Below are 72,089 nucleotides of genomic sequence, written 5' to 3'. Positions count from 1 at the left end.
CAAAGTCTTAATCCAGCAAAATCATGTATTTTACAGGACAATTATTTAGCAGAATCTATCACTGAATAAAACATGCAATATTTCTGCAGGTGGCTGAAAGTTTGGTCAAATGTATTTATCTTGAGAAAAATTTTAAAGGTGAAAATGAAGTAAAGAGGAGGAAAATATCCAGAGAGAATTCCAGAGCACAGGATGCAGACAAGTGATGACATGAACATTAATAATAGATAATGAACTGTCAGCAACACACACAAAATGCTAGAAGAACTCAGCAGGCCAGGCAGCATCTATGGAAGACAATAAACAGTTGACATTTCTGGTCAAGACCCTTCATCTTAGACCTGATGAAGGGTCTCAGCTGAAAAGTTGACTGCTTACTCTTTTCCATAGATGCTGCCTGGCCTGCTGAGTTCCTCCAGCATTTTGTGTGTGTTGCTCGGATTTCCAGCACCTGCATATTTGCTCTTGTCAATGAACTGTGGGATTCATGAAGACAGGAGTGCAAGGTCTGAGTGAGCTAAAAAGATTCAAAGATAGGGATGGAGAAGGTGTAATGGAATTTGAAAATAAAGATTTGAAGTTATATTTTTTTCATAAATGAGAAGGTGGATTAAGTTATCTCAGCAGTAAGTTTCTCTGACTTTGATAATGTCTCCCAGCTCAGTACCAAAGTGCCAAGCTAGATTTTAATGCACAAGTCTCTGAACTGGGTCTTTAATCTAAATTACAAAAGTGTGTGGGACCTATGGAACAACATTTGCAAAAACTTTGGCTACTACAATTGTCTTTATTTTAATATTGGTATCAATATTGATCTAAAAAGTAAAAAGGTGTATGTGATTTACATGGCTATTTCTCTTGAACCCAGATTATCCATGAGATGTGCATTAAAGAGTCAACATGATTACACGGACATGGAAAAAATAATTTACTAAACAATTATCCCTGGAAGGAAGACTTCATGGTTCAAATTTTCCATCTATATAGAGAATTAAGGAATATGAAAACATAGAACTAGAATAATTGGCAATAATCCAAAATAAGATTATGGATATTGCATACATTTGGTCTTTTGCAAAGTGAAATCTTTCCTTGTGTCTGAAAATGATTTTCCTTTCCTGCCAAGGACCCCTTTCTTTCATTTAGTTCTGTAGGTAAAAACAGAAACAGATGTCAGAAACATGCCATGGAATCCAGGTATTACCTGAGAGAGGAACTTAACAGTGCTATTTAATGTTCCCAGTAGTTACAGTAAGATAGCAGTGAGTACAGTATTCACTTCCTATTGCAACGTATGCAAGATATTCCAAATCTTCTTTTCACTTTGGTTAAACAGATAACACCCTCACATGTTTGGTGGTGCTCAGTGCAATATGGTTATGTTGAAAGATCCATCAAATTTGTCCACTTCCTTTGCTCTTTGCCCCTTGGCTCGTCACATGTTTGCCCTTTAGGTGTTGATAGATATGAATAGTGAAGTTGGACAAAGGGCAGAGAGCAGCATGAAGATTTTCAGTTGGAAATGGAGACAGAATGGAGGCAGAATTTGTTTTCCTTGGAGTGGAGGAGACCTGATTTGAGGACTTCAAGATTATGAGGATTTTTTCTTAGCAGAGATATCTATGACAGAATGCATGCATTTAAGATGTATGGGGGGTTTTGAAGAGATTTGAGGAAGAATTTTTACACCCAGAGGATGGTTGAAGCCTTTGGCACACTGCCTATTGTTGTGGGGCAGACAGGTATTCTCACAACATTTTAAAAGTATTTAGGTGAGCACTTGAAATGCCATAACCTGGAAGGCTATGTCTGAGTACTGGGAAATGGGATTAGTGTGGATAGGTACCTGATGACTGGCATGGGCATGGCTGGCCAAAGAAACTGTTATTGTCATGTATGACTCTACAACACTAATTCCGTTCTGAAATTATTAATGATTCTGTTCCCCTACCTTTATTCATTTCACCATACAAAATAGGTTTATCGCACCTACAAACTCCTACATTAAACCCCTGCCCCTCCCAAAAGCACATCCTCAAAGCCAGGTCAAATCAATCAAAGCTGGGAGTTTCTGCTAATTCTGATTTTTTGGAGGCCTTTCAGGAGATTCTGCATCTTCTTCTTTTTCAGTCCTTGAACATTGACATGTACATCGAATGGTTTTGCATGACTTATTTTTAAATTTACAATAAGATGAAATGTTCAAATGCAGTGTATCTGGATTTCTAATTTTAAAGGGTATCTTCTGTTCTTTAAAATTATGTTATTCGTGGGTGGTAGATTGGCACAAAAATGTGAAAGGTTTATTTTTTTACAAACCTATTTTCATTAATTTTTTTAATCAACTCCAATGCTAAATTCTTGAGTAAATTGAGGGGTACTGGAAAATGATTTTTCATCAAGTTTCAATTAAAACTTTGTTTTGATGTACATTTCCAGTGAGATTGAACAGAAATCCATGGTAAAAAGTGGGACTTTTTTTTTGCCAGAATTCTTAATTCTTTCCAAAGCAAGAAATTCCAAAACAAAAGAGAACTCACTTAAATGGAGCACATATTTCACAAAATCTTTTAACATTCAAAAAAATTCAACATAACAAAACCTTCAATATTGGAAGAGGAAATCTGAAGGGGTGACTGATTTAGAAAGATCTAAAAAGATGGCAAGTTGCTACAGCAACTCATATATCAAGCTGAAAATCTAAAGGCTATCAAGAGATGCCGTCAAAGAGGAATTAAATGTTTTCAGAAATCTGAAGCAATTTCTATTGGATAGCGGGTCAGTCAACTGGACTTTATGATGATAACCAAGTCCTTTGATTTCTGCTTATCTTCCTGAAAGGAGATCTATGAAGAATCAAAACAGTCACTAGTCAATGCAAATAAACTTTACACAGGTGTAGAATGACCTTTTTTAGGTGCTAACATTTTAACAGTTTACTATCAGAATTTGAAGTGGTTATAAGAAACTCTATTTATTTGTTCCATAGAGATCTGGTTTGAATCACAAGGAAATTTCATTTTTAGCCACCCAAGACTAATTCCTGCAGCTGTTGATATTGGAAAGCAGGAGCCAATGATTGACCAGACTGTCTAATGCAGGAACCCACACATTGAACCAAAATAAGCATCTGTAGCAAAGCAGATTTCAATTCAGGACTTCAATAAAAGAGCAAAGTGCACTCAATAGAGAATATAGTTATGTACCAATAAGTAATCAAGAGCCACTGAAGCCTTGGAATTGCTGTATGAAATAGCCCATGAAATGGTGCCAAAAGAGAAAGCACTGTGATGTGCCATTATAACTTTTATTGCTCTTTCAGCAGCAACATTCCAGCTTCACACCAGACACATCATAATGGTTGTAAAATAGAAAAGGATGCAATTTTAAACTGCAATGAATAACCCATATATTTGAGACGGATTAATCTTAAGGTTCTGTTGATATACATAAAATATTCACTTGGGATTTATAACAGTAAGGCAAAAACATTGATGGCCTGCTGTTTTGTGTCTTATTGCCTCCCATCAACAGCCTAATGTAGCTCAACGAGCGGTGGCCTTCCACAAGTTCAAAAAAATGTAAAGACCTTGTTTTATGCTCAGATTTACTCACAATTTTTGTGGTATATAGAAGTCTGGATGTGCCTTTAAGAACTGAGCATTCCATATTTTGTGACGTTTGATTCATTGTTGTAAGTTGAGTGCTGTCCATCTTCATTAAAGGAAGCTTTGTTGACAGCCCAACCTTGTCACTGTCAGCCTGCATTGTCGACAATTTTGAGAATGAGGGAAAGGCAGGGCAGTAATTGAGGGTAAAATTGTAGCTGTGCTACAACTAAAGACTGCAGTTTCCTCATTTAAAAAAAAATGCATCAGAATTAAAATATTGTGCCTACTGAATCCACGAAGGCCATCTGTTCCATATTTCAATAATCCCACATTAATTTCAATTTTTATTCTCCCCTCTTCACTCCCCCCTCCCCCATTTACACATAATGAGCAACTTACAATGGCCAACTAATCTAATGAGCTGTTAATTTTGAGGATTTTGGAGGAAACCGGAGCACCCAGAAAAAATGCACACACAGAGAATGTGCAAGCTCCATGCAGACCATATCCATGGTCAGGATTGTACCCAAGTCTCCATTACTATGAGGAAGAGGCTCCACTCACTGTCCCACTGCTAAAGCAAAATTTAAGAATCAGAGCGTAAGAAAATATTCTGGAGCCAGTCATGCTTTGTGTCTTTGGTCATGTGGGTTTGACAGATGCCAAGAAGTCTAGAGCTCAACTCAGACCAGACCAGCCCAGCCCAGATCTGGGGCTCCAACATGGAGAACAGATAATGAGAAATTGATGGAGTTTATTTCACTGCCTGAAAGGTAATTAGGGAAAAGACGATGGGAAAGTTAGATGGCTCCCTCTACGGAAGTAAGTGCAATGATCCAGTTATGAATAGTGATGGACTAGCAGCATTACAGCCAGTGTTTAATGGTAACTCATTTGTAAGGGAAATTAAACCCCAAGGTAAAAGGCTTGCCAAGCAGCTAAAACTGAGTTTCCCAGAAGAAGCAAGCTGGAAGTTGGGCCAACAGCTGTGTGCCAGTTAGTTTGCCAAAGTATTGAGTGATGTTGGAATTGAATTCCTATGATGGAATTGCATATCTATGAATTTAAAGATGAGGATCCTGGAAGTGGGGTAGAACAAGTTGATGTTATCAGTGAAGAATATACCTGGGGAATAAATGAATACTAACTAAGACTGTTTTCAAAACTCAAGGTTCGCAGTGTTGAACTCTTATTTATGTGGCTCTGAGGCAATATGTAAATAAGGAAGCTGTTGTGCGGTTGAATGGTAGCAAGACACCTCGGCAGGAGGTAATCATTCTGGAAATACCTGCTGAGGCGGAAAGGCAAAGTTACAGAGTATCCATCAAGAGAGGCAGAAATTCAGGTCAGAGTGAGTATTTTGTGGTGTCAGTCTCTGACAGCCAGGCTGAGTTCAGATAATGGCCTGGATGATGCATGTGGCCCAAGTTCAAGTTTAATTGTCACTCAACCATACATGAATGGTGTTTGTCCATCGTCGTCAATGAAGACCTCGACACCATCAGTCACTTTGAGACTGGATGCGGTGTGTCCGAAGATGACTGGTCAGATCAATTCGAGCACGGAATGTCCTGGCACATGTTGGGCAGACACGTGTAGGCACTGCAGTTGTCGCGCTGGTGGGTCTGGACTTGCGTAGCTCATGCTTATGTTGCGCTTCAGCAATGCGCCTTGCTTGGTAAGCTTGACAGCCCTCGTGGGTGGGGCCGCGCCAGGTAGGGCGGTTTTGTGCCAGCATTTCCCAAGAGGTTGTGTCTCTGTCAAATGACTTCAGGGGGGCCTTTAGTGTGTCTTTGTAACGTTTCTTCTGCCCTCCATGCGAGTGTCTTCCAGCAAAGAGTTCCCCAAAAAGGAGCCGCTTGAGTATGCGCTTGTCCGGCATGAGGATGACATGACCTGCCACCGGGTCTGTGCTCTCATCAGCAGTGTGTGGACTGATGGTAGACTTGCTCTAGAGAGAACTTCAGTGTCTGGTACTTTATCTTGCCATCTGATGCCTAATATTCTGCAAAGACAAGTCATGTGGAAGTGGTTGAGCTGTCGAAATAGCGTTCCTCCAGGTCCGAGGTGCAAAACACAATACTGACAGTCACACTCAGCACAGGGCGCAGCCTTATAATTACGGCAGCAGTAAATATGCAGTGTGGTCTCAAAAAAATATAGCCTGAGTCTTTGAGTGTCATGTCCTGTCGATTGATTGTGCATGGATGATGCCAGTAAAACAAGCCTGCAGTAGATCAGTCATCAGGCGCTAGTGTATCCAGCTTCCACTGAGTGAACACTGGAGGGACAGGAGGGGCCAGCCCCCGACCCAGCTTGGACACCTGCTGCTCCACACCGTTGGAGGGCTACACCAGTGACCCAGGGGCATGAGGGTCTGGACTGCGCAACAGCTGAGGCCATACAGTGAGACCCCCGCTGTCGGTCTCACCAATGAACCAGTGAACCAGACTTGCAGTAGTTACCAATGTCCAACAGGGTCTTGTGATGACAAGGAAGACGTCCGAGATAATTACTTGCGCTGCTTGTTGGACTGCACATGACCTCCGTGCGCTGCCTCTGACGCCTTTTTGTAGTCCAGCTCTGCTCCTATCAAGCTCCTCGCTAGTGGGGTAGGCCTGCTGTGACTGGTGTTTTTAATATCCAGCAGGGTCTTGCGATTGTAAAAACAATTAAAGGGTGAACAATTACATCTTTCTTTGGACCCAGAGAGGCAGCTGTGACTGGGCGTGCCACCATCTTACCAGATGTGATGAGCAATAGATATAGCAATATTTCACAAATCTGTTTTCAAAGCAACCCACTATGTCACTTAATCACATATCATCAGCAAATGGATATATTATGCTGGGTCCCTTCATCACAAGCATTATTATAACACTATGGTGATTATGAAAAATAAAGAAATGATGCAAGTGTAATATATTTAGTCTATCAGCAGGTCTTTGATAAAGTCTTACATAAAATGTTATTGTACTTAGATGACATACTCCTGTGGATTGAGTATTGGTTAATGAATAGAACACAGGATCAGGAATAAATGGGTGATATTCTGGCTGGGAAATTGTATCACAGAGTTATTCTGCTTTGAACCAATTCCTTCAGATCACCACATTTTCTCTGATCATCAAAAACTCAACTAATCCTACTTAGACCATAAGATATTGGAGCAAAATTAGGCCATTTGGCCCATTGAGTCTGTCCTGCCATTTCATCATGTCTGATCCACTTCCCTCTCAGCCCCAATCTCCTACGTTCTCCCTGTATTCCTTCATGCCCTGACCAATCAAGAATCTATCAACCTCTGCCTTAAATATACATAAAGACTTGGCCTCCACAGCTGCCTGTGGCAAAGAATTCCACAGATTCACCACTCTCTGGCTAAAGAAATTCCTCTGTGCTTTCATTCTAAACCGATGCCCTTCTATTCTGATAGAATTATCTGGTCTTAGACTCTCCCACCATACGAAGCATTCTCTCCACATTCATTCTATTAAGACCTTTCACCATAGGTAAGTTTCACTAATGTCACCCCTCATTCTTCTGAATTCTAGTTAATACAGGCCTAGTCCCATCAAATGCTCTTCATATAACAAGCCATTCTATCCTGGAATCATTTTTGTGAACCTTCTTTGAAACTTCTACAGTTTCAGCATCTCCTGTCTTAGACAGAGGACTCAAAACTGCTCATAATACTCTAAGTGGGGCCTCTCCAGTGCTTTATAAAGTTTCAACATTACATCCTTGGTTTTATATTCTAGTCCTCTCGAAACGAATGATAACCTTGCACTTGCCTTCCTCACCACAGACTCAACCTGCAAATTAACCCTTTGGGGAATCCTACACAAGCACTCCCAAGTCCCTTTGCAACTCAGTTTTTTGTATTTTCTCTCCATTTAGAAAATAATCTAAACTTTCAATTCTTCAACCAAGGTGCAGGACCATACTCTTCCAGACATTGTATTCCATCTGCCATTTCTTTGCCCATTCTTCAAGTCTGTCTAAGTCCTTCTGTAGTCTCGCTACTGCCTCCATCTCTCTCCTCATCACTTGCAAACTTGTTGGCAGTCAGGTGTGGAGCAGTTGAGAAACCAAGCCATTTTGCATCTAGATAGGAAGCTTTCCATTGTGCACCATTAAAAATTGGCGAAGATCGAACAGGACATGCTAAATTTCTTTACCTCCTGTGGAAGTAAAGGCACCAATGGATATGGGAGGGATATTATAGGAAGGCATAATTTTAATGAGATTGAAGGAAAGTATAGGAGGGATGTCAGAGGTAGACTTTTTCACACCAAGAGTGGTAAAGTGCATTGAACGTGCTTCCAGGGATGGTGGTAGAGGCAGATACATTGGAGATATTTAAGAGACTTTTAAATAGACACATGGATGACAGAAAAATGGAGGGATACAGAATATGGAAGCATTAAGTTGATTCTGAATTAAAAGATTGGCACAATTGTATTAGTCAAAGGGCATGTACTGAGCTGTACTGATAAATGTTTTATTTCTAAAAGGTTTAGAAGAATTTGGGTGTCTGTACATGAATCAGTGCCAGTTAATATGAAGACAGAGAAAGCAATTAGGAATGTAATTGAATGTTTGTCTTTATGGCCAGAGGGTTTAAATATAAAAATGAAGACATCACTCAGACATATTGTAGGAAAGGCAGATGAACTCAGGGCATGGATCAACACATGGAATTATGATACTTAGCCATTAGTGAGACCTGGTTGCAGGAGGGGCAGGACTGGCATCTTAATATTCTGGGATTATGTTGTTTTAGATGCGACAGAGTGGGAGGGATTAAAGGGGGAGGGGTGGCATTACTAGTCAGGGAAAATGTCACGGCAGAGCTCAATCAGGACAGACTAGAAAACTTATTTAGTGAGGCTTTATGGATAGAACTGAGGAATAAAGAAGATACGACCTCATTAATGGGGCTATATTATAGATCACCCAACAGTCTGCGGTACTTAGAGGACCAAATTTGTAGAGAGATCACCGACTGTTACAAGAAACATTTACTTGGGAGTTGGACACAGAGTCTATAGAAATAAGGCAAAGCAGCACGTGAGATCATGGACTCTATGAAGATTAGAGAGGAGGAGGTTTTGGCTGTCATGAGGCAAATTAGGGTGATATATCCCCACGGCTGGACAAGGTGTTCCCTCAGATCCTCTGGGAGGAAATTGCAGGGGCTCTAGTAGAAATATTTAAATGATCCTTAGCAAAAGGTGAGGTACTGGAGGATTGCAGGATAGTTAACGTTCTTCTGCTGTTTAAGAAAGGCTGTAAAAGTAAACCAGGAAATTATAGGCTGGTGAGCCTGACATCAGTAGCAGGAAAGTTATTGGAAGGTGTTGTAAGGGACTGGATATATGAGTATTTGGATAGACAGTGCCTAATTAGGGATAGACAACATGGCTTTGTGCGTGGCAATTTATGTCTAACCAATCTTATAAAGATTTTTTGAGGAAGTTACCAGGAATGTGGATGAAGGCAATGCAGTGGATGTTGTCTTTGTGGACTTTAGCAAGATATTTGACAAGGGAGGTTGGTCAAGAAGGTTCAGTTGCTTGGCATTCAAGATAAGATAGTACACTAGATTAGACATTGGCTTTGTGGGAGAAGACAGAGAGTTGTACTAGATGGTTGCCTCTCTGACTGGAGGCCTGTGACTAATGGAGTACCTTAGCGATCGGTGCTGGGTCCATGTTGCTTGCCATCTGTATCAACAATCTGGATAATAATGTGGTTAACTGGATCAGTAACGTTTGTGGATAACACCAAGACTGGTGGTGTAGTGGACAGTGAGGAGGACTATCAGGGCTTGCAGTGGGATCTGGACCAGCTAGAAAAATGGGCTGAAAAAATGGGAGATGGAATTTAATACAGACAAGTGTGAGGTATTGCAATTCAGTAGAACTAACCAGCATAGGCCTTATACAGTGAATGGTAGGGCACTGTGAGGTGTGGTAGAACAAAGAGATCTGAGAACATAGGTCCATAATTCATTGAAAGTGGTGGCACAGGTAGATACGGTCATAAAGAAAGCTTTTGGCACACTGACGATCATAAATCAAAAGTACTGAGTACAGGAGGTGGGATGTTATGTTGAAGTTGTTTAAGATGTTGGTGAGGCCTAATTTGGAGTATTGTGTGCAACTTGGTCACCTACCTACAGGAAAAATGTAAATAAGCTTGAACGAGCACAGAGAAAATTTACAAGTATGCTGCTGGGACCAGAGGACCAAAGTTATAAGGAAAGATTGAATAGGTTAGGACTTTATTTCTTGGAACATAGAAGACCGAGAAGAATTTTGATAGGGGTATACAAAATTATGAGGTTTATAGATAGCTTCAAAAATGCAAGCAGGCTTTTTCCCCTGAGATTGGATTGGACTTCAACTAGAGGTCATGTGTCAAGGGGGAAAAGTGAAATGTTTAAAGGGAACATGAGGGAACACTTCTTCACTCAGAAGGTCGTGAAAGTGTGGAATAAGCTACCAGTGCAAGAGGTGCATGCAAGCTCAATTTCAACATTTAAGAGAAGTTTGGGTAGGTACATGGATGGGAGCAGGGCTATTGAGGGCTATAGTCTGGGTGCAGGTCGATGGGACTAAGCACTTTAAATGGTTCGGCCTGGACTAGACGAGCCAGAGGGTCTGTTTCTGTGCTGTACTTTTCTATTATAACTCTGCACTGCAATTGCATGTGGTTCATATAACTGCAGTGAGACTGCAGCTGGAAAATTGTGTACAGATCCCGGCACACTACCTAAGGAAGAATAGATTTTGCAATAGATAGGGTTCACCCGATTGATTTCTGGTAAAGGGTTGGTTTAATGAGAAAGGATTAAGTTAATTGGGTCTACACACTCTGGCTCCTAGAAGAATTGAGTTAATCTCTTTGAAACATTCAAAATTTTCATAGAGGTCCTCAGGGAAGAGGCAGGAATGTTTGTCCCCCTGAATGGGTGTTCAGAACATCAGGCACAGCATCAAAATAAGCAGTCACCCATTCAGAAATCTTCATCACAGGGTAGCAAGCTTTTGGAATTCTCTACTCACCAGGAATGTGGAGGCTCAGTTATTGCCTATAATAGAGAAAAAACTGAATTTTATGAGGATCAAAGGGTCTGGAGTTATTGCTGGAAGTTGGCACAGAGATAAAAGGTCAGCCAGCATCTTACTGAATGGCCATTTCATTCAAGTTGGATGCGACTGCACAAGTATTAAGAAACAACATGCTTTCTATCAGGTTTCTGTATTCATGGATTTAGTAATTGGCTGAATCAATCTCAGGTTGCACTGGATGCCCCAAGGGAAGAATGTATTGTGTTGTGTAGGTGAGTCAGGATTTCCATAGGTTCCCAAGAGTGATGTTACTGTAGGCCTGGACTTAGTGATTTTGGCTGGATACTGTGTACCATAGGTACACTGAGAGAGACTGGAAAGAGTTACATTCAAAGTGCAAGCACTGGAAATAATCAAAAGCAGAAAAGTCAGAGCAGATGGTCTTATAAATTCAAAAGGGGCCCAAGTAAAAATATCCATCTTCACCTGGCTGTCCATGGGAAGCCAAACTAGAAGACTCTTAAGTCTGAAGCTGGGGAGACCGAAGAGTTACCCAAGTATCAAATAGTTATTAGATAACAATTATTAGGCGATGCTATTATTGAGTTTATGAAGTTTGGGAATATATTAGAAACAATATACATACAAGATTATATATTGAACAAGCATTATAAGCCGGCATTAAGCTTAATGTTATAGTTGATGTTTGGAAAGTACACAATACACTAACTTCTTTGAACAACAACTGTCATATGGGATGTGAAATTGTTCATGGATAAATCTTTCTTGGAGAAATGATTATATGAAAATTTTCAGTACTTGAAGTGGTTACTAACAAGTTTTAGTTTAACTTATCGGGTATAGTTTATGACTGAAGGACCAAAGAAATAAACTTATGTTTATTTAAGTTTAAGAACATTATATGTGGATCATTATAAACAATTATTCATTTGATTAATTTCATATCTATGTCAATAGTTACCCACATACAGTATGCAGTTTGTGGTTTACTTGAGTTTGCTATTCTTTAAAGGATATTATTGTGGTATAAATTACTGCGACTGTGCTTTTATGAAATGTGTGAATCGTCTTGTATAACTTTTGATACTTTGTTGTGTCAGCCACTGGCATTAGTTGAATGTTGCCTGATTTCAATCAAGTATTTTTGGTAACTCTGTCCTTATTAGTTGCATTATTGAATAGCACCACACAAGGGCCATCATGTAATACATTCTTCTTTAATTAGCATGTACACCATTCTCATTTTTCATATCTCTATCTCACTGGCAATTTGTGGGCTCTGGTTCTGTACTATTACTAACTTTAGTCAATACTCTCAAGAAACTTATTACAAAATTCCTTGGGACATAATTTGCTACCAAAATCATAGTGAGCATAATTATATCAATTAAAGGGCATGAAAATAGTATTTTAAAAAATTCTGAACATCTTTTAAACTTACAAAGAAACTGATCCAACATGACAAGAAAATATTTTTGTGCTTTTAAAAATAATTTTCAGTACATTGATATTACAACTTAAAACACATTTTTGTGATAATTCCATTTAAATATCTCAAGGACTATGACTTAATTTTATTTATTTTAAAATTCGCTTTAAGTTTAAAAATTACCTCCCAATTACGCCGGCTCATGGCAGATTTTGCTTTTGATATAACACAAATGCAGAAACTGGAAATGGAGAATATTCAAAACAGACAGGATTTGCATTGAAACTGCTGACTGTGCCTATCACAGAAACTCTGCTCTCTAATTCCAAACAGATCCAAAGTCTCTACGCATGTTGAACAGAAGCTGGCCAGCACTCCACCTTTCTAGCAGAAGAAACTTGGTAAAATTTCCTTTCAATACGTTGATCATATTTCTGACTTGGATAACCTTCATTCTATGCCTGGTTGTCACTCAAAATACACTTGCAAATCTAAGTTCATCTTTTAAACTCCAGCTGAGCAGAGCCCTCAAGTCACTGGGTCAGTGAGAAAATGTTTCTTAAACAAATTTTACAGTTTGATTCTTCAAAAATTTTGACCATCTGGAAAGAAAATGGTCTGCAGGTGCTTCACTTAGAGAAATATCTGGCCTGAAGCATCTGCAACATCATTGCTCCCTGCTCAAAACTTGTTTGAGCAGTTTTAAGCCATAACCACCTGAAACTGATTGCACCCACAGTAAGTTTAGTATAAGGTTTTATTAAAAAAAGGTACAGGATTTTTTCCCTTGCACATAGCTGATGTTCTGGATTCCAGCTGTCCCATTATTTGTACTATCTTTAGTCCCAATGTGAATGGGTGAATTGTTGCAGATTGTAGCATATTAACTCTATTATCCATAATACAATCCAAGGCTTGACTTTCAAATCTTCAGGGACTTTCCACATTAATTGACATAGCTAGAATGGGGTACAAAAGAATCTCAGCAAGCCTACAAGTTAACTTTTGGAAACTTTGCTCCTTGTTATGCTTCATTCAACCTGCACTTTAAACCAGCTGCCAAAGCAAACTAATACATACTAGAAAGTACTACAGAAATGAGCTAATGCAAATAATTAATTGACAACAGAGGCTAAATATATCGTAGTAATTTATAGTCATAGAGAAATATAGCACAGAAACAGACCCTTCTGCCCCCTAAGTTCATACCAACTATCAGAAAAATGTTTTTATACTAATCCTGCTCTCTTCTAATGCATCTCCATTTCCTAGATATCTGCGGTCAACCCATCTTTCCCCTGCCTTAACATAGATGGAGGTCCTCCTGTCCTCACCTACCACTCTCCTGAGCCTCTGCATCCAGCATATCATTCTCCACAACTTTCACTATCTTCAATGGGATCCTACCGCCAGACACATCTTTACCTCTCCTCCACTCTCCACTTTTCACGATTGTGATTTCCTTGTCCATTTGTCCCTCCTGGCACATGTCCCTGCAAAAGGCAGAAATGCTACACTTGCCCATTCACCTCCTTCCTCACCTCTATTCAGTCCTTCTAAATTATACAACACGTCACCTGCGAATCCATTGGGGTTCTCTATTGTATCCAGTGCTCCCAGCGCGGCCTCCTCTACATTGGTATGATATGACATGAATCGGGAGACCTCTTTATCGAGCACCTCTGCTCCATCTGCAAAATGCAGAATTTCCCGGTATCCAACCATTTTAATTCCCGTCCCCATTCCTGTTCCGACATGTCAGTCCATGGCCTCCTCAGGGTGGAGGAGCAACACCTCATATTCCATCTAGGTAGACTTAAACCTGATGGCCTGAATGTTGATTTCTCTTTCCGGTAACATTTTTCCTTCACCCCCCCCCCCACCATTTCATTCCTCACTGGTGCACCTCCTTCTTCCATTTCTCCCACTTTTCTCTCCTATTAGATTAAAAGCCATTGGTGTGGTACAGTAGTTTTGTGCTGTCAACGTCAATCCTGTGGCCATTGTGAGTGTAATGTTCTGCTACCACCAATTTCTCCCAATGTGGCCTCCACTACATTGGTGAGACATGACATAAGTTAGGGGACCACTTTGATGAGCACCGCAGAGCAGCGTATATCAGCCAGAAAGGACGCACAGTGGAAACCCGCATCAAGGAACACAGAAGGTGTATCAGTTTACGTTACCTGGAGAAATCGACAGCAGCAGAACACTGCACTCATGATGGCCATAGGATTATCTTCGACGGCACAAAACTACTGTGCTGTGCCAAAGGTTTTGGGACTGCCTGGTAAAGGAAGCCATTGAAATAAACCTAGAGGAAAAGAATTTTAGCAAAGATGAAGGTCTCATTCTAAATAAGAACTGGAATTTGATTGTAAATAAGATAGGAGAGCAGAAACCTGATTGGATGAAGACTAACCTATCAGGAGGGGACTTCTACGGTATATAATACAACTGGACTAGACATGCCCAGGCATCATCCCTGATGAAGATGGCAGAGTCTGTCATCAAAACATCGGTAATAATCCATACCTGTACCAGGCTGGAAGCCGGAGAAGAGTTTATTCACCTTCTAACTTGTCCTCCCTCCCCTCCCCCCACCTTTTTATTTTGTCATCCTCTCCCTTCCTTTCCAGTCTTGATGAAGGGTCTTGGCCCAAAATATCGACTGTTTATTCATCTTCGTAGATGCTGCCTGACCTCCTGGGTTCCTCCAGCATTTTGTGTGAGTTGCTCTGAACTTCCAGCATTTGCAGAATCTCTTGTATTTAATCCTGTTCAACCTATTTAATCTCCTCATATTTCCATCAAGGCCCCTATACCACTCATCTAGTTGATGGTGTTAACTTAAAATGGTCATTTAAACAAATGCCCTGTGTATTTTTGGGATGCAGACAGAAAGCAGAGCACCCAGAAGAAACCTACATAGACACAGGGAGAACATGCAAACTGCGCAAAGACAATGCCCAAGGTCAGAATTGAACCTCTTTCACTAGAGCCGTGAGGAAGCGATTCTACACTGCACCATAGTTTTGTCTAAATGTGCTTAAACAGGAAATATTCATAAAACCACAACTCAAGATCTTCCAGTTTTTTTTTTGCATTACAACCTAAGCCAGAAGCCCATGGACTCAAATCCCATTTTAGAGCATGAACACTCCAATCAATTAGTGAGGGAATTCCAACCATACACAATCCTCTCTTTTGGTTGAAATTTTGAAATAAACACACTGTTATGCCATGGCGTGATTTCTAAAGGGAACTATTCCTGTTCTCCTTACATATATTTATCCCTGAATCAACATTATTGTTATTGAAGCATTCAATTAATCCAATGGCTAACACAACAAATCATTCAATGTCATACCATATGGCTCACACAATTCACAATATCTAGTCATTAGCGCATTTCTGGGTTAAAAAGAGAAAATACCAGAAACATCCAAACTATTCTGAAAGTCAGCTGGCAGAAAAATATGAAGGATACTGCCCAACTTAGCTGAGTATTTTTGTGTGAAGCTAGACCCTGATAATCAATAAGATACAGGAAAACATAAACCTCATCTAATTTTTAGGAGCCTCTATACGGTAGGTGCAGAATTTGATCAATGAAATTCACTATTGCATTCAAAGCAGCCTTAGCTTATTTTAGGAAATGTGTGTTTGAATATCAAGACCAAATCTTTTGCAAAGTTAGAGGGCTTTCAGTCAACAGTGATTTGTCATCCTCCTGAGACTACTTATAGCGAGTACCTCAAAGTCCCGGACACCATTGTCAACAAGATACGTGAATCAATGAATCATGATAGCCAAGTCATCAACAGTGAGACCCCAATTACATTTAGTCAAACAGGCTACATGCATATGCTTAACAACAGATTCCAGTGTTCCAGAGTCATAGCTAGAGGTAGATAGTGAAAAAGAATCTAAGGATATTCTCAAAGTCTCCTATAAGAAAATGCAATATCCACACTGACTCCTGGAAAAATCTGACCCATGATTGTTCAATGTGGAGAGGGAGCATCTGGGTTAAAATTGAGAGAATCCAATATAAAGGACTGAAAGTACAAACTACCTCCAAAACTACTCACATGGAATAGCCTGTCAAGCCACTTGTGCCCCACCTTTAACAGAGTTTGTAGAGCCCACATTGACCTCATCAGTCACCTCTGAACCCATGGAAATAAATCAGAAGCATGTTATTCTTGATTCAGAGGGACTGCGTTAGAAGAAGCAGCTATAAGGAAAATATACTGTATATTTGAATTTGTTTTCCTCCATAGAACTTACAATTTATTGTAAATTTTATTCTGAGCATATGTGGCTTTACTAGGTATAAATGCATAGGAAAAAGATGCTCTAAGTTGGGCTGGAAAATGTGTATCAAAATACAAAGGATCATTGTTAAAGGACATTATCAGTTCTAGTATTGTGAAATTAGCATGGTGAAACAACATTCATTTCAGTAGAAGAATGATTGTTTTGTGCAGTTACAGTAAATCTATTCACCTTTGTTGTGGCTTTCTTATTTATTGATAGTATAAATGTTTGTTCAGTCATTTTTTAGCCAAGGGTCTGGCAGAATGTCAAATCTGTTTTGCAGCATTTAGGCAATGATAAGTGGACTTGTGATATACACAGTAAGTTGGCAACAGTAACTAGGGTTTCTTTTTGACCACCAGCATGCTCCATTGCAGTGAAAGTCTGCTGCTGGGTCTCAGAGTAAAGGACTATCTAAAAGTGCAGAATTATAGATTAATAAGGTTAAATTAGGAGGCCAGTACATATAGATTGGATTGGCGTTCCCTTGTTTACCTAAAATTAATGAGTGATATAATTGAGGTGTTTGAAGCAATTAAAGAATTTAAAAGTTTAGATAGAAACATTGTCCTCCAGCAAGAGTCCAGAACAAACAAGAATAACAAAACTATAGCCAGACCGTTCAAGTATATCTGAAGCATTTCTCTGCACAAAAAGTAGAGGAAATCTGAACGTTTTCTGCCAAAAACCTGTTGAGATTTGGGCCAAATATAAATTTCAAAATTGACAGAGTGTTCCTTATTGGCTAAGGTTATTAAGAATGATGATTATCAACTAGGTGGATGGAGTTAAGGTACAGATTAATCATGATCTCAGTGAATGGCAATTCAAGTTTGAGGAGCTGTGTGACCTCCTCCTGTTCCCACAAGGGTGATCTTTGCCAACAAGTACAAGGAAATCTTGAATACTAAGATCCAGAATGATAATTATAGTTGGTTTATTGAATGAATATATTATTTGTGAGGCTGGAGTCAAGTTTCATATACTCTTGCTACACCTTCGCTCTACTAAGTACATATTTGTTCAATCCATCATGCACCCATCTTCCACCACCATGACTACCTGTGTTTCTACTATTTTAAATGAGAGTTCTTGTTTGCTATATTGTGTTTCCAGCTTTGCAAAAAAATCATGTTTATTTTGAGCCTGACCTAAAGTTATGATTGCTCTTCCAAAAACATGCTTGGGCAGTGATGTGCAAACTAATATACTTCTCCCATCAGGCAAGGTCATGTTGACCAAAATAAAATTTCTCACTAGTGATTTCTCTAGAATCTTCACTTGTTCATTAAAAAACAGCAAGGAAAATAAGCTACAGCTCTGCATTTAAATTTTTTTGCGATAAAGACAAATATAAATGCATTATTTTCTTGTTGGAAGCCAAAACAGCATTGGAAAGCTTCCCAAAGTAAAGTCAAATTTTGAAAAAACTGCCTTGGGCTCAAGTTTAAGACATATGATTAATTTCAGCATTTCATTAAATAGAGACATTTGGATTCATTTCTCTTCATGAAACTGGTTTTTTTTAGTTTGGCTGGTTATCAAATGGAAAATATTCAATTCCTTTCAGAACTGTTTCAATGAATAAGGCTGTCCATTCATTAATAACCAGTCTTGTTTACTTTACTTTACTTTATTGTCGCCAAACAATTGATACTAGAGCGTAAATCATCACAGCGATATTTGATTCTGCGCTTCGCACTCCCTGGAGTACAAATCGATAGTAAATAGTAAAAATTTAAATTATAAATCATAAATAGAAAATAGAAAAGGGAAAGTAAGGTTACTGAGATGGGGGCTTTCTAGAACTGAAAGATCTTTTATTAAAATACTTGAAATGTCCTATATCGTACTTTGATAGAACATTAGTGCCTTCTGCTGTTTTGAAAGCGCACACTGTCAGCGGACCTAAAAAAGATTTCAAAATCTGTCAAACTAGCACCTTTTTTCTTTTTAATTTAAGTCTTTAACTTGACCTCAATTTATAATATTGTCTCCGCCTCATGAAGAAATAGAAGGAAGTGGGGAAAAAATATTGCATTTATTAAATAGTACCTTTCACATCCTCTGGCATGCCTTATAGTGAGTGAAATACTGTAAGATTTTGTGGTTATTCTGTAGGAAATGTGGCAACCAATACTTGCATAGCTCACACCCACAAATGACAATCTACAGTAAAATAAAACTGTAGATGTTGGAATGCTAAAATTAAAACAGAATTTGAAGTCATGCAGTATCTGTAAAAACAGAAACAGAGTAAACTTTTCAGGTCTCTGACTTTTCATCTTAATGTGGAAAAGTTAGAAATTTAATGTCTTTTAAGTTAAAGAGGAGGAGGGATGGAAAGAACCAAGATAATGTCTGTGAAAGGGTGGAGTCTGAGGGACATACTGCTAGTGCCAGTTGAGAGAGGGTCTTAAAGGCTTGTGTGCATAAGACTGCGAGCATATCATACGCTTTCTTCACCACCTTATTGATATGTGTTGCCACTTACAGGGAACTATGCCTTTGATTCCTGGATCTCTCTGTTCATCAACACTCCTTAGTATCTTATCATTCACTGTATATGTTTTACCCGTATTTGACTGGCCAAGATGCACCACATTGCACTTCAGATAAATTTCCATCCACCAATGCTCACCCTAACTTTCATTTAAATTATATCCTGCTATAGGCTTAGACAGCTTGCTTGCTATTCACAGCCTGACCAATCCTGCATCATTCACAAATTCACTAATAATACCTTCTACAGTCAGATCCAGTTCATTAATATATCCAACAAATGGCAATGATCCCAGTTCCAGTCTTTGTAGTACGAATCACACACTTACAATAAGAAAAACCTTCTTCCACTATTACATTCTGCCTCCTATCTCCAAGGCAATCTTGATTCCAGTTAGCCAGCTCATCTTGTCACCATGTGCTTTAACCTCAAACACGAGAAAATCTGCAGATGCTGGAAATCTGAGCAACACACACAAAATGCTGGAGGAACTCAGCAGGCCAGTTAGCAGCAATGGGAAAATAAAGTAGTACAGTCAATGTTTTGGGCCAAAACCCTTCAGCAGGACTCCTGCTGAAGGTTTCAGCCCGAAACGTCAACTGTACTTTTTTTTTTCCATAGATGCTGCCTGGCCTGTTGAGTTCCTCCACCATTTTGTGTGATGTGTCTTGACCTTCTGGGCCAGCCTACCTGTGGGGCCTTGTCCAATGCCTTTTTAAAGTATATATAGACATTTACCACCTTGTCTTCATCAATCTTTCTTGCTACCTCCTCAGAAAACTCAAGCAAATTAGTTAAAGAGTATTTCATCTTCAGAAATCCAAGCTTCCCATCTCTGCCTTTCCAAATATACATAAATCCTATCCCTTAAGATATTCTCCCTATCCCTGATGTAAGTCTAACTGGTTTGTAGTTACCTGGCTTATTCCTGCGGGCTTCTTAAATAAACAAACAACAAGTTATCCTTCAGTCTTCTGGTAACTCAACTGTGGTTAATGAAGATGCAAAAAATCTCTGCACTACCTCATCAATTTCATCCCCTGATTTCCATGGCTATCAGGATAGATTTCATCTGACTCCGGAGATTTATCCAATACTATAATTTCCAAGATATCTAATAACACCACCTTCTTAATACTGGCATTCTCCAAGGTATTAGTGTTTCCAACCCTGAACTCATTTCCTCTACGCCTTTGTCCTTAATGAATATAGACAAGAACCATTGTTTTAGGATATCACCCACATGTTTGGCTCCACACTCATTCCCTACCTACCTTCTTGCTCTTAATATATTTATGAATGACTAGGATTCTCCTGAATCTTCACCACAAAAGATATTTCATGGCCAATTTTTTTGCCCTCTTCTCTCCAAAATGCTCTAAATTACTGAAGAGACTTGCTTGATTGTAGTTGCCTATATATGAACTAGGCTTCTGATTTTTTTCTGATCAAACCTTCATAATCATTGTCATCGAAGTATTCTTAATCTTGCCATCTTTGCCCTTCTCCCTTATTGGAACATTCTGTCCTTGAACTCTTAGGGTCAGATGCTGTATAATTTTTGCCAGGTCCTCTCTTACACTGTCAAATCAGCCATCAACTAATTTAAAATCCTAACATTCACCTTTTCCAGAAGTACATTGAAACTGACAGGAATACGATCATTGTTTCAAAATGTCCACCCAATGACTCTTTCATCACTTACCCTATTTAATTTCCTAATATAAGACTTAATACATCCCCTTCTCTTGCAGGATTCTTTACAGACCTGAAATATTAACAGCTTCTCTTTCCATAGATGCTGTTTGACCAGCTGAGCTTTTTCAGCATTTTCTGATTTTTATTTTCAACAATGATGACATTGTTAACACTGTAATAAAGTGGAAATTTGATATGAGTAGCAGCAATTAACCAAGAGTTTGAGATCACAGGGAGATAGGAAGTGATGAAAGTTCAAAGTTCAAAGGAAAATTTATTTAAGTACATATATATTACCATATAGTACCTTGAGATTTAATTTTCTTGCATTTACAGGAAAGTAAATAAATACAATAGAATTTATAAAAAACCATACCTAAGCAAAGACTGACAACCAACCAGTATGCAAGGCAAATTATGCAAATAAAAAAAATATTACCTAGAACATGAATTGTAAAGAGTCCTTGAAACTGATTCTGTACATTGTAAAAGAGTGAAGTTATCCATACAGTCTCTGGAGCCTGATGGTTGTAGAGTAATAATTGTTCCTGAACCTGGTAGTGTGGGGCCTAAGGCTTCTGTACTTCCTGCCTAATAGCAGCAGCACGAAGAGAACATGGCACAGATGGCAGGAATCTTTGATGATGGATGCTGCTTCTTTTTGGCAGTGCTCCATGTAAATATGCTCAATAGTGAATTTGAAATGAAACATGTGCCCCTTTTTTGAGTAGAAGACATGATACAATATTATTCCACTATTTGCTATCTCAACTTTATTCCCTCAGGGACCGTTTAAGTTTGAAAACAACACAAAAATGTGTAGTCATGGATAAGGAAGAACACTATCCAAGGATACAGGATATAGATCATTTGGAAAATTGAGTAGAGCAGTGACAAATGGAAATTAATCCAAACTTATGATGTAATGCACTTTGAGAACTGATACTCTAGTAAAACATATTAAGTAATGGTAGGGACTTCAGAATTTATGTACAGAGGGACCAAGGGTGGAAGTACATAGGTCTCTGAAAACGGTAACACAGCTGGATAGTAAAGAAGACTTTATCACCTTCTACTGAATGCTTCTACCCATGAAGGCAAACAAATTCATAGGTTGAGGCTTTGAGAAGTCCTTTCCAGGATCTATTCTGATTAACTGTTTATAACCTGAACAGCTCACAATCAGAAATGAAGCTGTGAATGGACTGCCTGCAGCCCTGCACTGGCAAATCCATATCACTGGTCTCCAAATGCTCATTCGCGTGTGCAGGCTGTACATAAGCTGAGTGTTCATAAGAAGGAAGAACTGATACGAGAGCTTGGGGCATCATGTTGCAGCTGAACACAGCATTGATTAGATTGTTGTCAATTCTGGTTTGTGTACTATAGGAAGCTAGTAGTTCAACATAGAGAGCATGCTGCAGAGATTCACCATCTGTCGCCTGGATTGGAGAACTGTAGTTAGAACTTTGATATGCTATTCTCACTAAAACAAAGGAAACAAAGATAGGAGTTGAAAATGGCGTCGACAAGAAGGTTGCTGTGGGTTACAAGGGGCAAATGACAGAATATAGAACGGGTCTGAGAAGTGCCAGACTGAGTTCTACCCAGAAAAGTATTAAGTGATTTACTTTGGAAGACTGAATACAGGGTTAATGGCAGGATTCTTAGCAGTGTGGAGGATCAATGTCAATAGTTCCCTCAAAGTGGCTGCACAAGGTGTAAGAAGCGGGACTTCATTAGTCAGGAGACTGAGTTCAAAAGATGCAAAGTAACTTTGCAGCTCAATAAAACCATGCTTAGACCACAGTTTGAATACTGAGTTCAGTTCTGGTCAACTCATTATCGGAAGGATGTGGAAACTTTAGGGAGAGTGAGGAGGATATTTACCAAGATGCTGCCTGGATTAGAAAGCATGTCTTATGAGGAAAGGTTGAGCAAGCTCAGGCTTTTCTCTTTGGAGCAAAGGAAGATGAGAGGTGACTTGCTAGAGGAGTACAGGATTATAAGGGATCAAATGGCTAATATGAGCGGCATAATTTTAAGGTGATTGTTAAAAAATATAGGGGATGTTAGAGGTAGTTTTTTTTTTAAAAACAGAGTGATGGTGGTAGAGACAGAAACATTAGGGACATTTAAGAAACTGAGATAGGCAAATGGATGATAGAAAAATGGAGGAGTTAGATTAATCTTAGAGTAGGTTCAAAGTTCAACACAACTTCATAGGCCAAAGGGCCTGTACCGTTATTTCTATGTTCAGGTTTATAAAATTATGAGATGCATACTGTATATGAATAGTCCATGTTTTTCCCAATGCTGGGGAGTCACAAACTAGGGGCATCAGTTTAAGATGAGAAAAGAAGAATTTGAAGATCATCTGTAGGGTTAATATTTCCACTCAAAGGGTGATGGTTATCTGGAATAAGCCACCAAAGGTGATAAAAGCAGACAGAATTACAGTGGCTACAAGGGATTTGGACAAGTACCTAGACAGGAAGGGCATAGAGAGATGAGGGTTCACTGTTGAAATGGACGTTGGGCCGTAAGTGCCCATTTCTATGCTGCATGATTCCATGATAAATTGCAACCACCCAATCTTACTAGCAGTCATATGCTGGTCAATAATGTAAATTGTTCATTATAAATGTGAATCATTAAGATTAAGATCCAAGCAGGAAGATGAGATCGACTCTGCCTATTAGCAAGGTTGCCAAATTCACAGATATTGCAATATTTTCAGAAGTGATTCACGTAAGACTAGTTCCATGTATCTTAAATTTCAAATAAATTTAGTATGGTCCTAGACAACAGCAGTATATGAAAATACACCACAATCTTAACAGAAAATCTTCAGTTTTGCAACATAGTTGATTGCTACAATTTTATCAAGCACTCAGCCAAATGCAGAAAGTTAACTAGATTATTCCCTTAAGAATAGTAAATGGAACTGCATATAAGCAAAATGCAAGGTACATTAGTTTGCCATTTTCTAATACTAAATGACTCCTTGAAATTTTTCTTTATTAGATGTCTAGACTCTTGGTTAAAAAGCACCAGGTATACATAAACACTTACATATGTACACTTGCCAAAGCATTAGAGGTCAGCAGAAACCTACTGCAAAGAATAATGCTGCAGAATTGGAACATTACAATTGCTCTCAGACTGCTCTTTAAGTCTTAGACCACAAACATTAACAATGTAGTGCATACAAAACAAAAAAGTATCAAATTTAACTAAAAGGTATGTATTTAATAATTGACAAAGTATCACAAATATTTCACCGAATTATTACATTAAATAAACCATTGGACAGGGTCAAGAATAGTTTAATTAAATGTTCATGTTTTGAGGTAGATTATAAGAGATAACAGAGAATGTTTATGATAAAACATTTATGCAGTAAAAGTTATGGAACATTATTGCAGTCATCTATGAACATATTAAAAATGTCACAACAGCTTTATTCACATGACAACATGAACCCAAATGAAACATTTGTCTGGGTCTGAGTTTTAGAACAGATCTTTCATCGTACTAAAGAAAAATGGAAAGTGCTTATGTTTTAAGCAACACCAAAGTGGTGACAAATGAACATAAAACTCTATGGCGTAAAATGAAAAAAAAACTCCGATTTCCATGCTTCTGGGCAGCTATCTGGGGCAGCAGTTAATATGTTTAGAAGAAAAGTCAAATGGTGTACAGGAGCTTTAAACCAAAACATTTTTAAACCAACTAAAAACAACTTACTTAACAACAATAAGAAAGTAAAACATATACATTAGCAGACTCTCTTTAAGATGGAACATCTACAGCAAGAATGAAACTTCTTGGAAGCACCTCATTTGCAAAGCAAAATACATAAATTAAACTAAGGCAAACTATTTAAATACATAGTGCAGCTCATAATTGTGCAGTTTAATCTGAGAAGTCTGATACAGGTTGCTGGTGTCACTGAGGAACTCAGTTCAAATTTTGATTAGTATTTCATGCATAACCAGTAAGCTGTTTCTGGAAACCTTTCAAATAGGATTCTCAGTGAAACATCTGGTTAAGACTCACCCACGCAGACCACCGCTTAAATTCCCAGTCTTTGCTAAGTGAACTTTTCTCAAATAGGTAGCAGCAGGGAAAATTTAATTAACATCTATGTCCTTGATTTAAAGGAAAAAATCCTGATTTTTTTTTTCCCTCTACTCAATACTGTTGCTGAAATTGTACCCATAAACTGAAACATTGGGCTTAGAGGGCAGGAACAGAGTCAAATCAGTTGAAAGATAAACAAAAACAGAAAAGGCGGCTGTGGGAAAAGCAGACTTTGTCATGATATTAGAAATACATTGTTGGATAATACTTCAAATTCCTCTTTAATAAAAGAATCTTCCATAACCTTTAGTTCTGTTGCTCAGCAATGTGCTCCATTAACTTATTGGGCTACATTAGAGAAGGAACAAGATGCAGAACCCGAACATCTGGTTTTACCACAGAAAAGAAAAAGTACACTCCTTTATTCAAGTGCTGATTTCTTCATTACTTTCTTATAATAAAGTCATTTTTTGGATTCATGAAGTCACACAGTTGATGGATGAGTGCAGCTGGCTTGCATTTTCATCTTCCTTCGAGCTAATGCTGCTTGCTTCTTTTTTTCAATCTCTTGCTGAGAACATTTTGCCACTGGCTTCTCCACCATTTCACCAACTGCACAAATGAAAACATAAAAAGCACCAGTCTTTGAGACAAATAACAGTTTAGATGTGCAATCCATGCAGCATTTAGTTTTACTTAAATTTTAACTAATCCAAACTTTGGAATATAGTCCAACAAACAAGATGCTGGAGGAACTCAGCAGGTCATGCAGGCAGCATCTCTGAAGGGAAATGGACAGTTGACGTTTCCAACCAAGGCTCTTCATTGAGACCAGTCAAAGATGCTACCTGGCATGCTGAGTTCCTCTAGCATACTGTTTATTGCTCCAGATTCCAGCATCTAAATCCCTTGTGTTTTTATTTTGAAAAATGGTCAGTTAATGTGGATCACAAGATATGATTATTTAGCAGAAAACACATTTCAAGATCGATGAAGGGTCTTGGCTGGAAACATCAACTGTTTACTCTTTTTCACATAGATGCTACCTGATCTGCTGACTTCCACCAGCATTTTGTGTGTGTTGCTCTGATTTCCAGCATCTGCAGATTTATTCTTGTGAGATTAAGTTGCTGCGGTTGGTTATTACCATTAAACAGAATCCTTGAAGTTAGCTTCACCTGCATAATTGTGCCTTCCTGCAATCTAAACCTGTATACTGTAGCCCACAACTACTTAACTATCATAAACCTGTCTGCCATTTCCACAAAAAGCTAGGTGATAGTGGTACAGCTTGCAGACCTACTGCTTCATAATGCCTGTGTTCAGTCCTGACCATCAGATTCTGTCCATGTGGAACTTGAATGTGTGAGTTGGTAGGTTAGCTGACTGTTCCAAGTTGTCCCCAGTGTGTGGTAGAAACTGGGGAGAATTACTGAGCAAGTGGTGAGAATAAAAAACATTGGAATAATGGAACAAGTGTAAATGGGTGATTCATGGTCAGCATGGATTTAGTTGGATGAGGGGCTCGTTTCGTGCTGTATTCTATACATAACTGTATCCACTTTATCCAGCACCATTACTTCCTTTGGCTGAGCTCATTTCCTTATTTTAAATTGGACACAGATCTGTTGTAACCAAGAGTATTAGGGACATAATGGGAATATGTAATTATGCCAAAACTCAGCCAAGTCTGAATAGAATGATATGTAACAATCGTGGAGGGTGGATGGTTACGTTCTCACAAATGATATTGGCCCCTTATCCTCCCCTGCTTTAACTTTTTCTTTTTAACTTTATTGTATACCCCCTCTGTGTTCTATACTCAACTTATTCTCTGAAATCTCTTTCCGATTTGCCTTCTCCATCAATGTATCCTCTAAATCTCTCTCCAAACAAACCATGTTCATTTCCCCTTTTAGATTTAAGCCCATTTTTAGTAATTACTTTTCTTGTTTATGTTAAGAATGCCAGTATAAAAAGCATAACTTTGTATCTAATCACAAACAAGAGAAATATGCAGATGTTGGAAGTCCAAGCAACACACAAAAAATGCTGGAGGAACTCAGTTGGCCAGGCAGCATCAATGGAAAAAAGTACAGTCAACGTTTCAGGCCGAGATACTTCGGCAAGACTCACAGGCCCGAAACATCGACTGTACTTTTTTCCATTGATGCTGCCTGGCCTGCTGAGTTCCTCCAGCATTTTGTGTGTGTTACTTTGTATCTAATGGTGGGGCTTGAATGGGAAGGAGAGAATAGTGTAAGCTTGGAAGAATAAAAATCCTTATTTCTGCAGTCACAAAATCAACATAACATCTGTACAGTCTAAGGAACCAAGATATTAATTATTATATTGGGAACTAAACTGGGAGGAATGTTTAAAATACTGACAATATGATCAAGGCAACTTAATCTACCTGGGGGATCATTCAGCTCAATCGGTACTGCTCTGAGAACAAGTCTCAGCGGCTTGGAGTTCATATTATGAATTCAAGTATAGATAAACCCATTCCCTGATCACAATTCACTGGGAAGGCTCCCCGTCTCTGTTGTAAATAAAGGAATGCTCCTTGTTGAATGAGCATTTGAGAACACTATTTCCTGAAAAAAAGACTAGCATGAATAGATATGCCACAGAAGTGTAATAATTACAACTGATTACAAGTGAATGTTAAATGGTGAAAACTAAATAATCTGATCACCTTTGAGCTCTAAAGTAGAGTCTGAGAAATGTCTCTTTAGAGATGCTGTTGGATATTGTATAGTTGCAGTAATTTCGCTTGACTGAACACATCTTTCCATGGAGCTTTTTACACGATCCCTGCTGCCAAAAGCATACTGTGTTGCGTGACTACTTGTGTTCCCTTGAACACCAATCACAGAAGAATTTGTAATTTTACTGAAGGTGAACCTTGGAGTTCTGGTAAGGCCAGCTATACCACATGATTTGGGGACTGGATGACCTGTGGTCACAGTGGATGTGTAAATTTTCTGCCCAGTGCCAAAGTCTGCAGAACCTGGAAGATTTGAAGCACCAACAGTGTTTCTTGAACCAGACCCAGGAGCTATTCTGTTAACATTCAGAGCACACATTTTGGATATATTTGATAAAGATTTACTCTGGAAATTGCTTACAGAATTCAAATGATGGCTTTGTGTAGAGGACGTAGTTATAGTACAGACTGTGCAGATCAAATCTGTTGGCCTAGGTTGAGCCCTCAATGAAGGTAAGACATTTTGTTTTGACGGTTGATTTTGATTTAAATGCTTTTGCTGCCCATTAAGCTGATTGGTACACTGATTTTGATGCATATTTTTGCTTGTTAAACTCTGGTTGCCATTGGCTACCTTAAATTCTATCATTCCAGTGTGTAAAGTCACTTGAGAATTCTGGTTTTCAATCAGCTTTTCTACGTCATCGCACATCCTGTTCAAATCATCATCATCATCACCAGTTTCCCATAAAACGTCAGATTCAGAAAATGCATTTTGAATTTCACTGTAGAACTCTGCATCATTCCAATCATCAAGCACAAACTCAGAAAAAGTACTTTGCATCTCCATATCAGATCCCTTCTCTGTGCCAGCACCACAGGGTCTTTCAGATGCCAGCATACTAACCAAGTTCAATTCAGAATTCTCAGTAGAAGCAAGCTTTTGTAAAACAAGGGAATGCTCTGTTTTTTTCTGTGTACTGCCATCATATCCATTCTCCTGTTTAAAAGATTTTGCACAAGTCAAAGAAGTCAATTCCCTTAGGGGTACATTGCACAGGTTGGAATCATGTTGAGGTGTTGAAAAATCAGAATTCTTTTGCTCTTTTTTCTTTACTGTATTAATTGCACATTTAAAGTCTTTATCTGGCTGACTTTTTTTGACAGATTGCTCCTCAGATATCTTATAGTTTGCTTTGTTTTGCAATGTAAACGTAAACCTTGGCTTTGCTCTTTCAGACTTTTCTCCAAACTGTAAGGTCTTGGTTACAAACTCTTTGTTGTTGGACTTGCTGATAGAACTTTGCATAAATGACACAGATGGTACTACGTCAGAATTATCCTTAGGCTCGCTTGCATCCTTAAACTCCTTTGTAACTTTTTGGCCAGCGGTATCCAAGGACTGGTTTGCAAAGTGTGTGCATTCAGTGGGAGAATCAATCAGTTCTGGGATTTGTGAAATTTGCAATATAAGTGAGTCATCTTCCATCCAGTCATCATTCGTCCAGTCATCAAACCCATTATCAGGGGCGGATTCAAATGAACAAACTGCAGCTGTTTTGCCTTTGGATTGAACGTCAATTGTCTCTTGTTGGTGTAAGTTAAAATCAGTAGTGGAATCTTCATAAACCAACTTTTTGTCATGTTTAGAGTTGTCTGGATTCAGTTCAACTGGCGAGGAGACATGGGGAATTGTCTTTTGTTTGAAAGCAGTTGAAAATGAAACCACTTGTTCTCCTATGCTTGTTATATTCGTGCTCCTGTCATGATCAGTGTTGCCTTTTGCAGGTGTTGAAGCTGCTTCGGCAGTATGACAGTCATTTAATTTTGGACTTGAACCGTCATCTCCTGAGAAGCCCTGACTCAAGGGAAGGTTGGTATACTGAGTGGGCCCATCAAACAAGGCATTGACAGCAGCTTCAGCTTCTAGATCCAATGACTTCTGACTACTACTCTGACTGTGCAACATTAGTAAAGGAAGGGTCCTTTTTCCATCATGTTCAACTTGCTCAGTAATTTTAGTCTCGGGCACCTTTTCCAATGCTGAAATGTCACAGTTTGCTTGCTTAGTGCATATTGTTTGTTCTGAATTTCCATCATCCAGAATCTCATTAAGTTCACTAATTTCTTGACCATAACTGATATCTTGTTCTACCATATTCCGATCAAATTCTTTTGCCAACTTCATTAATTCTTCCTCTGTGCTTCTTTGAAATCTGAAATGAATAAGCATTTGAAAATTTCTCACATTTTCTTTCCTTGGTTTAATACAATATCTTTAGCACAAGGCAAAATGTCTGTAGCTTTTTCCAAAATGTTAACAGCACAAAAGTCGCACCATCAAGAGATTAATAAATGGGTGAAAAATAATTTTAACCTTGGGGGAAAAAAATCACATGAGACCACCAAATTGAAAATGTTTACCTGCATTAATATTCTTCATTAAAGGGAATCTGATGTACCAAATGAAATTAAAGGCATAAGAGTAAGAGTTGCACAAAAAATAATAATGCAAACATAAAAGGAAGAAACTTCAGTAAAGTTTAATTAATATGGAGATGGAAATGCAATCAAAGGTAGTAGCAGCATGCAAATTACTCAGTTTATTAGGGAAAATACCTCAACTTATATCAATACAGATCCACAAATCATTGAAATCTGAGGAACTGAATGAAGGTTTACAAAGAGAAAAATATACCTTTTAAGAAAAACCATTACGAAATTGACTTTTTCCAATTATGATTATTATTTTACGAAGGTCACAATTGACGCAAAGCATAATGATAGAAACAAATCCTTTTCCAAAATGGTCGACACACACAAAATGCTGGAGGAACTCAGCAAGTCAGGCAGCATTTATAGGAAAAAACAGTCGACATTTCGGGCCGAAACCCTTTGGCAGGACCCTTCCAAACCTTCCTGCATTTTGTGTGTGTTGTCCGTATTTCCAGCATCTGCAAATTTTCTCTTGTTTCCAAAATGGTCATGTGTTTCAAACAATAATAAACTGCTTGAAGCAGAACTAAATTTGGTAACATCCTGAATAACTGCACCCAAATGTTACAAGTCATCAAGCAGTTAACTTGCAAACAGGTTCAGAGCCTTGTTTTAAATTCAAAGCATCTCCTGGGTTTCTTTAAACTTGATTAGTCACCCAATGATGTCATTATTTTATAAGCGTCCCCAGGAAACTAAAACAAATAAAGGTCAAACTGCCCCAGAAAGAAATGAAATCCAAAAGTTCACAATGATTTATATGACATGAAGAATTTTTGGGTCAGTGTTGTGAATGGGCTTTTTCAGACTATTACTCAAGTACTCTGCAAGGTTTGACGTTAATTTATAATGTTATCAGTTCTGAGTGTTACATGCATTGAAACATGTGAAAGCCAAGCCCGAATATTTTCAACAAGTTTTGGCACAAATTCTTAATTAATAGCTCTCAAATGCAAATGAACCATGAAAGCTATTTTAACAGTAAATTTTACATTTCCTGGTTAGAGATTCTGTTTATATCTCGAACATAATACTCAATAGGAAACAATGGATAGTTTTGGTTTCAATGGATTACATTGACTTGTCTTTTTTTAAACCTGTGATTAAAAAGTTATATTTCCATTATAATCCATCTTTCTATAAAAGCTTCAGTCTGTAAAACATAATATTATCCATTCTGGACCCTGGGAGTCAATGCCTTCCTCAGCATCTGGATCGTTGATTCCCTGACCAGCAGACATTAATCAGTAAGGGCAGGCAGCACACTCTCCACCATGATTACTCTAGGCACTGGTGCTCACAAGGTTGCGTCCTTACTCTCTAATGTGTCCCTATACACTTGTGACTGTGGCCAGATTCTGCTCTAACTCCATCTACATATTTGCAGACGATACCACTGATACCATCATAGTGGGCCACATCTCAAATAATGATGAGTCAGAGTACAGGAAGGAATTAGAGTAGCTCAGTAACATGGTATCATGACAACAATCTTGACCTCAATGTCAACAAAAAAGCTGGTCATTAACCAGGAATGGGGAGAAGGGGGCAAATGCTCCTGTCAACATCAATGGGGTTGAGGTAGAGAAGGTTGACAGCTTCAAGTTCCTAGATGAAAACATGATCGATTGTCTATCCTGGTCCAACCACATTGATGGCTCAGTCAATAAAGCTCACCTATGCCTCTAATTCCTCAGGATACTAAAGAAATTTGCCATGTCTCCATCGACCTTTGCCAATTTTTATTGAATCACCATAGAAAGTATTTTGTTTAAATGCATAACAGCTTGGTATTGTAACTACTCTGCACATGACAACAAAAAACTGTAGAACTGAGTCTGAAGTTAGGCACGTCGTGGGAATCAACCTCCCCTCCGTGACCTTTGCCTGTACTTCTCACTGCCTCACTAAAGCAGCTAGCATAGTCAAAGTTCCCACTCATCCTGGGCATTCTCTCTTCTCTGCTCTCCCAGCAAGCAGAAGATACAAGAGCCTGAAATCACATACCACCAAGCTCAAGAGCAGCTTCTATCCCACTGTTATCAGATTCTTCAACAGAGCTCTTGTATGATAATATGGACTTTGGGTCTCATAATCTACCTGGTTATGACCTTGCACTTTATTGTTTACCTGCACTTTACTTCTTCAGTAGCTTTTATACTTCATTCTGCTTAGTTATTATTTTACCTCACATTAACGACTACTTCTTGCGAAGTCAATCAACTAACTTTAGTGAAGTCGACCGGACACAAGCCAAAGTTCGCAGAGCATCAGCACCCCTGTCACTGAGGAGGTTAGAACAGAAATCAACCTACCACCCACCAACACCTCCAAAGGATGAAAGATCAAAGGGCATAGACCACTCATGAAGTGGCCCAAAACTGCTGAAAAGAGTAGGAAATCATCAACTTGATTAAAGTTTTGGAGCAATTAAAAGAAACAGCAGAAAAGAAGTTGTATGCAATGGGAGTCATTTTCTATTGCTGCGGGGAAGAGTGGATTGAAGTCAGTGCAATAAAGAGCGGAAAGACATCATCACCACCAATAAAATCCAGAAGAAAGGAGATTGAGCGACTGGTTCAAGAAATAAGATAGCCGAGGAAACAGTGGAAGAAAGCCCCAGATAGTGAGAGGAAAGTTCTCAACCAACTTCAAGTGGATATTAAGAGCTGGCTGACAAAGTTGAAGAGGAGCTGAGAATCTAAGGAAGCTGCGCAGAAAGAAAGAAGAAACAAGAACACATTTCTACAAAGACCCCTTTAAGTTCGTTAAAGGTCTCTTCACACCAGAAAAAAAGTGGAACTTTGTAAAAGGTTCCTGGGAAAAAAAAGGAACTAGAAGAGCACCTGGAAAAGATTCACACCAACTTGAAAAGGTAGGAGCATATGATCATTCCATCTGACACCCTGCCAATTCAGCCTCCCCTCCCCACCTACCACCTAGATTTTGACCCTCTAAAATGGAGAGAAGTGGAGAAGGCATTCCGATGGGCAAGGGTGGCATCTGCTCCCGGGCCAAGTGGAGTACCATACAGACTTTGCAAGAATGCATTGGACGTCTTGTGGTTTCTCTGGAGGCTCATGAGGGTAATGCGAATAATACCCAAAAGCATGGCGAAGGACTGGCACTGTCCTGATTCCAAAAGAAAAGGATGCAGAAAACATCAGTCAGTTTTGTCTTATCTGCCTTTGGAGCACAGAGTGGAAAATCTTCTTCCCTGTAATAGCAGACAGGCTGGCCACCTGCCTGGAAAGAAACAAGTAAATTGATATATCTGTACAGAAAGCAGGAATTTCAGGGTTCTCCAGGTGTTGGAACATACAAACATGATATGGCACCAGATCCAAGCAGCTAGGAAGGGCAAAGGAAATCTCTATGTGATCTTCTTGGACCTCACCAATGCATGCGGCTCAATTCCCCATACTCTCCTCTGGGAAACATTGGACTTCTTCCAGATACCAAAGTCCTTCACAATGCTGGTGAAGTTGTACTTTCAAGACCTGCAATTGTGCTTCACAACTGCAGATTTTACCACAACATGGCAGAGACTGGAATTAGGCATTATGTCCTCCTCACCTTCATAATGGTCATGGAGGTCATTATTAGAGCTTCAATATGAGTGGTAGGTGATGAAAGAACAAGTGCTGGACTTCATCTTCGCCAATTAGGGCGTAAATGGACGATATAACAACATTGACCATTACTGCAGCATGCACCAAGCGACTACTTGGAAAGTTACAGGAAAACATGAAGTACGCTAGAATGAAAATCAAACCCAGCAAGTCATGAAGTATCTCCATAGTCAAGAGAATGCTGAAAGACAAAGTTCTTCAAAGGTGATGACCCAATTCTAACAGTGCCTGAACAGCCTGTCAAAAGCCTGGGTAGATGGTAACACACCAGCCTCACGGACAAAGAGAAGCTGCAGCAACTAAAGCAACACATCATCAACAGCCTGGATAACATCGACAAGAACATGCTGCCTGGAAAACTGAAGCTCCGGTGCTTACAGTTTGGACTCCTACCCTGGGTGATGTGGCCACTCACTGTCTATGAGATCCCACTAACAATCGTGAAGAAGCTCAAGTAAACCATCACATCGTTCATAAACAAGTGGCTCAGTGCCCCAAGGTGTATTAGTCTCCATAGTACAGGGTCCTTAAACTATCCTTCACTGCCTTGCAGAGGAATTCACATGTTCCAAGATGTGCCTACAGATAGCACTCAAAGACTCTCATGCCAAGACCATCAGTAACGCTGCACAGACCTTAGTAACTGAGCAGAAATGGACCCCAGCAGCAAGCAAGAGCAGCCCTTAGGCATAGAGACATTATGGGGCAAGTCTAACAGGGCAGGGACAGCATTGGTCTGGCAGCAAGTGGACCCAACTGGCACAAGGCCACAATTCCGGAGCGAAGGAAGATGGTTGCCGAGGAAATACAGTGACATGAAGAGTCAGACAAAGGCTGTCTCCCTGGCTAAGCAGGAACAATGGATGCAGTGGGTAAACATTGAGAGGAGGAGTATCAGCTGGAAGGACATGAGAGGTGGAAGTAACTCAGAGTTACATATGAAGTGCTTCCCTCACAAAAAAAATCCTCCAGTGGTTCAGTGAGGACCCAGCTTGTGCCCTGTGCCCGATTCCAGCAACCCTCAGCATATCTTGGCAAGCTGCAAATCCAGCCTCACACAAGGCAGATACATGAAGCGTCAAAACTAGGTCTGGAGGAGTCTGGCAGCGGCAATCGAGACCAACCACGAGGATAGCAACCAACTCCTTTTTCATTACTAATCTTTTTATTGATTTAAAAGGTGCATGAATACAATCAAGAGGAGAATTATTTTAAATATATATATATCAGTAACAATATAAACGAAGATTAAGATATACATTGTCAAAATCATAGATATTGTTAAACTAGTATAAAATATATAATAAAAAATGAAAATAACAATTCTCGTCTTATCAGTTCATGAAGAGAAAAGAAAAAACATTGGGTTTTAAATGAAAAGGAAAAAAACACATTACACTATAGAAAAAAACAAAAAAAAAAGGGACTGGGCAGTCCATTTTGAGGATACGACCAAAAAAAAGAAAGCCATTCTGACCAAATCCAAAACTTCAAAAAAAGATTAAAAGAGTAATAAATCAAATTAAATGAAAATATTGGATAAAAGGTCGCCATATTTGCTCAAATTTAAAGGATGTATCAAATGTCTGACTTCTTATTTTCTCTAAACTTAAACAGAACATAATGGAGGAGAGCCAATAAAAGACCATAGGTGGATTAGAATCCGTCCACTTCAATAGAATGGCTCTCCTAGCCAGGAAGGTCAAAAAGTCTATCATACGTTGAGCGGAAACAGGAGTATTTCCTGCTTCCGATGGGATAATCCCAAAAATTGCCATAAGCAAATTAGGTTGTAGATCCAGATCCAAAACTTTTTGATAGCATTTTAAAAACATCTCTCTAAAAGTTATCTAACTTTATACAAGACCAATACATATGAGTTAAAGTAGCCAGCTCAGTATTACATCTGTCACAAATAGGATTGATATTGGAGAAAATATGAGCTAGCTTATCCTTTGACACATGGGCCCGATGCACTACCTTGAAACCAACTCCTTGTCACCTAGAATGACCAATGCTCTGAAACCAGCAGCATTCATCCTGGAGGGAGGAAAAAAACCAACTAATCTCCCTCCTAAGCCAAAATCATGAAAGATGAACACGGCCAGTGGCTGAAAAATGCTAGTGGATGTCGATAAACAACTCACCTTTCCACCAGCTTTAGGTCTGAGTTGGTTCTTTGGTCCTATTCATTACAGGTTATCTACATCATAGAACTCACAGTCCCACGGGAGGATTCAGCGGCTGAAGCATATGAGCGCAAGGAGCTATGCTATACAGATCTAGCAGCTGAAGCTCAGCAACAGGGCTGGAAAACCTGTTTGTCCTGTAGAAGTGGGTTTTGGGGATTTATAGACACATTCACCATCAAATTGCTAAAGGAGCTAGGGATCCATGATCAGACTCTATGGCAAACCATCAGAGCCACTTCAGAGGCAGAGGAAAGAAGCAATGGCTTTGGATCAAGTGAAAAGACCTCTCCAGGGCTCCTAGATAGCATCAAGAGAATGGAAGGACACAACAAGGGGTGACTCTGGGATGAGCCCTCTAGAGATGTAGTGGTCTAATCAATGAAACATCGAGGAAGGAGGATGCCACTTGAAAACCACTGCGTGTCAACCCTGCACCACTCCCAACATCAAGGCAGTCTCGAACAGGTGCTCACAACTCATTGGCACAAGGGATATTAACATCTTATCCTGTGTTTCTTGACTTTACCTTATTCTAGTTGAATGCACTGTGTAATGATTTAATCTGTATGAACAACGTGCAAGACAAGCTTTTCATTGTACCTTGGTACACGTGACAATAATAAACTAATGCCAGTAAAATGCAGAAAATCCTATTTGTAACTCCTCGGCAAATGATGTTGCCCAAGCCTGCACAAAGTAAGACCTAGACAACATTTAGGTTCAAAGGCTCATTTTATTATCAAAGTATGTATGAGTATACAACTTTGAGATTCATCTTCTCCAGAGAGCCACAAAACAAAGAAAAACATCAACACCCCCCACACGAAAAACAAGTCATGGAAAAGTACAGCAACACGAGCACCCCCCCCATGCTAAAAAATAAATTGTGCAACTCTAAGAACATCAAACCCAACCTCCCCCTGCACAAAAAAAACTTGCAAAATCATGCCAAAATTAAATCACAATTAGAAAGAACGGGCAAATAACACAGAATATAAAAGACATAAAATTGAAATGAGGTCTATCCAATCCATAAATCACAGAACTTCAGTAACATCCTCCAACAGCCTCAAAAAAGGAAGACTACTCGAATGCAGAGGCAGAGCAGCAAGACAGATAGGCTGTCACACACAGTCACCTTATCCGCTAGCAGCAAGTGATAGGCAGCCACACACAGACATTTTATCTGGCAGCAGCAATCGATACTCGTCTCCTACAGACTCCTTATCCAGCTGAGATCTGTCACAGCACAGCAGGAGGCAGGCAGTTGGTGCTGAATACTCGTACACCTTCCGCATTCGATTTGATGTTTCAATCCTCAACGCTTTAATCAATTAATGGATGCTTCAGTCAGTGAAATGGAGTTGATCATGTGCTGTAAGCTTCGCCTTGAGGCCTGCACTACTTTCCTGGAATTTTCTCAGAGGCAGCAGAGCACTAGATCACTCAGTCAATATCCAAACTGTAAATCACAGGATCCAACAGCTCCAGAAACATATTTAAGATTTTGAAAAAAAAAGCATACAAGAAGTAGAATAAGCAGTTTCATGGACTATCTGGTAGACGTCGCTCAAGGAATTGGTGTTCCCTTCGCCATCTTGACCAGAAGGTACCAACAAATAAGTGGTGAGTAACACGATACCAAGCAGTGACTAGCCTTGACACTTAATAGTATTACCATCACTGGCTCCACTTTCATCAGCATCTTTTGTGTGGGGAGGGATCACCATAGACAGAGTTGCAACATAAATATTGTTTCAACAAGTGCAGGTCAGAGGCTGGGTTGCTGCTGCAATTGACTTGCCCAATTTGAAACTTTTCCAGTATCTACAAGACACCGTCAAGTGTGTAGCAGAATACTTACCACTTGCCAAAATGAGTACATCTCTAAGAAATCTTTAAATACTCAATTCCATCCAATACAAACAGCCCACTTGATTAACAACCCAATCAACCACCCTGCACATTTATTCTGTCTATCCTGATGCAGTGGCTGCACCACCTACAACTGGCTGATCTGAAAGAAACAGCAGAACTTGAGATGAAGCTCAAGGCAACACCACCATTTGCAGTTTCCCGTCCATAGTGCAAACTATTGTCATTTTGAAATATATTCCCAGTCCATCATTATTGCTCCATCTGAAAATCCTGAAACTTTCTATCTAACAGTACTCTGGGAGTACCTTCACCAAAAGGAATACAATTGTTTAAGGCAATGGCTCAGAAGTCCTCTAAGGTAGTAAATGCTTGCTGTGAGGCAACTTTCCAATTCCATCCCCTCAAGAAAAGTAAGAATTCGATATTTCATTAATAATGCCTTTGTTAATATCAACAGAACTTGCTTTAAAATAAAATTCTACAGGAAGTCTCAAGTTATCTTCAAATACTATAAAATTGTACATACCTTGAATTATTTGTTTTGATCCTTTCTCGAAAAGAGACAGCAGGGCTGCACTGGATTGCATCTTCTCCTAGCCAGATGTTCAAAGGTACTTCGGAAGATTGCTGATTATGCCAAACAGAAGACTGATTATTAAGATATTTCACTTAAACAATAATGTTAAGCAATTAAAGCACTCAAATATGAATTCCACTTAGGAGCCACTCTTGCTAATGGAAAGATGCCTTAGAAAATAATTTAAGGTCCCAAATGCTACAAGTAATTATTTTGGGCAGCATGTGTGGATGCAGAAACATGAGTGAATGTTCCAGGACGGAACTGAAAATCAAAGATACAAAAGGTTTTCAAATCTTGTATATAATTACCATTTTATAGTTCTGATGAAAAGTGAGGAAATATTAATTCTGCTTCTCTTCAATATACTGGGCATTCTCAGCATTATATTTTATATTTTGAGAATTTCTACGATACTGACTTTATGCTTCTTTTTCTCAATTATTTACCTTTTTACTTACAAACATGCATAAACAAAAAATAATGCTTTTTGAGAAATAATGAAGTACACATTCTCAGCTGCACAACTTTTTAATCAAATGCCATATTAGTTTATTTAATAATTATTAGTAGCCTGTGCATCCATTGGTAAAACGACAAATTTAAAACAAGCAATTAAAGTTTCTATTTTAAAATAGGTTGTTGATAATATCTAACTTTAATGAATTAACTTGTCAAAAATACAACAACGTTCTCTCCAGCTCATTCTCTGGATGACTAAATATCACCAGCAACCACTGGACACTAATCATTCAATATCTTTACAACTACATTCAAAATTATGAAAGGACTTCAGAAAGTACATGTGGTAAAATAGCTTGGATGAACTTAAACTTAGGAATCAGTAAGTATAATAGCCATCAATAAACATTCCAAAGAATTCCACAGAAAGTTCTTTAACCAGAGAATGGAAGTACTTCATAAATATGAAACAAAAATTTAATAGATTATGTTGGTAGACAGACTGAAATAGGGCATTATGAAGAAGATGCTGACATAGAAGGGCTGAATGGCTTATTTCTATTCACTGAGTCTAAAAATAAAAAACAACACATGCAAATTGTGAATGTGTTAATTTCATATTTACTCAATCACACTTTGAAAACAGCTAAGGGTTCCTACATTGTTACCTGAGGAGCAATACGGTTAACTATATCAGATATTTCTACCACATGCGGACAAGTTCCGGATGACTTCTTTCCATTACCTGCAAGACAACAGGTGAGAGGCTAAATTAACTTAATAGCATTCTATAAAAATATTTATTTTCAATATAAATTGACACCATTCATTTTTAAGGAAATAACTATTGGTTACTTCTTTCAAGCAATTTAATGGTAGGTTTTTCTGTTTTCTGAAGTTTTAGAAACAGGCCTCATTTTTAATTTGAATGCTTTGATATTCTAGAACATACGGCGGCGTAGTGGCATCAGTGCTGGACTTCGGGGCGAAAGGTCCCGAGTTCGGATCCAGCTGGCTCCCCTGTACGCTTTCCATCCATGCTGGGTTACAAGCTGGTGATCTCTTTGGCAACTCACCCCGCAGAAGGCAATGGCAAATCACTGCTGTAACTTGCCTCGTATGCGGTTGCCCACTACGTCAGAGGCGTGGAGGGAAATCGTCTGCTAACCAATGTACCTTTCTTTTTATTATATGAAGGCAAATGCTTAATAACTCAGTACTGCTATCAAGTATTTCAGCAGAGGTGTCAGTCATTTCAAAAAAATGCAAGACAATGGTTTTACATTGTACAAATAAAGAACAAACATTTCCAGCCTGAAATGGAATGTCACATTAACATCCTCTTTTCTTCAGTAAAGCTTGTTAATAGCTAACCACAAAAACAGAGTTTAAAACGTATGCAATAAATTCTAGCCAAAAGAAGAAGAAGAGAGCCCTTAACTCCGAGTGGAGTCATCGGGATGCCGTCATGATGGCGTTTTTTTTTTAGCAGGCTTTCTAATTTTTTACGAGGCCGAGTTGCTAGCTCGGTGCTCAACCCAGCACGGCTGGAAAGCGCTGAAGGGAGCCTTTGCTTCGAAGTCTGGCGCTGATGCCACTATGCCACCAGCTGGCGTAAATTCTAGCCAGCTTAATGTTAATATTTAAAATATAAGAATAATTTTAACATTTATATTGCACAATTTTTGATATTTAACAAGACAGATATTAAGGTATGATGAGCAATTTGGGCAGATTTGTTATGATGAATGATCCAAAATATACAAATGCTGAAACTGGAGCCAGTTCGGAGTAGGAAGCTAGACAATGAGAAAAAAAGATCTTAAAAAACCTGAGCAAATGCACAACATTGATAAAAAGGAACAACAATGAGAAAAGGAAATGCAGCATTTCTTAAGTCCAAATCCTTCAATTGATAACTTGCTACTTTACCCAATTTAAATGTGGTAGGTGAATGCTGATCCCAATAAATATCCTGTTGCAACTCCGAATCATTGACTGGTGATTCTTGATTGGCAGTGAACTGTTGCTTTCTGAATATCCTCTTAGGTGTTTTATATGACAATACTTCTGGAAGATGAAATATTACTGGATTTGAATATCACAAATAAGTATTTTTAGGAAGTTATGTCTATCCAACTCAGACAATGCCACACAAATACAAGATATAAAACAAATCCCTCAAAGGGAATTACTTTGAACTACAGATTAACAAAGTAGCATCTGAAATGAATAAGTACTATACTTTTCTTTACAAGTCTTTCTTAATATGGTGGATTTAGTTAATTCCTAACTGATATAAAACAAATATAAATAAAAATAGTGGTAGCTTTATGGAATGAGCTGTTAGAGGAAGTTATAGAGGGGGATACAATTACAACAATTAAAAGGTAGGCTGGTATACGTTCAGGAAAGTTTTGGATGGACAAACACATGCAAATGGAACAAACAACCATAAACAACTTGGTCTGCTTAGAAACATAGAAAACCTACAACACAATACAGGCCCCTTGGCCCACAAAGTTGTGCCGAACATGACCCTACCTTAGAAATTACTAGGCTTCCCCATAGCCCTCCAAGCTCCATGTACCTATCTAAAAGTCTCTTAAAGACCCTATCGTATCCGCCTCCACCACCGTTGCCGGCAGCCGATTCTATGCACTCACCACTCTCTGAGTAAAAAAACTTACCCCTGACATCTCCTCCGCATCTACTCCTCAGCACCTTAAACTTGTGTCCTCTTGTGGCAACCACCACAGCCCTGGGAAAAAGCCTCTGACTATCCACATGATCAATGCATCTCATCATCTTATACACCTCTATCAGGTCACCTCTCATCCTCCGTCGCTCCAAGGAGAAAAGGCCGAGTTCACTCAACCTGTTTTCAGAAGGCATGCTCCCCAATCCAGGCAACATCCTTGTAAATCTCCTCTGCACCTTTTCTATGGCTTCCACATCCTTCCTGTAGCGAGGCGACCAGAAGTGAGCACAGTACTCCAAGTGGGGTCTGACCAGGGTCCTATATAGTTGCAACATTACCTCTCGGCTCCTAAATTCAATTTCACAATTAATGAAGGCCAATACACTGTATGCCTTCTTAACTACAGCGTCAACCTGCACAGCTGCTTTGAGTGTCCTATGGACTTGGACCCCAAGATCCCTCTAATCCTCCACACTGCCAAGAGTCTTACCATTCATACTATATACTGCCATCATATTTGACCTAGCAAAATGAACCACTTCACACTTACCTGGGTTGAACTCCATCTAGACTTCTCAGCCCAGTTTTGCATCCTATCAATGTCCCGCTGTAACCTCTGACAGCCCTCCACACTATCCACACCTCCAACCTTTATGTCATCAGCAAACTTACTAACCCATCCCTCCACTTCCTCATCCAGGTCATTTATAAAAATCACGAAGAGTAAGGGTCCCAGAACAGATCCTTGAGGCACACCACTGGTCACCAACCTCCATGCAGAATATGACTTGTCCACAACCACTCTTTGCCTTCTGTGGGCAAGCCAGTTCTGGATCCACAAAGCAGTGTCCCCTTGGATCCCATGCCTCCTTACTTTCTCAATAAGTCTTGCATGGGGTACCTTATCAAATGCCTTGCTGAAATTAATATACACTACATCTACTGCTCTTCCTTCAACAATGTGTTTAGTCACATCCTCAAAAAATTAAATCAGGCTCCTAAGGCACGACCTACCCTTGACAAAGCCATGCTGACTATTCCTAATCATATTATACCTCTCCAAATGTTCATAAATCCTGCCTCTCAGTATTTTCTCCATCAACTTACCAACCACTATAATTTCCTGGGCTATCTCTACTCCCTTTCTTGAATAAAGGGACAACATCCGCAACCCTCCAATCCTCCGAAACCTCTCTCGTTCCCATTGATGATTCAAAGATCATTGCCAGAGGATCAGCAATCCCCTCCTTCGCCTCCCACAGTAGCCTGGGTACATCTCATCCGGTCCTGGCGACTTATCCAACTTGATACTTTCCAAAAGCTCCAGTACATCCTCCTTTTTAATATCTACATGCTCAAGCTTTTCAGTCTGCTACAAGTCAGCACTACAATCACCAAGATCCTTTTCCATAGTGAATACTGAAGTAAATTATTCATTAGTACCCCTGCTCTTTCCTCCTGTTCCATACACACTTTCCCACTGTCACACTTGATTGGTCCTATTCTTTCACGTCTTATCCTCTTGCTCTTCACATACTTTTAGAATGCCTTGGGGTTTTCCTTAATCCTGCCTGCCAAGGCCTTCTCATGGCCCCTTCTGGCTCTCCTAATTTCCTTTTTGCTCCTTCCTATTAGCCTTATAATCTTCTGGATCCCTAAAATTACCTAACTCCCTGAACCTTTTGTAAGCTTTTCTTTTCTTCTTGACTAGATTTATTACAGCCTTTGTACACCACGGTTACCATAACTTCCCTGTCTCATTGGAACGTACCTAGGCAGAACTCCACACAAATATCCCCTGAACATTTGCCACATTTCTTCCGTACTTTTCCCTGAGAACATTTGTTCCCAATTTTAGCTTCCAATTTCCTGCCTAATAATTCCCCTTACTCCAATTAAACGCTTTCCTAACTTGTCTGTTCCTACCTCTCTCCAATGCTATTGTAAAGGAGATAGAATTATGATCACTATCTCCAAAATGCTCTCCCACTGTGAGATCTGACACCAGACCAGGTTCATTTCCCAATACCAAATCAAGTACAGTCTCTCCTCTTGTAGGCTTATCTACATATTGTGTCAAGAAACCTTCCTAAACTCTACCCCATCTACACCCCTTGCTCCGGGGAGACGCTAATCGATATTTGGGAAATTAAAATCTCCAATCACGACAACTCTGTTATTATTACACCTTCCCAGGATCTGTTTCCCTATCTGCTCCTCGATATCCTTGTTACTATTGGGCAGCTTATAAAGAACACCCAGTAAAGTTATTGACCCCTTCCTGTTCCTCACCTCCACCCACAGAGATTCCGTAGACAATCCCTCCATGACGTCCACCTTTTCTGCAGCCGTGACACTATCTCTGATCAACAGTGCCACACCCCCACCTCATTTGCCTCCCTCCCTGTCTTTTCTGAATCATCTAAAACCCGGCACTTGAAGTAACCATTCCTGTCCCTGAGCCATCCAAGTCTCTGTAATGGCCAACACATCATAGCTCCAAGTACTGCTTGAACAAGTTGGGTTGAAGGACCTTTTTCAATGCTATATAGTCATAGAATTATGATGCTATTGCCAAATACTGCCCCAGTACTAACCAGGCAAGGATTATTATGTTACTACTCCTCACCCATACCTATTGGCCATTGCAAGGGAGAGGTCTATCCTGTACATAGTCCCTCTCTCACTTGCTGTGTCCATTACAGTTCAAGTATACGGTCTGGGATACAAAACTGATGTAGTGCTGGGAGGAATTTAGCAAGCGGACAGTCCCTCTCACGGACACGAATTACAGTTCCTGTCGAAATGGTCCAGAGTCTAATACTAGCATGGTGCAGGAGAAGTGATTGGGAGAAAGAGGAGATGGCCCTATCATCTGAACATTCCTATCCTTTAAATTCTAAATAATTCTTTCCAAATCCTATTTTAAAGATCAAGTTCAATTGTCATTCAACTATACACATGAATACAGCCAAACAAAACAGCATTCCTCCTGTGCAAAACACAATACATAAAAGTCACAGGCAGCACAAGGCACAAATAGCACATAGAATTATGATAGAAATGAAAATGCATAGTCCAAAAAAATACTATAACCAAAGTCCCTGAGTCAGGGCCTGTAGTTTGATAGTGCATGGGATGTTGTCCTGGAGCCAAGTTTCTGCAAGAACAAGGATGCAGCAGTCCTGATCATACGTGAGCGCAGCTGAAGAGGAATGCAATCCAGCTTGCCTTCCACCTACGAACACTGCAGGGAAGCAACGACAAGAAGAGCCAGCATCCAACCCAGTATTGTGTCCGCTGCATCCCTGCTCTCTGCCACATTGCCTTCAGCATCTCCTCCCCTGAGCGACTGCAACAGATGACCTTGTGACATGAGGGCCTAGTATGTGCAACAACCAAGGCTACGCAACTGCCTCAAGTACAGATAAAAATACTATATACAAATATTTGGTAGAATAGAGGAATTACAGGCAACCAACTAATCCACGTTTATTCATCAGTCAACACCGATGTAACAGACTACATGAACATTACTAAAAGTTATTTGCAAGGCCTGACTGTGCCTAAACCAGCACTCACACTTATTTGCTTTATGACCATACATCTAAAAGATCCTAACTCTCTGCAAAACATTTTGGTATGGCCTTAGATTGTGAAAGACATGTTTTTTCTTTCCTTTAATTAGGATTATTTCCTTAACTTTCTGTGTTTATATCACTTCTTTATCCAGGTTGGATCTATTAAAGGCTTCAAATTACTTTCTTAACCCTTGTTCAATCATATACTTATTTTTTTCCTCCAGAGTATTAACAAATCAAATTAAATGTTGGGAAAATTCTCAAAGTACTTTACTGAGGTAATTATCAAACAAAATTTGATACTGAGCCACTCGTGAAATAATAGGCCATTTTGCCCATTGACTCTGGTCCACAGTTCAATAAAATCACAGCTGTGCTTCTATCTCAACACCAATTTCCTGTTCTGTCCTGCACCCACTAGAAATCTGTTGATCTCAGTTTTGAATACAAATGGTGATCAAGGTCCTCTGGGAAAGTGAATTCTAAAGTCACCACACCAAAAGTAAAAGCATTTCTCCTCATTTCAACTGTAAATGAAATATGTTTAATCTCTTACTTTGAGGTTGTTGCACCTACTTTCAGACTCCTCAGCTAGAGAAAACAATATCAATTTACCCAGCTTTACTTCCCTCTCACAATATTGTATCTTCCAATGAAGTTGCTTTCCATGAGTCAAAATCCTACAGAATAAGCATCTTGCCTTACTCAGTCTTACAGATCTGCCACTGGGGAACCTTAGCTGCACTCCCTCTTGATTTAACCCATCAGGTCCATGTCAGTTCCCAGCCAGTGGTAACCAGAACACTCACTATCTTCATAGCAAACAGTTTCCAAATACTGAAATAAGGATAATCAGGTATTTAGTATTTATAAAGCTCATTAACTTCTATATTAATATTTATTTACCAATACAATTTTCTCTTATCCCTCAGATACAAGCTTTCCAGGATCGTTGGAAGATATTCCTGAGCCGCCTTCTGTCAATAGAGACAGAGAATTTATCAATTTCTTTGCCATTTCCTTAACTGATTTTATAAGTTCGCCTGTCCTTGTTAGCAGGGTACTCTATTGCACATTTGTTTGCTAAGGGTGTCTTTACAATAAAATAATGAATTAACACTTTCTTAATGCACTGTGCAAGATCTAAAATAGCCCGCTTCTTAAATGACCTAGTTCAACATACTGAATTAGAAATCCATTTCATATACTCTCTAGGAATCTTTTTCTATATAATTTTACTAATTTGATTTGTCCAGTGTAAACATACATTCAAGATCTTACAACTACTTATTGGTAAATAAAGAGAACATACTTGACGCCTTAGTGGATTTATAGGTAGATAAATCCCTAAACTGGATGGGATTTACCCCAGTCTGTTACAGGAAAGAAAGGGAAGAGACTGCTAGGATTCTGGCTGACATTTTCAAATTTTTGAGCCACCTGAACGTTGAAGGAGGGCAAATATATTTCACTCTTAAAGAAAGGCAGCAGGGAAAAGATGGGTAACTGTAGACCCGTGAGCCCAACAGCAGTGGTACAGGATACAGGAAAAGATGCTGAGGGAAAGGATTAATAATCATTTGGAATAGCAGGAACTATCCAACATGGCTTTGTCAAGGGCAGATACTGTCTGACCAATTTGAATGAACTCTTTGTAGAGGTAACGAGGTGTATTGGAAGTAGGGCAGTAGATGTGATTTGTCATGGAATTTAGTAAGGCCCTTGACAAGCTTCCATGGTCCATTATTGGATTGGCAAAAGGAGACAAAGTCTGATAATAGAAGTTGTTTTTGCAATTGAGTGTCCGTGTCTTGTGTCCCACAAGAATTGATACTGGGTTCCTTGCTGTTTGTAATATACAGTGCCTATAAAAAGAATTCACCCTCTTGGAAGTTTTCATATTTTTTTGTTTTACTACATTGAATCACAGTGGATTTAATTTGGCTTTTTTGACACTGAAATAGACTCTTTTGTATCAAAGTGAAACAGATCTCTACAAAGTGATCTAAATTAATTACAAATATAAAACACAAAGTAATTGATTGCATAAGCATTTACCCACCCTCCTTTAATATGACACACCAAATCATCACTGGTGCCTAGCCAATAGGTTTGAGAAGTCACATAATTGGTTAAATGGAGACTTGTTTTTGTAGACCTATAAGCAGTCAAGATGTTTCAAATGACTATAGTAAAAATACACCTGAGTCTGGAAAGTCCAAATGCTGGTTAAGTCAGTATCCTGGAAAAAAACTACACCATGAAGATAAAAGAACATTCCAAGCACCTCTGCGAAAAAATTATTGAGAACCACAAGTCAGGAGATGGATACAAAAAAATTTCCATGTCACTGAATATCTCTTGGAGTACAGTTAAGTCGTCATCAAGTAATGGAAAGAATATGGCACAGCTGTAAAACTGGCTAGAGCAGGCCATCCTCAAAAACTGAATGACCATGTAAGAAGGGACCAGTGAGGAAGGACACTAAGAGACCCATGACAACTCTGGAGGAGTTACAAGCTTCAGTGGCTGAGGTGGGAGAGACCGTGCATACAACTGGGACAACAGAAAAAAACTCACATGTAATCTCAGCTAGAGCTTGCCAGAAGCATGTGGGAGACTCTGAAGAAGGCTCTATGGTCTGTTGAAGCCAAAATTGAGCCTTTCGGCCATAAAACTAAATGCTATGCACATAATCAAAAACATACCATCCCTACCATGAAGCATGGTGATGGCTGCATCATGCTGTGGGGATGCTTCACTGCAGCATGCCCTGGAAGGTAGAGGGTATAATGAATGCAGCAAAATACACAGAAATCCTGGAGGAAAACCTGACGCAGTCTGCAAGAGAACTGCGACTTGGGAGATTTGTTTTCCAGCAAGAAAATGACCCCAAGCATAAAGCCAAAGCTACACAGTAATGGCTTAAAAACAACAAAGCTAATATCCTGGAGTGGCCAAGTCAAGAGTCCAGACCTCAATCCAATTGAGTATTTGTGGACAGACTTGGAGAGGACTGTTCACTCACAACCCCCATGCAACCTGACAGAACTTGAGCAGTTTTATAAAAACCGGGAAAATTTGCAGTGTCTGGATGTCCAATGCTGGTAGAGACCTATCCACACAGACTAAAGGCTGCAATTGGTGCCAAAGGTGTATCTACTAAATACTGATTTGAAGGAGGTGAATACTTATGCAATCAATTATTTTGTTTTATATTTGTAATTAATTTAGATCATTTTGTAGAGATGTGTTTTCACTTTGACATGAAAGAGTCTTTTTCTGTTGATCAGAGTCAAAAATGCCAAATTTAATCCACTGTGATTCCATGTTGTAAAACAAAAAAAAAAGAAAACTTTTTATAGGCACTGTACATGAATATCTTGGTTGTGGGCAGCAAGCTTACAAATGACATAAAGATTGGCAGTGTTGTTGATAGTTTGGAAGCTAGTCTTTGACTGCAGAGTGATACTGATGTGTTGATGAAATGGGTTGAAAAATGAGTTTAATCCAGACAAATGTGAAGTGATACAATTTTGGGAGCATTAATGTTAGGCCAAAAGTGGGAGGGCCTTATAGATCATTGAGAAACAGAGGTAATTTGGACTACAAGTCCTTAGATCTTTGAAAGTGGCATCACAGGTAGATAATACATTTAGGAAGTTGTATCACAGGGGTACGCAACCTTAAGCACAAAAGATTTTCTAGCATGTATTATTCATTAATTTGAGGCAAAACATAACTAGATGTACCTAAACGGATAATTCCCATATTTCAAGTTTTTATGGCATTTATCTGGCCCATTGTCCGCTCATTAATACGCAATCTGGCCCACAGAGCAAAAAGGTTGCCGACCCCTGTTGTATCAGATCTTGATTAGTTGGCATGTTTAATACAAAATCAGGAAGGTAAAATGTTGAAAGGTATAAAGATAAATCTTCTCCATAACAAGGCACAGATTGGGTATGGGGAAAAGAGATTTACAGAGAATATGAAGGAGACTTTCTTCACCCAGGCAGTGACAAGTACCGCCCGAATCTCCATTTCTGACAGTATTTACGTGGCCAGATGAGCACTTGAATCACCTAGCCATAGTAGGCAATGTAGTACTATCAAGTACCACAAAAAGGGATTAATAGGAATGGATACCCACTGGTCAACTTTACAAGTTGAGCCAAGCTGACTCTTTTAATGTAGGATTCTAAGATTCTTATTACACAATTCATAAATAAATATCCTTATTAATTGCTTACCCTATGTCATTTCTACTATTCAGAAGCATAGATACAACTGATATCAAAGATTGCCGAAACATGCTTCTACTTAACTTCACCCAGACTGATTATAATTCTATTCCACATTTTACCAATCCAAGAATCTTCATAACTAATCATTAAATCAGCTTGATTAAAAGTAGGTTTTATGAAATGACAAACGAGCATAATGTAAGACTTTACAGCTTCAGTAGCTGGAGCGACAGCTGGCAATATTAGAGCAACTTTACATGTTAGATCAAAAGATGAGAAGTGAAGGCATTTGAGATACCTGAGGGGTTAGAAGAGGGTCCTGGGATAGGGAGGGTCAGACCGTGTCAGGGTTGAACAACCAAGGCAAGAAATCTATTGAACCAGCTTGGGAGTAGGAAGTCCAGCAGTGAGGGTGCAGGGGGTTTGGTGCAAGTTAGGAACCAGGGCAGCAGAGGAAATGCAGTTGATGGGAGGGTGTGAACCATCTTCCTCCACCGGCAGAGAGATGACAGAAGAGCAAGTGGCTGCAGTAGTCTCGCTGGTTAGTGGTAAGGAGGTGGTTAGTCTGGGAAAGGCGGAGAAGGTTCCAAATGACAGCGTGCTTTCACCTTCAGCCGTCCCGGGCCTAGCTGCAGGCCTGCAGCTTCGGCTCAGCCTGTTGCCCCCGGCCCGGGGAGTGCGCCGGGCGTTTCTTATGCCCGCATTCTCGGGTGTGACAGGTGGGTTTGGGAGCGGCTCTGGCCTTCTCCTGCCGCTACCGCTACCGCCGCCCGCCTCCCCTTTCATTCTTCACACCGTCGCTTGACACTGACTCCCCTCAGACATCTTTGTTTCGCATATGGAAAGCTGCCGATGCTTTAAGGCCTCGGCTTCTCCGATTGGTTGCGGCCGCTCCCGCTTCTCACAGCGTCAGGCAGTGTGGGGGGGGGGGCTGTTGCTATGGCAACCAGTTTCGCTGTCAATCAAACTGGATAGGCATTTTAAAATTTCTGTCTTACCAGATTAAGGTGATAACAGAAGTTTCCGAAGTAAGGTACCGAAAAGTCCTTTATGATACGAAAGTAATTTGGAAATCGGGTCTACCCTTCTGTAGTTATCTTGCCATTTAGAGTATTGTGAACAATTTTGATCTTCTAATCTGAAGTCCCGTTTGGTATCTGAGAATACAGCAAAGATTCGCCTTACTGGTTCCTACCATGGCGGGTATGTTTACTTGTAAAGAGTGAGAAGCCGTTGCCTCTGTTTATGAGAATGAGAGGTGACCTCATTGAAACATACAGAATTCTTCAAGTACTGTGTATTTATGCGGAGGATATTTCCCCCTGCTGAGAATCCTAGAACTGGAGGTCACTGTTACTCCAAACCATTGCCTCACAATATAGGGCTGACAATTTGGGACTGAAATAACCAATTTCCCCCAGAATCAATAAAGTTGGACTATGACTATGAAATGGGAGAAGTATCTTACTGAGGGTGTCAACTCCAGAACTTTCTATCTCAAAAGTTTTTGGCTATTATATTGATTGGTTGTATTTGACTGGTTGATTGTACTTAAATGTAATATCTGTAGCTTTTTGACTCTTAATGAATCAAGACATATGGGAATAGGGTAGGAATACAGTATTGAGGCTGATGATCAGCCAGTCTTGTTCAATGGCACAAAAGGCTTGAGAGGCTGAAAGGTCTCCTCCTGATCCTTTTTTTTTGGTAATTTTTAAAAATTGGTACACATGAGCCAGGACCTCTGTAGAAAACTCATCTAATCATCTTCAAAATCTTACCCTAACATCCCTTGCCTATATGAGGGGACAAGCAAAATCTCAGTGTAATGCTTTACAGCTTAATAGGGCATGTTTGCAACCTGTTCACATCCACCAGAATAACTGTCTTTAGTGGGGTTCTCAACATAAAAGACTTGGTCTCACAGTCTTGTGGGCCCTTCATGGAGTCACAGAAGAAAACTGTGATGTGTGGGAGTACATGGACACAGTGTATTCTTTAATTATTAAAATATGTATTATCTGTCCTGCTAAAGAGATTAAGATTAGCTTTATTGTCACAGGTACATTGAAATATACAGTGAAATGCATTGTTTGTATCAAATCAAATCAGTGAAGTTTAGCCCACAGGTTTCACCAAGCTGCCAGTGCCAACATAGCATGCCCACAACATGCCTAACCCTAACCATACATCTGTTTGGCATCACATCCCCATCTACATCAACGGAACTGTAGTGGAGCGTGTATCAGGCTTCAAATTCCTTGGTGTCCACATCTCTGAGGATCTCACCTGGTCCCTGAACTCCTTCATCCTGATCAAAAAGGCGCAACAGCGCCTTTATTTCCTGCGGAGCATGAAGAAAGCTCACCTCTTTCCCAGGATACCGACGAACTTTTACCACTGTACCATTGAGAGCATACTCACCAACTGCATCTCAGTGTGGTCTGCAATTGTCCCGTATTGGACCACAAAGCACTCCAGCATGTGGTGAAAACTGCCCAGTGGATTATCGGCATCCAATTGCCCACCATTGAGAACATCTACCATAAACGCTGCCTGGGCAGGGCGAAAAGCATTATCAGGGATGCATCTCACCCTAACCATGGACTTTTTACTCTCCTCCCATCTGGTAGGTGCTACAGGAGCCTCCGCTCCCGCACCAGCGGGTACAGGAAGAGCTTCTTCCCTGAGCCTGTGAGACTGCTGAACCTCTCATCACAGCGCTAAGCAGTATTGCATCCGTATTGTACTGTCTCAGTACTTTTATATTTGTGTGCTGTAGCAATTTCTTTTTTCGCAGTTATTTTGTAAATAACACTATTCTTTGCATTTCTGGTCGGATGCTAAATGCATTTCATTGGCTTTGTATCTGCACAATGACAATAAAGTTGAATCTAATCTAAAAGTTACAATATTGTTTGCCATTACTCAAAAGAACTTTCACCCACCCAGCTACATCTAACCATATCAGTTTATTTTAGCTTATGGAATTGTAAACTAAGAACCTGTTTGCTCTCATATTGCTGATGTTAACTCATCTCCTGCAGAAAGTCCTACAGAACTTTGTTATTGTATCATCATTGATGTAAGAAATAATAAGTTTATAATATTTAGTATATACTTACCTATCCTCTGAAACATACAACTTCGAATTCCAGACCTGTCAAATTACAAATCCATAAAACCAGAAAACATAGGAGCAAAATTAGACCATTCAGCCCATCGAGTCTGCTTCGCCATTCCATTCTGGCTGATCTCAGATCCCACTCAACCCCATACACTGCCTTCTCGCCATATCCTTTGATGCTCTGACTGACCAGGAAACAATCAAGTTCCGTCTTAAATACTGTATACCCACGGATCTGGCCTCCACTGCAGTCTGTGGCAGAGCATTCCACAGATTCAGCACCCTCTGGTTAAAAAAATTCCATCTTCCCTCTGTTCTAAAAGGTTACCCCTCAATTTTGAGCCTGTGCCCTTTAGTTCTGGATACCCCCACCATAGAAAAGATCCTCTCCACGTCCACCCTATCTAGTCCTTTCAACGTTCAGTAGGTTTCAATGAGATCCCCATGCATTCTTCTAAATTCCAGTGACTACAGGTGCAAAGCTGCCAAACACTCCTCATAAGTTAACCCCTTCATTCCTGGAATCATCCTTGTGAACATTCTCTGGACTCTCTCCAATGACACCACACCATTTCTGACACATGGGGCCCAAAACTGTTGACAATACCTCAAGCGCAGCCTGACTAGAGTAAAGCCTTGGCATTATCTCCTTGCTTTTGTATTCTATTCTCTTTTAAATAAATGCCAACATTGCATTGCCTTCTTTACCACAGATTCAACCTGTAAAATAACCTTCTGGGATTCTTGCATGAGGACTCATAAGTCCCTCTGTACCTCTGATGTTTGAACCTTCTCCCCATTTAAATAATAGCCTGCACTATTGTTTTTTTTTACCAAAATGCATTATCCTAGATTTCCCAACACTGTATTCCATCTGCCACTTTTTGCCCATTCTTCCAATTTGTCCAAATCCTGCTGCAATCGCATTGCTTCCTCAGCACTACCTACCCCTCCACCTATTTTTGTATCATCCACAAACTTTACCACAAAGCCATCAGTTCATTATCTAAATCATTGACAAACAATGTGAAAAGTAGCAGTCCCAATACTGACACCTGAGGAGCATCACTAGTCATTGGCAGCCAACCAGAAAAGACCTCCTTATTCCCCCTCGTTGCCTTCTGCCTGTCAGCCATTCCTCTATCTATGTTAGTATTTTTCCTGTAATGCCATAGGATTTTATCTTGTTAAGCAGCCTTATGTGTGGCACCTTATCAAAAGCCTTCTGAAAATCTAAGTAAATGACATCCACTACCTCTCCTTTGTACTTCCTGCTTGCCAGAACCATGCCAGAATCAAGTGATTCTTGAAAGATCATCACCAATGCACCCATTATCTCTTCAGCAATATCTCTCAGGACTCTGGGATGTAGTCCATCTGGTCCAGATGACTTATCCACCTTAATGCCTTTCTGCTTGCCTAGCACTTTCTCCCTTTGTAATAGCAATGGTGCTCACTCATGCCCCCTGACACACATGGACTTCTGACACACTGCTAGTGTCTTCCACAGTGAGGACAGATGCAAAGTACCCATTAAGTTCATATGCCATTTCTTTGTCCCCAATTACTACCTCACCAACATCATTTTCTAGTGATCCAATATCAACTCTCACCTTTCTTTTACTCTCTATATAACTGGAAAAAACCTTTTGGTGTCCTGCTGTATATTATTGGCTAGTGTGCCCTCATATTTCATCTTTTCTCTTCTTTTGCTTTTTTAGTTTCCTTTTGTTGGATTTTGAAAGCTTCCCAAACATCCAACTTCTGACTTATTTTGCTACATTATATTTCCTTTCCTTGGCTGTTATGCAGTGCTTAACTTCCTTTGTCAGCTACGGTTGCCTACCCCTGCCAATTGAGAACATCTTCCTCTGTGGAATGTATCTATCCTTCACCTTGTGAAGTATTCCCAAAAACCTCAGCCTCGCCAGTATCCTCCTCCAATCCACCAGGGCAAGCTCCTCTCTCATGCCTCTGCAATTCCCTTTATTCCATTGCAATACTGATAAATGTAACCCATGCTTCTCCCTCTCAGATTGCAGTACGAATTCAATCATACTATGATCACTGACTCCAAAGGGTTCATTTATATTAAGCTCCAAAATAAGATCTGGGTTATTACACAACACCCAGACTAAGTTAGCCTTTCTCTGAGTAGGCTCAAGCACAAGCTGCTCTAAAAAGCCATCTCATATGCATTCAACAAATTCCTTCTCTTGTGATCCGACACCAATCTGTTTTTCCCAATCCTCTTGCATATTGAAGTCTCCCATTGCAATTGTTTCATTACCCTCATTACATGCCTTTTCCAGCTCCCTTTGCAATATCAAACCCACATTTTGGCTACTATTTAGAGGCCTATAAATGATTTCCATAATAGTTTTTTGCCCTTGCAGTTTCTTAACTATGCCTACAAAGATCCAACATTCTCTGACCCTATGTCACCTCTTTCTAAAGCTGTAATTCCATCTCTTACCAACAGGGCCACACCACCCTCTATGTCTTCCTGCCTGTCCTTTTGATACAAATTACATCCTTTGATGTTAAGCTCTCAACTCCGCCCTCCCTTCAGCCACGACTCAGTGATGTCTACAAAGTCATACCAATCAATCTGTAATTGCACCACAAGTTCATCGACCTTTTTCCAAATGCTACGTGCATTTAAATACAGCACCTTTAGTCCTGCATTCTTTGCCCTTTTGAATTTTACCTCTGTGGTACAATTTAACTATTTGCTCTGTCTGCATTTGTATCCATTTATTGGCTTGTCCTTCCTTACATTAATGTTACACCCATCAACTACTTGTAAACCCGCTGGCTCATCCTCAGCTCTATCATACTGGTTCCCATCCCTCTGCCATATTGGTTTAAACCACTCCCAACAGTTCTAGTAAACTTGCCTGTAAGAATATTGCCCCCTCCCAAGGATTCAAGTGCAACTCATCCCTTTTGTACAGCTCCCACCTGCCCCAGAAGAGATCCCAATTATCCAGCAATATGAATCCCTGTCCCCTGCTCCAATTGTTCAGCCACACATTTATCTGCCACTTCATTCTATTCCTATCCTCACTGTTGTGTCGCACAGGCAGCAATCCCAAGATTACTACCTTTGAGGTCTTGCTTCTCAGCTTCCTTCTTAACTCCCTGTATTCTTTTTTCAGGACCTCCTCTCTTTTTCTACCTATGTTGTTGGTACTGATATGTACAACAACTTCTGGGCGCTCACCCTCTCTTTTCAGGATATCGTAGACACATTCAGAAACATCTCAGATCCTGACACCTGGGAGGCAAGCTATCATCCGTGTATCCTTTTCGCATACACAGAATCACCTATCTGTCCCCCTAACTATAGAGTCTCCTATTACTCTGCTATCCTCTTCTGTTCCCTACCTTTATGAGCTACCTTTATGAGGCACAGCCTCTGTTGCTTTCCCCAGGTAGGTCGTCCCCCTAACAGTACTCAAAATGGGGAATGGCCACAGGGGGTGCTCTCCATTATCTGACGTTCACCCTTCCCTCTCCTGACAGTCACCCATTTATCTGTTTCCTGTAGCCTTGGGGTAACTACCTCCCTGTAACTCCTGTCTATCACCTCCCCACTTTCCCTAACAAGACGAAGGTTTTCAAGCTGCAGCTCTTCCCTAACACGGTCACTAAGGAGCTGTATCTCGATGCACCTGATGCAGATCTGGTTATCGGGGAGGCTAGTAGTCTCCTGGAAATCCCAGATTTGACACCCAGATCACTGGTTCTGTGGACATACCCCCTATTCTCTCAAGATTTAGATAAAAAATAAGGAATAAACTCACCTACTTACTTGCTGAAGCTTTGTTAAGCCAAAGCCTTACTACTGTGAAGACGACCATTCCCACGATGACCACTCCACTAGGTGGTACCTCCCTTTTAAAGAGACTGGGTTTTTAAAACTTCACTGGACCAATGAGTGGTGAAAAGTGCAGGAATGCTTCTTTTGCAGCTGCAGGGTATTCCAATCATTTGAGTTCAAAAAGTATCACCCATTGTGATTCATCTCACTATAAAATTACACATAATTCTGTGCTTGATGTGTTAACTCCTTGGTGAGTCTTTTTCAATCATAAATCTGAGTGAATTCTTTATCATGACAAGTCAGGTACCAAAATTTAGTTATTTTCTATAAATAATTTTAACCTCCAGTGCTCTATAATTACTCTAGTTTCGCACTGCATTTAAAATTTCAAGTAAGCCTTATTGTTATTGGCACACTGTTCTACAGAAAATCTTAAAAAATATTAATTTGACATTAAGAAATGGATTTTTGTTTTATGTAATTTCCTTCCTTTCTACCATAGTTATAAAATCTTAGTATCTGACATCACATAATAGTTGTCTACATAGAACACCAGTCAAGCGTTGTGTAGGATTTAGTAGATTTGTACACTAAACTCCTTGAACTAAACAAGCAAAGGGTACGTAATGTATTGAATATATTTCCTGCACAGGGCAAAGGCAGTACTCACTTGTCATGGACTCTTCCTGTTATAATTTGAACTTCTCCAAAAATCAGAGCAAGTAAAATTCAACTCTAATATCAATAGTATTTATTGCACAGATATATATGTAAATGCACTACAATATAGGTGACATGATCATATTTCTCTTTACCCTGTTCTTCAATAACTATACACCTCCCTATTCACAAAGGAATTAACCTTTAATTGTTTTAAGAATTTAAGAAATAAAAGCACATGTTGGCTGTTTGAATCTTCAAGCCTGTTCTATCATTCTTAAAGATCGTAGATAATTTCCTACCCCAGCACTATTTTCAAAGTTCTTTCAGTTCCCCTAATAGCCAGTGAACTATCAATCTCTGCTTTGAATACGTACAAATAGTGATTGAGTTTTCATAGCCTTCTGGGATAGAGAATTCTGAAGATTCACTACCTTCACTGAAGAACTTTCTCCCTATCTCAGGACAAAGCAGCCTACCTCTTATTCTGAGGCTGTGCACCAAACTACTCTCAAATTTTGCATCAGTCTGTCATCCCTCTTAGGACTTTTGTTAATGTCAGTGAGATCTCTTAATCCTCGACACTCTGAAGAATACCATCCTAGTCAACTCAATCCCTTATTATATGGCAAATCTGTCATCCCGGGGATCAGTTTAGTACATCCATGTTATACTCTATGATAAATATAGGGAAGGAGGCAGAGATTACACACAATTCTACAACTGTGGTCTAATAAACGCATGTGTAATTACCGTAAGATATCTTTGCTCTGTACTTAAAATCACCTGTAATAAAGACCGATAAACTACTTCCAATCCTAATAACTTGCCCTACAAGTATGTTGGCCCCAATATGTCTGCATTGACATCTCAGTACTTTTGTATGTCAACAGTACCCGTCTCTAAATGTTAAAAAAAGATCTTTTCATTTTATGCACTAAAATAAATTACATTTTTCTCAATTATATTGCATCTACCATGTTTTTGTCGATTCAGTCAGTTTATCTATATTCCTTGATGCCAATCTACAACTCCCTCCCTCCTCCAATGATTTACAATCTCACCTAGTTTTGTATAAACAACACATGTGTGAATAGGACATTTGGTTCCCCGACAGAATTGTTATAGCAGATCCCTGCGATACCCTACTGCTCAAAGCCTGCCAACCTGTGAATAATCTTTATGTTCCCACTTTACTTTCTGTCTGATAATTAATTCTCCATCCAAGTCAGTATATTATTTTCAACTCTTGTATTGTAATCTTGTTGACCAACTTTCTGTTAGAGTCCTTCTGCACAAGACTTATGAAAATCCAAATGCACAATGTCCAGTAGTTCCCACTCATCTATTCTCTTGGCCAAAGAATTCCACTGCATCAATCAAACATGAATTTCTTTTCATAAATCTACACTGTCTGTCCTCATTCCTATTACAGTATTCCTTCCAAGGTATTCTGTTACTGTATCTTTCACTCAAGATTTCATCAATTTCCCTCCTACTGATTTTAAGCTAACAGGTGGGAAGTTCTCTATTTTCTATGTTTATCAGGGCATTCAATAATTCTGTAGCCAGCTCTTTTACTGAAAGATGGCTGCACATATCTAAAATGAGAGACAGACTTTTTCAAATCTAATATATCCTAAAGGACTTTTCCATGAATTAATTACTTTTTGTAACAGAAAATGTTGGAAATAACAGGAATTCTGCAGATGCTGGAAATTCAAGCAACACACATCAAAGTTGCTGGTGAATGCAGCAGGCCAGGCAGCATCTCTAGGTAGAGGTACAATCGACGTTTCAGGCTGAGACCCTTCGTCAGGACTAACTGAAGGAAGAGTTAGTAAGAGATTTGAAATTTCACCAGCAACTTTGATGTGTGTTTCTTGATGTTGGAAATACTCAGCTAGCCAAGCAGCATGTTCAATGAGTAATAGGGTTAATGCCGAGGATCTGTAAAGTTTCCTGTTTTTATTCCACGTATTGACCATGTGTAGTATTTTGGCTCTGAGTACCTCTTGTAGTGCATTCATTGCTGTAAAGGCTACACTTCAGTCAATTTCTAATAGTAAGTTTCTATAAAAAAGCAGAATCTTTTTAACCTCAGCACTAGATATTATCTTTTCAATCCTTTTTGCAATTATGCTATGGGAAAATGTTTGCTCATCTAGGACAGCAAAAATTGGGGTCATATTTCACAGGTAATGTGGAACTTTACAAGCAGCAGTACTCCCAAAAATCTACCAAGGTTTGTATGTACCTGTATAAATAAAAGGTAAAGATGCAAGTGCAGGGAGCCTTAGTTTTCAAGAGATGTTGAGTCCTGGTTAAGAGAAAATAGGAGGTGGATAGCAGGTATAAACAAGTTGGACCAAAAGAGGTGCTTATGGAGTACAAGAAATGCAGATGACACTTAAGAAAGAAATCAGGAAGGCTAAAAGAAGGCATAAAGTTGCTCTAGCAGACAAGATGAAGGAGAATCCTAAGGGATTCTACAGATATGTTAAGAGGAAAAGAATTGCTAGGGACAAAATTGGTCCTCTGGAAGACATGTGTGGAGCCAAAACAGATGGTGGGGGGGGGGGGGTGGAGATCAATATAGAGTCTATTGAAGTGTGGCAAAACGGCATCAACTTCATGGACCCTGTACAGATTACAGAGGATGAGGTGTTTGCTACTCTGAAGCAAATCAGGGTGGATAAATCCCTAAGGTCTGACAAGTTGTTCCCTCAGACTCTACAGGAGGTAAGTGCAGAAATTGCTGGGCCCTAGCAGAAATATTTAAAATATCCTTAGTGACAGGAGAGGTATCAGAGGATTGGAGAATAGCCAATGTTGTTCCACTGTTTAAAAAAGCTCTAAACAGAAACCAGGAACTTATAGACCAGTGAGTCTGACATTAGTTGTGGGAAAGTTATTGGAAGGTGTTCTAAGGGACCATATATATAAGTATTTGGATAGAGACAGACTGATTAAGGATAGTCAGCATGGCTTCATGTGTGATAGGTCATGTCTAACCAGTCTTATAGAGCTTTTCAAGGAAGATACCAGGAAAGTGGTTGAGGGCAAGGTAGTGGATGTTGTCTACATGGACTTTAGTAAGGCATTTGACAAGGTCCCATGTGGGAGCCTGGTCAAGAAGGTTCAGTTGTTCAGCATTCAGGATGAGGTAGTAAATGGGATTAGACATTGACTTTGTGAGAGAAGCCAGAGAGTGGTCGTAGGGGGTTGCCTCTCTGACTGGAGACCTGTGACTACTGGTGTTCCACAGAGATGACACCAAGATTGGGGGTGTAGTGGACAGCGAGGGAGGCTATCATGGCTTGCACGGAATCTGCATCAACTGAAAAAATGGCAGATGGAATTTAATGCAGACAAGTGTGAGGTTTTACAACCCATGGTAGGGGAGTCCAGGACAAGAGGGCACAACTTTAGGATTGAAGGACGTCCACTTAGAACAGAGATGCGGAGAAATTACTTTAGTCAGAGGGTGGTAAATCTGTGGAATTTGTTGCCACGAGTGGCTGTGGAGGCCAAGTCATTGGGTGCATTTAAGGCAGAGATAGATAGGTTCTTGATTAGCCAGGGCATCAAAGTGCATGGGGAGAAGGCAGGGGAGTAGGGATGACTGGAAGAATTAGATCAGCCCATGATTGAATAGTGGAGCAGACTCGATGGGCTGAATAGCGTACTTCTGCTCCTATATCTTATGGTCTTATGGTTTTGAACTTCAGTAGGACCAGAATCAAAATTGGAATCAGGTTTATTCTCACTGGCATGTGACATGAAATGATAACTTAGCAGCAGCAGTTCAATGCAACACATAATATAGAAGAAAAAAACAAAATAAAATAATAATAGTAATAAATAAATAAGTAAATCAATTACAGTATACATATATTGAATAGATTAAAAATCATGCAAAAACAAAAATAGTAGATATTAAAAAAGTGCGGTAGTGTACAAGGGTTCAATGTCCATTTAGGAATCGGATAGTAGAGGGGAAGAAGCTGTTCCTGAATCGCTGAGTGTGTGCCTTCAGGCTTCTGTACCTCCTACCTGATGGTAACGGTGAGAAAAGGGCAGGCCCTGGGTGCTGGAGGTCCTTCATAATGGATGTTGCCTTTCTGAAACACCGCTCCTTGAAGATGTCCTGGGTACTTTGTAAGCTAGTGCCCAAGATGAGACAACTAAATTTACAACCTTCTGCAGCTTCTTTTGGTCCTGTGCAGCAGCCCCCCCTCCCCCATACCAGACAGTGGTGCAGCCTGTCAGAATGTTCTCCACGGTACATCTATTGAAGTTTTAGAGTGTATTTGTTGACATACCAAATCTCTTCAAACTCCTAATGAAGTATAGCAGTTGCCTTGTCTTCTTTATAACTGCATCAATATGTTGGGGCCAGGTTGGATTCTCAGAGATCTTGACACCCAGGAACTTGAAACTACAGAACCATATAACCATATAACAATTACAGTACGGAAACAGGCCATCTCGGCCCTCCTACTCCGTGCCAAACTCTTACACTCATCTAGTCCCACCAACCTGCACTCAGCCCATAACCCTCCATTCCTTTCCTGTCCATATAGCTGTCCAATTTAACTTTAAACGACAACATTAAACCTGCCTCAACCACTTCTGCTGGAAGCTCATTCCACACAGTTACCACTCTCTGAGTAAAGAAGTTCCCCCTCATGTTACCCATAAACTTTTGCCCTTTAACTCTCAACTCATGTCCTTTTGTTTTAATCTCCCCCACTCTCAATGGAAAAAGCTTATCCACGTCAACTCTATCTATCCCCCTCATAATTTTAAATACCTCTATCAAGTCCCCCCTCAACCTTCTACGCTCCAAAGAATAAAGACCCAACTTGTTCAACCTTTCTCTGTAACTTAGGAGATGAAACCCAGGCAACATTCTAGTAAATCTCCTCTGTACTCTCTCAATTTTATTGACATCTTTCCTATAATTCGGTGACCAGAACTGTACACAATACTCCAAATTTGGCCTTACCCAATGCCTTATACAATTTCAACATTGCATCCCAACTCCTATACTCAATGCTCTGATTAATAAAGACCAGCATACCAAATGCTTACTTCACTACCCTTTCCACATGAGATTCCACTTTCAGGGAATTATGCACCATTATCCCTAGATCCCTCTGTTCTACTGCATTCTTCAATGCCCTACCATTTACCATGTATGTCCTATTTTGATTAGTCCTACCAAAACGTAGCACCTCACATTTGTCAGCATTAAACTCCATCTGCCATCTTTCAGCCCACTCTTCTAAGTGGTCTAAATCTCTCTGCAAGCTTTGAAACCTACTTCATTATCCAGAACTTCACCTATCTTAGTATCATCTGCATACTTACTAATCCAATTTACCACGCCATCATCCAGATCATTAATATATATGACAAACAGCATTGGGCCCAGTACAGATCCCTGAGGCACACCACTGGACACTGTCCTCCAATCTGACACACAGTTATCCACCACTACTCTCTGGCATCTCCCATCCAGCCACTGCTGATTCCATTTCACTACTTCGATATTAATACCTAACGATTGAACCTTCTTAAACTGCTCTCTCTCTCCACTTCTGATCCCTCTATGAGGATTGGTACGTCTTACCCTTCCGGAAGTCCACAATCAAGTCTTTCGTCTTACTGACGGTGAGTGCCAGGTTGTTGCTGAGGCACCACTCCACTAGTTGGCATAGCTCATTCCTGTACGCCCTCTCGTTACCACCTGAGATTCTACCAACAATGGTTGTATCATCAGCAAGTTTATAAATGGAATTTGAGCTATGCCTAGCTGCACAGTCATGGGTTTAGAGAGAGTAGAGCAGTGGGCTAAGCACACATCCTTGAGGTGCACCAGTGTTGATTGTCAGCGAGGAGGAGATGTTGTCACCAATCCGCACAGGTTGTGGTCTTCTAGTTAGGAAGTCAAGTATCCAATTGCAGATGGAGGTACAGAGGCCCAGGTTCTGCAACTTCTCAATTAAGATTTTGGGAATGATGGTATTAAGTGCTGAGCTATAGTTGATGAACAGCATCCTGACATAGATGTTTGTGTTGTCCAGGTGGTCTAAAGCTGCATGGAGAGCCATTGAGATTGCATCTGCCATTGACCTATTGTGGCAATAGGTAAATTGCAATGGGTCCAGGTCCTTGCTGAGGTAGTTCAGTCTAGTCATGATCAACTTCTCAAAGCATTTCATCACTGTAGATGTGAGTGCTACTGGGTAATAGTCATTAAGGCAGTTCACATTATTCTTCTTAGGCACTGGTATAATTGTTGCCTTTTTGAAGCAAGTGGGTACTTCTACCCGTAGCAGTGAGAGGTTGAAAATGTCCTTGAATACTCCTGCTAGTTGGTTGGCACAGGTTTTCAGAGCCTTACCAGGTATATCATCGGGATCTTCCGCCTTGCGAGGGTTCACTCTCTTTAAAGACAGCCTAACGTCGGCCTCTGAGACAGAGATCACAGGGTCATCAGATACAGCAGAGATCTTCACAGCTGTAGCTGTATTCTCCCTTTCAAAGCGGGCGTAGAAGGCATTGAATTCTTCTGGTAGTCAAGCTTCACTGCCATTCATGCTATTGGGTTTCGCTTTGTAGGAAGTAATGTCTTGCAGACCCTGCCAGAGTTGTTGTGCATCTGATGTTGCCTCCAACCTTGTTCGAAATTGTCTCTTCGCCCTTGAAATAGCCCTCCGCAAATCATACCTAATTTTCTGGTACAGGCTTGAGTCGCGAGACTTGAATGCCACAGATCTAGCCTTCAGCAGACGACGTACCTCCTGGTTCATCCACAGCTTTTGGTTTGGCAATGTGCAGTAAGTCTTTGTGGGCACGCACTCTTCCACTCAGGTTTAATGAAGTTGGTAACAACTGCAGCATACTCATCCAGGTCTGAAGATAAATCCCTGAATACAGTCCAGTCCAACGATTCAAAACAGTCCTGTAGACGCTCCTATGCTTTCCTTGTCCATACCTTCTTGGTCCTCACTACTGGTGCTGAGTCTTCAGTCTCTGCCAATACTCAGGGAGTAGAATTACAGCCAGGTGATCAGACTTCCTGAAGTGAAGGCGTGGAATAGCACGGTAGGCATTCTTGATGGTGGTGTAGCAATTATCCAGTGTGTTGTTTCCTCTGGAATTGCAAGTGATCTGTTGATGGTAGTTGCTTAGTGATTTTTTTCAGACTGGCCTGGTTAATATCCCCCAAAACGATGGTGAAGGCGTTAGGGTGCGCTGTTTCGTGCATGTTGATCCCATTGCTCAGATTATCTAAAGCCTGATTGACATTGGCCTGAGGTGAATGTATACTGCTACCAAACTTAACTGCTTACCTGCTAGATATTCCAGATCTGGTGAGCAGAATTGCGACAGTACTGATATATTCGTGCACCAAGAAGAGTTGATCATGAGGCATACTCCTCCACCTCTGCTTTTGAGATACTCTATAGATCCAGAGAAGTTTGGCTAGGTGGATTCAGAATTGGCTTGCCTGCAGAAGGCAGAGGGTCGTGGTGGAGGGAGTACATTCAGATTGGAGGATTGTGACTAGTGGTGTCCCACAAGGATCTGTTCTGGGACCTCTACTTCTTGTGATTTTTATTAACGACCTGGATGTGGGGGTAGAAGGGTGGGCTGGCAAGTTTGCAGACGACACAAAGGTTGGTGGTGTTGTAGATAGTGTAGAGATTTGTCAAAGATTGCAGAGAGACATTGATAGGATGCAGAAGTGGGCTGAGAAGTGGCAGATGGAGTAGAACCCGGAGAAGTGTGAGCTGGTATACTTTGGAAGGACAAACTCCAAGGCAGAGTACAAAGTAAATGGCAGGATACTTGGTAGTGTGGAGGAGCAGAGGGATCTGGGGGTACATGTCCACAGATCCCTGAAAGTTGCCTCACAGGTGGATAGGGTAGTTAAGAAAGCTTATGGGGTGTTAGCTCTCATAAGTCGAGGGATAGAGTTTAAGAGTCGCGATGTAATGATGCAGCTCTATAAAACTCTGGTTAGGCCACACTTGGAGTACTGTGTCCAGTTCTGGTCGCCTCACTATAGGAAGGATGTGGAAGCATTGGAAAGGGTACAGAGGAGATTTACTAGGATGCTGCCTGGTTTAGAGAGTATGCATTATGATCAGAGTTTAAGAGAGCTAGGGCTTTACTCTTTGGAGAGAAGGAATATGAGAGGAGACATGATAGAGGTGTACAAGATAATAAGAGGAATAGGTAGAGTAGATAGCCAGCGCCTCTTTCCCAGGGCACCACTGCTCAATACAAGAGGACATGGTTTTAAGGTAAAGGGTGGGAAGTTCAAGGGGGATATTAGAGGAAGGTTTTTTACTCAGAGAGTGGTTGGTGCATGGAATGCACTGCCTGAGTCAGTGGTGGAGGCAGATACACTAGTGAAGTTTAAGAGACTACTAGACAGGTATATGGAGGAATTTAAGTTGGGAGCTTATATGGGAGGCAGGGTTTGAGGGTTGGCACAACATTGTGGGCCGAAGGGCCTATACTCTGCTGTACTATTCTATGTTCTATGCTCTATGTTCTAGATCTATCCTGAGGATGTACAGTAAACCCGTCAACCTGAATCGCTGCGTCCGGTACGGAAGGAGTTAACCAGGATTCCATGAAATAAAGGATACACATGGTCCTAATGTCCCTCTGATTCAGCACCCTAGCTCTGAGATCATCTTTTTTTTTTCACCAGAGACTGCACGCTTGCACCAACCAGGATAGGTTTTACGAAGGGTCTCGGCCCGAAACGACAATACCTCTTCCTATGGATGCTGCCTGGCCTGCTGCGTTCACTAGCAATTTTTGTGTGTGTTGCTTGTAGGTTTTACACAGTTAACTGTAGGGCTCTGAGGAGTGTGTAGAGCAGAGGAATCTGGGAATATAAGTCCATAATTCATTGAAAGTGGTGTCACAAATAGATAGGGTTGTAAAGAAAGTTTTTGACACATTGACCTTCATAAGTCAATGTATTGAGTACAGAAGATGGGAAGTTATGTTGAAGTTGTATTAGACATTGATGATCCCTAACTTGGAGTATTATATACAGTTATGGTCACCTACATACAGGGAAAATGTAAACAAAGTTGAAACAGCACAGAGAAAATTTACAAGGATATTGCAGGGTCTGGAGTCCCTGAGTTATAAGGGAAGATTGAAAAGGTTAGGACAGTATTCTTTAGAACGTAGAAGATTGAGAGGAGATTTGATAGAGGTATACAAAATTATGAGGGTTATAGATAAGATAAACGCAAGCAGGTTTTTCCACTGAGGTTGGATGGAAGGTAAAAATTTTAAAGAGTACATGAGGAGAAACTTCTTCACTGAGAGGGTTGTGTGAGTTGTGTGCCAGCACATTGGTTCATTCAAGCTCAATTTCAATGTTTAAGAGAAGTTTGGAGAGGTACATGGATAGTAGGGATATGGAGGGCTATGATCCTAGTGCAAGTTGTTGCGAGTAGGCAGTTTAAAAGGTTTTTGGCATGGACCAGATGGGTTGATGGGCCTGTTTCTGTGCAGCAAGCTATGACTCTATAACTGTAGATTGGTTACACTAGCTTAGACTTCTTTGATTCTGTCTATGGAGTGGAATATAAATACACAAATATTAACTACTAAGCTACAGATGAAGACTCGGTGAAGTTAAGTCTTCAAATTGCTGACCATGCTGGAGGTCTTGTAATTTATGTGCAATCATAGTGTGTTAAACAGGATGTTCAATCAGATTAAACACAAAATTTCTCCACTGAGGTATACACAAACTGCAGAACTCTTTTCATAACCATAAGCCTTTTACCTCAAATTTATCTTTGTCATTCTGCTATGCACGTCCCAATACTTAAACATGACAGATTATTTTTATGTACTTACAGGAGTTCGCCCTAAATTAATTTAAGTACTAATTCTGATTTCTGCTCTAAAGTGATGCAACTTGTCCCAATCACTTAAATGTCACATTATAATTTTTTAAACAGTGTCACAATAACTTGCAGTTTGTAACCTTTTCTACAAGGAAGTGTACTGTCACAGTCTGTAGGTTCAAGTAATTAAAACATCAGTTAGAAATCAGTTCAGAAAATAAATGTTTAAATTGCTTCAGATTATTCCCTTTAAATTTATCTTTTTTTCTTATGATATTAACAGCTAGCAACTTTTTAGTACTTCTAAGATAGTAACATATTCCAAGTGACATGTGTAGTTGCTCGGAATATTTTATTGTCCTCAGAGTATGAATGACTTCTTAAAAAATGAACCTTACGTTGGTCACAGAAGGAAGCATTATGGAAACTTGCTTAGCACTTGATTAAAAAGTTAGGTTTTAGCAAGACCCTTAATGGTGGAGAGAATTAGAGTGGGAATTCCATAGCTTAGGACCAGGGCTGCTGAATGTACAAAAAAGAAAACATGGGATACACGGAAGTCAGAATTGGAGGCATATTAAGGGCTGGAAGAGGTTGCAGAGATGGAGAACAGCAAATTATCTTAGTCTTTTGTACATCAGAGAAAATTGAAAACAACGGTCACTTTTAAAATCAAGGTGTTGCCAGACCAGAGGTAAAATGCTAAGTACTAAGATCAACTGCAAATAGCATGGTGCATGTTCCATTATGAAATAATATTTTAGGCATGCTCATGTTCATCCTTTTCAAACCAAAATGATCACCATGTGTTATATCATCATTATCATTTCTTCAGTTAACAAATCAGAACAGAACAATTAAGAGCAGACATGTTAAACACTTATTGAGATGCATATCAAATTTAAAATCTATCACAAGAAGGTTAAGATGATCGCTCAGTAAGTTGAAATGGGAACTGAATAAGTAACTATATCAGACTTGTCTTAGATCTCAGACAGGAAAATTAAATGTTTGGCTTTACTTGGGATCAAACTATTCTTACTGTTTGATACTTCATGATCTGAAATAAGTACATATATCTTGAAAAAATAGTGAAAATGATATAATTCTTAATGACATTAAAGATGACAAATGATTTTAAACTTAAAGCCTGAGCAAGTCTGTAGATGCTGGAAATCTAAAGCAACACACACAGAATGCTGGAGGAACTCAGCCGGTCAGGCAGCATCTAAGGAAAAGAGTAAACAATCGACATTTTGGGCCAAGATCTTTCTCCAGGACTGAGAAGGAAGGGGTAAGGTGCCAGAATGAAAAGGTAGAGGGAGGGGAAAGTGGCTAGCTGGAAGGTGATAGGTAAAGCTGGGTGGATGGGAAAGGTAAAGAGCTGAAAAAGAAAGAATCTGAGAGGCGAGGAGAGTGGACGTTAGGGGAAAGGGAAGGAGTAGGAGCCCTGGGGGAAGTAGTAGGCAAGTGAGAAGAGTGGGGAATTGAGGAACAATATATTATCATTGACTGGGATATCATCTTGGCACAAGAGAAGGTCATGTGTCAATATATGGGAACAGGAATCGGAATTAAAATGTTTGGCCATCGGGAAGTCTCGCTCATGGCAGATGGTGCAGAGGTGCTTGACGAAGTGGTCCCCCAATTTATGATGGGTCTCACCAATGTAGACCATATTGGGAGCACTGGACACAATAGGATGACCCCAGCAGATTTACAGGTTAAGTTTTGCCTCACCTGGAAGGACTTCTTGGGACCTTGTCAGCAGATTCAGAAGTGAGTGTTGCCTCACTTGGAAGGAATGTTTGGGGCCTGATTTTAAATTTATTTTGGATTGGTGTTTATGAAATCATTTAAATATTACAAATGGAAGAGTGTAGCTCTGATCAGTATATTCTACCTAGAAGGGAAATATATAATATATGAATCCTTCCTTTTTGGAAACAAGACAGTAGTAGTAGGATTGTAGAATCAAGTACTCAGAATATTGCAAAGATTGGAGTAACCACAAGCTTTGTACAGATAGGTATATCAAACGTATTATATACAATGTAGGATAAATAATACCTGGTTCTTATACCATGCTCTGTGTATTCACTGCTTGATTTTTTTTTACTGCATGTGCTTGAAATGATGGTTCATCGTGTTATGATCTGTTTCTCCACTACTCCCCCTTCCTTGTCATTGGCTATAGTGGAGATACAGACTGCTTGTAGTGGGGACCTAATGCTCAGTTGATGGAGTCTTCTGGAATAGAACAGGCTACATACAGGTTACAAGTTTCAGGGAACAAATTGCTCACTAACTAAGCCAGATAATCACTGTATTTATATCTATTCTATGTGTCAATTGAGTCACAGAAGAACAAATTAAGTGAAGATCCAACATTTCTTCATGCATCATCTTTTTAATCAAAGACTGTGATCCTTGATGAAATCAGTGTTACAATCTAAACATACAAAGTGCTAAGATACTTAGTACTAGTGGCAGTTCAGTCATGAAGATCAATTGATTCCTACTCCTCCCTCACTCAAGCTGGACCATCTAACTAGAGCAGTGGACCCCCACCATTTACCGAGGGATCCGTGGACCCCAGGCTGGGAACCCCTGAACTAGAGCAACATCATAAATGCCACTGAGTAACTTAAGGTAGTTAATGATCCTGATGAAACTGCATATTTTCATTAACATAAGAGCATGTTGAAGTCCTAAATTTTAGCACATTTTAAACACGAGTAATAGTGAATGCGTAGATCCACAGAGCTCATGAATGACCATATTCATTCTGTTAAGAGTAACACTTAGAAAATACTGAAACAATTTTTTGTGTGTGTGTTGCTTGTGTTTATTGCTCTGATAAGAATTGCTCCTAAATGGTATGTAAAGAGAAAACAAAAATTGTCTTTTATTATAATCCATCAGTCAACATTTACTAGAAAGCCAAAATTGGCTTACATGAATTATAAAAATGGTAGATGACACAGAAGATTATACTTCAGTGTTAAAATAGTTTGCATTATGTCATCTTGTGTGAATAATATGTACTTCATTTATAAAGCGTTCCCTGAATTACTGCACACCAACATTTTCAGAACTCTGTTTAATGGTCCCTTAAGTGAGTTCTAAGTAATAACATGTGGAGGCCAAGTAGCTCTTGATTATAACTCCCAGGACATTTTTCATCTTTCAATAGGTTTCTTTCTCCTCATCCTGTTTAAGGAAATACAATGTAATATGGTCACATTAACTTAATAAACACATTTATCATTAATTAAGTACAATAAAATTAAAGTTCAAACAGAAGTTTGTATCACATATAAAAGCTGAAAAATAACTCCAGCTTTGTTTCAAAGTTTCCAAATCATCCACTTGATTAGTCTCTGTGGATTTCAATCTTGCCATCTCCAGTGTATGCTAATTTAGTTTGCAAACATGTATATTATTGGAAGTACTGTGAAAATATGCCTTCAAAGACCCCACAATCATCCTTTGATCTAAAACATGTTGATAAATAGAAGTAAATACTAAAATTGAAGTGACATTTCCACTTTATTTCTCTTCTATAAGAAGAATGCACTGCCAATGCCAAAGAAACAAGAATTTCACAGGAATTCTAACATCTGATCCTTAATGTTTTAACAGTATGCAAAATTTACAATGGCCAACTGTTTTTAATCAAACAATATTCTACATTGAAAAAGGAACAAAGTCACATTACTAATTTAGTATGAGGTCAGATAATACAATTCCTTTGCTGCAAACCAGACACCCTAATGGAGTTCAGAGACAACAAATTATGACTTCCTCTTTAAAAACTTGATCAACCATCTACCGGCTCCACTAATCCAAGAGTTCAAATTTCAGAATGTTTCTCTGGTCCAACCAATCATTAGTGGCAGTTGTATTCGAAAGAAAAAAAACAAAGTTCAAAGAATAATGAGTGAATAATGAACCTAATCAGAATTCTCTACTTTCAGTAACATCATATCTTAAGTTGTTGGACTGTCAATGTTTTACAAATGTATTCAAAAGGAAAACCTACCATTTTGACCAAACTGTTCCCATCTTCATATTAAAGACAATGATGCACTCTTAATTGTAAATTAGAGCCATGGGGTCATGGTGTTGTACTGCACAGAAATCGACCCATTGACCCTCTATGTCTACTCAAACCTATTTGCACACATACACTAATCATATTGCCCACATTTGGACCATAATTTTCTGTAATGTGCCTATAGATGGGCCTGTCTAATTGTAGTTATTATATCAGATGTCACCGCCTCCTCTGGCCGTGAGTTTTCAATATCAGCTGCTCCGTATACTTACCTTTCAAGTCCCCTTTAAAGCACTTTCTTCTCATCTAATAGCTATGCCCTCTTGTTTTTGATACCCCTATCAAGGGAAAAAGCTTCTGACTATCAAGTTACCCCTTAGTTTTCTTTCATCCAGGAAAAACAAACCCAGCCTATCCAATTTTTCTGGATAACTAAAACCCTCCAATCACCATTCTGGTAATCTCCTATGTACTTTCTGCAACTCAACCATATGTTTCCCATATTGTGACAACCAGAACTGGACACAATGCTCCAATTGCGATCTAATCAGTGTTTTGTAAAGTTTACAAAATAATGTCTCAACTTTTATATTCTAAGCCCCAACCTATGAAGGCAAATAAGTCATACACTTTCTTCACTGACCTATCTACCTCTGTTAGGCCTTCAGATAACTATGGACTTAAATCGCAAAGTCCCTCCGTTCATCAACATTTCATAGTACTCTAACATTATTTTATAGGTCCTCACAGGGCATGTCCTCAACTGCAAATATCTGGATTAAATTCCATCTGCTAATGGTCCATCAAGCTTTACATCCTACTTATGTCTTGATATAGCCTTAGGTAACCTTCTTACCTATCCACAACATGACCAAATATTTTGTCATCTGCAACCTAGTTAATTGTATACCTCTTATATTAACATCCAAGCCATTAATATATAAACACAAACAACAAGGATTCCTGCACCATTCCCAGTGGTATACCACTGATCACAGACCTCCAACCAGAAAATTATCCTTCCACCATGATTCTCTGCCTCCCATCATTCAGCCAATTTTGGATCCAATTATGCACCTTAATTACCTTAGCAATATGGACTGACCTCCCAAGTGGGGCTATGTCAAGTGCCTTACTAAAGTCCATATAGACAACATCTTCAGGCCTGCCTTCACTAATCTTTTACGGTGCCTCCTGAAAGAATTAATTAGTGAGGCAGGATTCCCCTACATAAAGCCATTCTGACTATCTCCAATCAACTCTGACCTTTCCAAATATACAT

The 72,089-nt window shown here is 39.7% G+C and overlaps 1 protein-coding gene across 3 annotated transcripts; it reads right to left on the bottom strand.

Moving 5' to 3' along the window:
* Positions 1-23,673: 23,673 nt before the first annotated feature.
* On the bottom strand, positions 23,674-50,116 carry etaa1a (ETAA1 activator of ATR kinase a). Of its 3 annotated transcripts, none has more exons than XM_072265439.1 (6): positions 49,838-50,116; positions 40,633-40,788; positions 39,369-39,445; positions 38,188-38,288; positions 27,452-29,679; positions 23,674-25,362 (listed from the first exon to the last, which is right to left on the bottom strand). In XM_072265439.1, exons 1-6 carry the CDS (start codon positions 50,013-50,015, stop codon positions 25,235-25,237), a joined length of 2,868 nt encoding a protein of 955 aa, XP_072121540.1. In that variant the 5' UTR covers positions 50,016-50,116; the 3' UTR covers positions 23,674-25,234. The 3 variants fall into 3 exon arrangements, with proteins under 3 accessions (XP_072121540.1, XP_072121542.1, XP_072121541.1); XM_072265441.1 differs by having other exon boundaries at positions 27,885-29,679; XM_072265440.1 differs by having other exon boundaries at positions 40,633-40,770.
* Between the last annotated feature and the right edge of the window lie 21,973 nt (positions 50,117-72,089).

The sequence above is a fragment of the Mobula birostris genome, chromosome 8, assembly GCF_030028105.1.
Source record: "Mobula birostris isolate sMobBir1 chromosome 8, sMobBir1.hap1, whole genome shotgun sequence".
Lineage (NCBI taxonomy): Eukaryota > Metazoa > Chordata > Chondrichthyes > Myliobatiformes > Myliobatidae > Mobula > Mobula birostris.
Note: the sequence above shows the minus strand (reverse complement) of the source record. Positions and strands in the feature narration are given on the sequence as shown.

Excerpts from the sequence above, each read along its gene's own strand:
- etaa1a (XM_072265439.1), bottom strand. The coding sequence starts at position 50,015 with ATGAAAGGGGAGGCGGGCGGCGGTAGCGGTAGCGGCAGGAGAAGGCCA. Across the intron at positions 40,789-49,837 it reads TAGGCCCGGGACGGCTGAAG|TAATATTTCATCTTCCAGAA; the intron begins GTGAAAGCACGC and ends ATTCAAATCCAG. Across the intron at positions 38,289-39,368 it reads TTAACCGTATTGCTCCTCAG|CAATCTTCCGAAGTACCTTT; the intron begins GTAACAATGTAG and ends TGGCATAATCAG.